This window comes from Chelonia mydas, chromosome 7 (genome assembly GCF_015237465.2).
Source record: "Chelonia mydas isolate rCheMyd1 chromosome 7, rCheMyd1.pri.v2, whole genome shotgun sequence".
NCBI lineage: Eukaryota > Metazoa > Chordata > Testudines > Cheloniidae > Chelonia > Chelonia mydas.
Genome location: NC_057853.1, coordinates 31,269,287 through 31,324,150, shown reverse-complemented (window position 1 = coordinate 31,324,150; position 54,864 = coordinate 31,269,287). Strand labels below are relative to the sequence as shown.

Here is a 54,864-nt window from a genome sequence, read left to right as displayed (position 1 = left end):
TGGGGTTGGCTCTGCCTCAAGAGAGATGGAAAGAATTTTGGGGGGGGGGGTGTTAAGGAAACCCCGCATATCCTGTGCATCTGGGGGGAGCCAGGCAGGTTATGCACACGGGTTACCCTAGCTGGCTTCTCTCTGCCAAAAACACAGAGAAGGAAGGGAGGGAGGGGCAGGCTTGGGTGGATCAGTGGCGTGGGACGGGAGCTGAGAGGTAGGTGCTGGGGAGCCAGGAGCAGGGAGTAGAGGTGGCACCTGGGTGCTCAGAAATGCGGGTTAGGGAACCAGGATCCGGGATGGAAGGGGGCTCAGCGTTCGTGAGTGTCTAGGCGCAGAGATCTAAGGGGACGGGAAGCTCAGGCGTGGCCACAGCCGGCGAGGGGGCTGTGTCCATTTTCCCTCGTCCCCTGCTCCGTTTTCTCTGCCGTAGTGTTTTGAGAGCTACGTACGTACTCGCTAGCAAAGAGGCCCCTGTAGGGTCGGGTCACCGCTGCCCACCGGGCGGAATTCCCCGTCCCCGGGCTTGCCCTGCCTCCGGAGAGCGCGTTCTGGCCGCCGGCCGGCCGGGAGGCTCTCGCAATGCGGAGAAGGAACTGCGGGGAGGCGGGGGAGAGCGTGCCCGGCGCCGCGCTGGTGCAGCCACCTCGGGCTTGGAAACAAGCTCTCAGCTGCCCCCGCCGCCCTTCCTCCGCTAAAGCGACCTTTGCCAAGCGCGCGGTGGGTGCCCCTGGGAGAGGGGGGGCGGCGGGGTAACGCTGGGCGCTGCCCGCACCAAAATGTCCCCTCTTTCCTCTTCTCGTTCCCCGCCAGGCTCTTGTATTTGCGAGAAGCGGTTTGTGTGCGGGCAGGGGCACGAAGGAGGAGCCTGCAAGGGAGGAGTCGCGCAGGGGGGGAACTCACGATCTCCCTGGGTAGGAGCGGCTTGGCTGGCTGAGCCTAAAGGGATCAGGACCTTGGCGGCGGTTCCCGAGAGGTAGGCTGCTTTCCTTCACCTGCGACCTGCCGCTTACATGAGTTGCCTTCGCTGGGCGTGCGGCGCCCGACGGGCTTTACAAACCGCTGGACTGCGGGAGTGAAGGGCTGGGCGGGGGCGGACGCGGACGGGCGGGGGTTTCCTTTTAGCCGAGTTTCAGAGCCGCCGCCGTGTGGGTCTGTTTCCGCAAAAGGAACGGGAGGACTTGGGGCACCTTAGAGGCGAACACATTTATTTGAGCATCAGCTTTTTTCCCGAAAGCTTACGCTCTGATAAATGTGTTCGTCTCTAAGGTGCCCCAAGTCCTCCTGTTCCTTTGAGCCATTTTCAGTTTTAGCAGACACGGCCTCTTACACAATCCTACTGCCTGTTTTGCAGCTTTCCCAGCACGGGAGGGTTTACAGAGCAAAATCCTTTGGTTTTATTTTTCTCTCCCTCCTAATATTTCCTTCTTTAACCCGTAAGGAGGGGGACCGGGACCTGTACTCTCCCCTAATTATTGATTTGATTGCCAGAAACTGGGGCATGCTGCCAAGCTATTGACCCTGCTCTTAATTGACAGTAAAATCTTCCATGGTTTGGGGAGAGAGATCTGAATTTTTGCTGGAAGTCCGAAGTTTCTCTGCTAGTCTTTACCCTGCTTCTTATTGTGAGAGTTGAGATTTTCACTAGTCCCAAAAGGCCTGCCCCGGGCCCCATCAGGGCAAAGTTAAGACAGGGACGGGAGGAAATTGGTACTTACATGGAGCTTTCTATTTTACAATTAACTTATTAATGCTGACAGCACCTGTGTGAGGTAGGTGTATTTATTTCCTTGCTTGTAAAGTGGGATGAAGGAGGTAGAGAGGTTAAGGCCTACGTCCCCATAGGTATTGAGGTCCTTAACTCCCACTGATTTAATTGAGGGTCTGAATGTATGTGATTTGCCCAAGGCTAGGCAGAGAGACTGTAACAGAGTCAGTAATGCACAGTTTGGCCTGTCCTCTAATTACTAGACCATCTCTCTTTAGAGGCTGTCTCATTCAGAGACTGAGAGACATGGAACTTTCATCCACTTCTTTGTTCCGGGATGTTGTTCTTAAATCCAGTCCCATCTATACATAATTGCAGCTGTGCAATATATGTTCCTTGCAGCAGGATGTGCTTTGAGACCGTAATGTGGCTCCGAGTGAGCTTGGTGTTTGGCAGCAATGCGCCTGGCTGAACTAGTCAAATGAGCCTAAAGGAGTTGGATGCTGAAATCAATGGGATTTGGGAACCTAATTCCCCTTGGCTCCTTTGAAAAACCCCAGAAGATGTTCTCTTCTCCAAACTGAGGACACTGTCTCTTCCATTCTTCTAGCTTTGTGTGCCAAAGCTAGTTGCCAATAATCTGCTCCAGGCCTTTGGAATGTTTTGGTGTCAGTCAGATAAGAAATGTAAAAGGAAAGAATTCTTGAGCAGTACAGTTGTCTGGGCTGCATGGTGGTGAGACAGGCTTAGCTAATGGTGCTGCATCCCTCTTTCAGTCTGAATTGGTGAAGTCTCAGCCAAACCCTCCAGCATTATGGCAGGAGCAGGACTGACGAGGCCTTTGCCTTGCGGGCACTGAAAATGGCCAGTCATCTCTTTTATGGTGCTTATGTCCTGATTCAATCACCAGTTATTCAGCTATCAGAGTAACAGCCGTGTTAGTCTGTATTCGCAAAAAGAAAAGGAGAACTTGTGGCACCTTAGAGACTAACCAATTTATTTGAGCATAAGCTTTCGTGAGCTACAGCTCACTTCATCGGATGCGTACACTATGCTATCAAGCAGGACATTTTATATTCCGCCCTGCTGTGAGTTTGTTTTGTGTCTGTTCCAAGTCTCCCTGCAGTCGCTGACTGAAGACCCACCATCAGCCAGTGTTACCAGGGTCTGGATGGCGACTCCATCATTTCTGTATTTGCTGTTGAGCAGTTCAAGCGGCTCCCGCCTCTCAAGGCCCAAGTGTGAATCCCGTATTCTTCTCTATGTTGGTGTTTCTAATAAGTCACCAGGGTGGTATCAGGGTACCAACGAAAACAGTTGACATTTGAACCCAACTACATTAAATATTAAAAGGATTGAGACCCTATGAGCTGGATTGTTCTTGCCATAAAGAGGAAGGATGAGAGGACAGATTGTCTTGTAGTTAGGGGTCAGGAGATATGGGTTCAATTCCCAGATCAGCCACAGATTCCCTGAATGATCCCGGGGAAATCACTTTACAGGTAAAGAAAAATTAAATGGGGATAATTTTGCCCTTTATCTGTCTTGCTTATTTAGATTGTAAGCTCTCTTAGGAAGGGACTGCCTCTTGCTGTGTGTCTGGACAGTGCCCGGTCCCATGGGGCTCCAACCTTAGTTGATGTTACAAATAATGACAGGTTTCAGAGTAACAGCCGTGTTAGTCTGTATTCGCAAAAAGAAAAGGAGGACTTGTGGCACCTTAGAGACTAACCAATTTATTTGAGCATGAGCTCATGCTCAAATAAATTGGTTAGTCTCTAAGGTGCCACAAGTCCTCCTTTTCTTCTTGTTACAAATAATAACTCTAAAGGATAGAGCATGTAAATTGTAAATGTTTTTAGGCTGTTGTGTGAATTCTCAGGGAGGATCTGGGGTTGTTCTGCTCAACTTGTTTGACTCAGCTGGAGGCTCTCAAGGTTCATTTGTTTAACAAAGTTCTCTTGTACTGGGGAAGTGGGTTCAGTCATTAGTCCCCACACCTTCCTAGCTCTTGGGAACTTCCAGCTTGGGTTAAAAATTCACCTTTTCAATACTAAATCTGAGGGCTGGAAAGTTACTGCTCACCCCCAAAAGGAAAGGAGTAATTTTGGGAGTGCCCAGATGAAATAAATGTGTGATGATAAACCAGCAGATAAGAAATATTTAGTAGCTGTGGCAATTAAAAAAAAGATTAAATCTTACTGATAATCTGTCTGATAATATATAAAGCCCTTAATAACCTAGATCCAATGTAAATGAGTGAATGCCTCTGTTTAACGTATGTTGTCTGAATTTCTTTCTAGTCTATTTAGTGTAAGGGGCAGGGAATACCTCTTGCTATGTGTTTATATGGTTGGGGCACTATTGTAATAAAAATACAACAGTAGAAAGCAACAATCAACCCCCACCATAAAATTAATATAAGCCAAGCAGTCTTCTTTCTAACTATCAGCTGAATGTAAATGCTTTCCAAGGCACCAGAGGGGAGATTGGTGCTCTGATTTTTGGAGTCACTTCCAATCAAACATACTTTGTGTGAATAAATCTCACCTGGGCTTGGAGGAGTTCAGTTCAGCCGAGAATATATTTAGGTGCACCTATGTCCATTGATTGGTTCCTCCTGATAAACACTTGCAAATTTTGATCCTGAGTTATGCCAACCTCCCCCGGGCCAAGGTGTGTCAGTCTATTTCAGAGAGCAGAGATGTTCTTGTGGAGACTCATGAGTTATCCCTCTTCCTTCAGGCATGGTATTACTTGAAGGACCTGTTCTAAGGTTAATGCAAATGCTTCAGAAGTCTGAGGGGGGAGGTGGTATGGTTTGTGTGGAATCAGGACACCTGGGATCAATTCCAATCTCTGCCTCTGTTGTAATTTATTTGTATTGTGGTAGCTTCTAAGAGCCCCAGTCGTGAACCAGGACTCCACTGTGCTAGGTACTGTGCAAACACAGAACAAAAAGATGGTCCCTGCCCCTGGGAGCTTGCGATCTAACTATAAGATAACAACAGCTGGATACAGACAGATGCAGGAAACAATAATACACTTGGTCAGCAGGATAAGCAGTGGTCCGAGCACATCACCTGCTTAGTGTTGTCAAGTTATCTGACTTGATGTGTCATCTTGGGCAAGACCCTTTCCCTCTTTGTGCCTGTTTTCCCTGCCAGCCTCTGTTTGTCTTTTTTTCCTATTTCAACTGTATAGTCTGCAGCAGGGACAGTTTTTTACTACGAGTGTCTAACACAGTGGGGCCCAGATGTCAGTTGGAACCCTAGGTGCTACCATAATACAAACAGCGTATAATCGGAGAGGCCCCTCTGTGCAGCTGTTTAACTGCATTAAGAGGAATAGTGTGGTTTAAAAATGGCTGACAGCAGCTGGGTCCATAATGTGACTTTTATACCTTATGTTAAGGAAGAAGGTTTGAACACTGTAACAGAGCTAGTCTAGATCATGGCTCTGTTGAACGTGGCTTAGCTGTAATGTGGTCAGGCCTAACAAGAACATAGAATGGAGTTAATACTTCTTCCCAGGCAGTTCCTCAATGCACAACATGACGTCAAGAATAGAAGTGCTTGCAGAATCCTGCCTCCTTATTGTTTAGGTTGCACCAGTGCCTAGAGACTTCAACTAATGTCAGGGCCCCATTGAGCTGGGTGTAGGGTTGCCAACCCTCCAGGATTGTCCTGGATTCTCCAAGAACTAGAGATTAATCTTTAAAGTTTGTCATGTGATGAAACCTCCAGGAATACATCCAACCAAAACTGGCAACCCTAGCTGGGTGCTCTAAATATACATACTGAGAGACAGTCCCTGCCCCAAAAAGCGTACCAGTCTAAACCAGGGATTGGCAACCGTTGGCACGTGGCCCGCCAGGGAAAGCTGCTGGCGGGCAGGGATGGTTTCTTTACCTGCAGTGTCTGCCGGTTCGGCCGATCGCAGCTCCCACTGGCCACAGTTCGCCGTCCCAGACCAATGGGGGCTGTGGGAAGTGGCGTGGGCCAAGGGATGTGCTGGCCACCCTTCCCGCAGCCCCCTTTGGCCTGGGATGGCGAATCGTGGCCAGTGGGAGCCGTGATCGGCCGAACCTGCAGGTAAACAAACGGTCCTAGCCCGCCAGCGGCTTTCCCTGGCGGGCCATATGCCAAAGGCTGCCGATCCCTGGTCTAAACAGATGACAGCTAGGAGAAAGGAAGTGGCTAACTGTGTGATAGAAATACACCGCAGCCTGGAAGTGTTGGGTTCTGGAGAGACTTCCAAGAGTTCAGATCCATGCTCTTGGTCTGAGCCCACAGGAGGTTGCCAGCTGTGTGGTTGTGGTTCCTGTTTGTTCCCTCCTTTTTCCTTGAATCTTCTTGATTCACATTCTTTTCACAACCAGTAACCAGAAAAGGAGCGAGTTGTGGGTGTGGGAATTGCTGTTTATTTGGGTGGCTGGCGAATGCTGCAGGTCTGGTATTTTATCATGTAATTAGTTCTGCAGCTGCAGGACTTGGTGGTGTTGGGCAGCATAACAGTCAATTATTTTATCCCCTGGGGGGGCGGGTTTCTTGCATGCTAGTTCTATGAAAAACTCTATCACATTAATTGGAATCGTATGGACAGGTTATTCTGTATGTGAACAAATTCTAAAGTACCCAGAGAACGTTCAGCCACTCCAGAGTGCTATATTCCTCTTCTGTCTTTAAAGATCTTCCCAGGGTAAAGCTTTTTGTCTGCTACAATCTTTCAGAGTAACAGCCATGTTAGTCTGTATTCGCAAAAAGAAAAGGAGTACTTGGGGCACCTTAGAGACTAACCAATTTATTTGAGCATAAGCTTTCGTGAGCTACAGCTCACTTCATCGGATGCATACTGTGGAAAGTGTAGAAGATCTTGTTATATACACACAAAGCATGAAAAAATACCTCCTCCCACCCCACTCTCCTGCTGGTAATAGCTTATCTAAAGAGTGGTCACTCTTTAGATAAGCTATTACCAGCAGCAGTGTGAGTTTGTGTGTGTGCGTGTGGGGGGGGGGGGGAGGGGTGAGAACCTGGATTTGTGCTGGAAATGGCCCAACTTGATTATCATACACATTGTAAGGAGAGTGATCACTTTAGATAAGCTCCTTACAATGTGTATGATAATCAAGTTGGGCCATTTCCAGCACAAATCCAGGTTCTCCCCCCCCCCACCCCACATACACACACAAACTCACTCTGCTGCTGGTAATAGCTTATCTAAAGAGTGACCATTCTTTAGATAAGCTATTACCAGCAGGAGAGTGGGGTGGGAGGAGGTATTTTTTCATGCTTTGTGTGTATATAACAAGATCTTCTACACTTTCCACAGTATGCATCCGATGAAGTGAGCTGTAGCTCACGAAAGCTTATGCTCAAATAAATTGGTTAGTCTAAGGTGCCACAAGTACTCCTTTTCTTTTTACAATCTTTTTGTCTCTTCTTGGGGAAACTTTGGAAATTGCACTGCATTTGTTACCATGCTGAAATAAAAAACAAATGTGATAATAAATCAACTCATGAAATTCTGCCAATGCAATGGGCAGGCTCCAGTGGTTTGTATAATCCAACGGTTGTTACCTCATTTTACATTGTGTTCTAAATCCTGCTGGCCAGCCATTCAGTTGTTGGGTCTGTTCAGAACATTATTCCACAGGGTCTTGAGGCTCTCAAACTCCCATTGAAAGCCTCTGCTCCCCCCCCCCCGAAGTAAGGCTGGCATTTTCAAAGGCACATGGTCAATTTAAAAATCACACTCCTGTTTGAAGTCCATCACCCTACAATTTCCTGAGATGCATAGAAGCATCCCAGAATACACAGCATCCACTGTACAATACACAGCATCAACTTCCCACAAGGTAGTGTGCCTGAAAGTGGTATGGAGGACACTGGGATGCCTACTGTGACAAAGCTCTGTCCTTATCTCAGTGGGTCCCACACTTCCTGGTGGATTTCACTAGCCTCAGAGACTCACTGTGACCCTCCACGTAGCCCTTCTCTCTCTAGAGGCAAGGGCAGGGCCGGTACAACCACTAGGCGAACTAGGTGGTCACCTAGGGCACCAAGTGGTTGGGGGCAGCCAAAAGCATGCTCCAGGGAGGCGGTGGAGCAGAGGTGAGCTGGGGCAGAGGGGCACAGGGAGGGACACCTGCAGCAAGTAACAGGGGTGGCACACAGGGGATCCGCTCCCTGCCCCAGCTCACTTCTGCTCTGCCTCCTCCTCTGAGCACACCACCCCACTCTGGTTCTCTGCCTCCTAGGCTTGCGTGCCAAACAGCTGATTGGCACCGCAAGCCTGGGAGGTGGGAGAAGCAGCGGCATTGGCATGCTCAGGGAGGAGGCAGAGCAGAGGTGAGCTGGGGTGGGGAGTTGCCACACAGCTCCCTGAGGGGACAGGCAGCACTTCAGGGCAGAGGGGGGTGCAAGGTGGAAGTTTCACCTAGGGCACAAAACATCCTTGCACTGGCCCTGGACAAGGGTCACAACCTACTGAGCCATTTTCATCATAAGCCAGCAAGGGAGGGGAGGAGAAGCAACCTTCCCTCACACAGTCTCTGTTGTTTCCTAGTCTCAGTGATTAATCAGGGAGTGGAGTAAGGGAAGCCCAGGCCCACCCCCTACTCCAGGCTCCAGCCCAGGGACCCTAATAGTAGCAGCCTTGGTAGCTGACTTTTTGGAAATAGGACATGTACAATTCCCTGGGTCACTTCCCCCCAGCAGCCCCCCTTCAATATCTCCTTCACCATTACCTCAGGGCCTCCTTCCTTGCACCTGATAAGGCTTTATACTGCTTAGATCCTCCAACAGCATGGCTTCCTCCTACAGCTCCTGACATGCACACCTCACTGACTAATTGGGAGGCTTTTAACTGGTTCTAGCCAGCCCTTGATTGGCTTCAGGTGTCCCAATCAACCTAGCTATCTCCACTGCTTTCTAGAAGGATCTCAATTGGCCCCAGGTGTCTTAATTAACCTGGAGCAACTGCCATTTGGTTACCATGGTACCAGGGATTTGTTTAGCCTGGGGCTAACATACCTGTTCCTCACTACTTTACTATAGCCATCTGGCCTTGGCCCTTCACACTACCCACGGTGTAACATAATTTTGCTGATGCAACTTGGTGCTGCGTAGACACAGGACACTGGCACAAATGGCCAGATGTGAACAAGCTCTGCCTAAATAGTTTTGTTAGACCATGTCTACATTAGCACTTATGTCGGCAAAACTTGTGTCACTCAGGAGTGTGAAAAAACACACCCCTGAGCGACATAAGTTTTGTCGGCATAGCGCTGTGCACATGAGTGTTTATGTTGGTGGGAAACACTCTCCCACTGATCCTTGAACTGGTTTTATTATGTCAACAGGAGAGCTCTCTCCTATTGGCATAATGCGGCTACACAAGCGATCTTATAGCTTGTAAGGTGTACATATGGCCCTGTAAGCTTGTAAGGTGTACATATGGCCTTAGTGGCACTATGCAAACCAGTGCATCCGATGAAGTGAGCTGTAGCTCACGAAAGCTTTTGCTCAAATAAATTGGTTAGTCTCTAAGGTGCCACAAGTACTCCTTTTCTTTTTGCGAATACAGACTAACACGGCTGCTACTCTGAAACCAAACATTTCCTGGTACAGATTGCTAGCATAGATAAGGCCTTACTGTTGTTACAGATAGTGTGAGAGAACTGTCTCTGTTTCGGCTGGGTCATTCACACAGCAGGGGAGAGAAAAACACATGTAAAGTGTTGTTGGAAGATACCTATGGAGATGAGAACTACATGCAGCTGAGAGCAGGTCCATCTGGGAAGGTGAGGACTTAGTACAGCTATGTATGCTCAGCAGGTTACACGCTATGCTTTGCTATTAGGTCCCTTGGCTAAAGCTGTGTAAGGGGTTGTGAGGTTCAGTTCTCCACTTATGCTGTTTATTCTTGTCTTCTCTGTTTCAGTGGGGCTTGCCTAGTCCAATAGTTGCCAAAGATGGCAGAAGAAATCATCACCCCAGTGTATTGCACAGGCGTCTCAGCTCAGGTCCAGAAGCAGAGGGCTAAGGATCTAGGCCTGGGGCAGCATGAGAATGCAGTGAAGTACTTGGGCCAGGACTTTGAGAAGCTTCGGAATGCATGCCTACAGAGTGGAGCCCTCTTCCGAGATAACACCTTCCCTCCTGCAGCCGCCTCCTTGGGCTTCAAAGAATTGGGTCCAAACTCCTCCAAAACGTATGGAATCAAGTGGAAGAGACCCACGGTGAGGCAAGAATCAATTCCTCCCACGTACCACTTATGGGATGTATTTGTTTGTGTCCTATGTAGAGAATCGCTCCTGAATCTTTTTCTTTGGGCAATCAATGAAACAAGGAAAGTTTTTTGTTTTTTGTTTGCCTCCCTAAATTCTGTAATGGTAGAATTTTCAAACCCTTATAGGCAGTGTTGTCTGGTGGTTAGAGCCAAAGAACTGGCAACTATTCCTGTTTCTGCCATTGATTTAGCTGATTTAACTGGCAATCCACCCTGATTTCAACAATTAATGAGAGCAACTGCTTAATTAGAACCCAGGGTTTGCCAAGTTGTATCAGATCAATGCTACTAGCTTAGTAACCTGGCTCCTGCTGTTTCAAATCAGAGCAATCAGCCATCTGCTTTGGTATCCAGCTTCTTGCTGTACTAGATTGGACCATTCGTAAGATAAGTCTGGAATCCCACTTGTAGCAGAGGCCGATACCTGGTGCTTCAGAGGAATATACTTAGTGAATTGTGCAGTTTTTACTGCTGCATGTCTGTCTAGTCTTTAAACCAGTGGTTCTCAAAGCCGGTCTGCCGCTTGTTCAGGGAAAGCCCCTGGCGCGCCGGACCGGTTTGTTTACCCGCCGTGTCCGCAGGTTCAGTCGATCGCGGCTCCAATTGGCCGTGGTTCACCACTCCAGGCCAATGGGGGCTGTGGGAAGCGGTGCGGGCTAAGGGACATGCTGGCCGCCCTTCCCGCAGCCCCCATTGGCCTGGAGCAGTGAACCGCGGCCAGTGGGAGCCACGATCGGCTGAACCTGCGGATGCGGCGGTAAATAAACCGGTCCGGCGCTCCAGGGGCTTTCCCTGAACAAGCGGCGGACCGGCTTTGAGAACCACTGCTTTAAACCATCCAGCTCTCTTTAAAATCAATAAACAGCATACCTATCTATTTATATGGCCTTACCACTGTAGTATCTGAGTGCATATAGTGGTGAACTCTGAGCTCCTGCAATGGGATTTTCCACTGACTGCATGCTTTGTGAAAATGTTTTTCTTTGTATTCCTTCTACCTGTGGAGCACCTGTTATTAAATGTGAGTGACTCCCCTGTGTTTGTATTATGAGACACGGCATGGAGGAGGAGTGTGTGTTGTTTGTATTGTAGTACTGTCCAGAGGCCCCATGGGGAATCAGGGCCCCATAGCACTAGGTACTGTATAACCATGTGACAAAAGGACTGCTTGAAAGAATTGACAATAAAAGTATTATTATTTATTGTATTACGCAGCACCTAAAGAGATCTAGTCATGGACCAGGACAGGACCCCATTGTGCTAGGCTCAACAGTAATTGTCTTTGTCCTTCTTTCAAAAACTGTCTCCAACCAGGATGATTAAGAGACTTTGGATACTTACCATGCACATAATCCTAAATGTTCACTGGGCTGCCATTGTGAAAGAGTGGCCACATACTTAAGGGTTAACAAATGTAGATCAAAGGTGATGGCTTTGCCTAACTGGACTGCATAGCATTGTAAGAACCAATATCCCAGTCACTGGAACTTTAAAAACCAAACTATGTTTTGTTTCAGGAAATGTGTTCCAACCCGCAGTTCATTGTTGACGGAGCCACCCGCACAGACGTCTGCCAGGGAGCCCTCGGTAGGGATGCTGCTGGCTTCCATTTGGGGGTCTTGCTTATTATTAGTGCTGCTGTTGAGAGACCGGGAAGGACGGAATCTGGGGGCAGAAGCTGGATTCTTGCTGCTGGAGAAATGTTGCTCCTAAGTGCTTGCTTATTTATGCTTAGTGGTTTCACATGAATGCTCGAACAGGTGCATCTCTGAAGGACTGTTAAACATGACTAGCATCTCCTGCTTCCTTCTTTCATAAAGCCTTTAGAGATTATATGTTTTAATCTGTATGTCCAACTCTCCCTGTCCCTGTCCCCATTTGAGGAAGGATGGCCCAGTGGTTAGGGTGTTAGCCTGTGATTCAAGAGACCCGTCTTCAAGTCCATATTCTGTGATGAACTTCTTATGTGACCGTAGCCATATTGCTTAGTTTCTGAGTGCCTCAGTTTTCACATCAGTAAAATGGGGATAATGGCACTTCCCTCCATCACAGGGCTGTTGGTAGGATAAATAAGCTAATGACGTACTCGGATACTACAGAAATGGAAGCCTGAAAGTAACCTAAGAATAAGATAAAGGGACAAATATAACATTCAGACATCACTGTTCTAGCAGAGAATCCTTGTCCTGCGTATTCTTATGTTGGGGATTAGGTCCATATGAATTAATTAAATAATTAAATTGTATTGTGCAAGTACCTAGGAGTCACAGACCAGGATCCGATTGTGATATGCACTGTACAAACACAGAACAAAACAATGGTCCTTGCCCCCAAAACTTACAATTTCATCTCCTTTATGCCCCAATCCTACAATGAGATCCTCCTGGGCAGACTCCTGTATGGAGCTGCCGATAACTTCACTGGCGCTCTCAGAGGGATCCATCCACATGGAGCTTGATGCAGGACCTCAGTCTTGGGCAGGGACTTGGCATATCAGTGCACAGAGGGGCTTGAATATTCCATGATTTTCCCCTGTCCCCTCATTATAGGCGGCCATGAGGCTTGCTGTGCAAATCCCAGTAATTCCTAGCTTCCTTTGCAGCATATTCCTGCAGTTATTAGCTGTTCCCAGCCCTGCGAGACTGCATGCTCCCAGTTCTCTCCCCCCAAGCTCTGGTTTCTCGTGGGCTAGTCCAAACCATCAGATCACCAGGTATAACTTTAAATAGTACAGTAGATTGGATTTAATGTGACACACAGCATCTTTCTCACTTTTGTGAAATATCACAGCTCCCTGAGCTCAGAGAAAAGGGCAGGGGGGAAATAAGCAGGGGAAACTACTTTTTTTTTCTTTCTTTTTCTTGCAACTTCCCAATGAAGGGCCACTGCCCCATTTTTACAAAGAAATTGGATCTGTTTGGGACTGACACTGACTTCTAACCCTCTGAATTTCCCCTGGAGAAAAGGGAGTTAGTGATATGGTCAAGCTAAATTGCTTTCCAAGTGGTTTTAAGCCTTCTCTGCAATTCGTCCAGCAAAAATGCGTCTGACTCCATAACAGTCTCCCTTTTTGCAACTCAAGGCAGGCCACTGTTGGCACATTACACATAATAGAGAAGGAAAAAATGCCACAGAGATATGATTCCCCCCGTGAGGTTTTAAAACAGGCAGAAAGGAAAGACTGGTCCTGCCTTTTGCTGAGATGAAATGGTGATATTCTGTGTCTGGTTTCCTTTACTGTAGTTTCTATTTAGCTTTATCTTTGGGCACAGTATGTGTACGTGTGCGCGTGTGCTCTCTCTTCTTTGTAATGTTTTCTAAGTTCCCCAGCCTTAAATTATAAAAAATGGATTAGAGAGAATATTTCTGAGCTAGAGAAACCAGGGCTGGCCTTACCTTGAGGCAAACTGAGGAGGCCTCCTCAGGTGCCAGACTGTGGGGGGCACCACTAGGACCCAGAGTGTAGAAAATTGTCTGCTGCTGGATGCACAGAGATGGTGGAGTGCTGCGCTGGAGGAAGGAGGGCACAAGAGACATAACTGGCAGGCAGGCAAAAAGGTGAGAGGGAATAACAGAAAGCAGCAGGAGCTGCAGAGAGAGTGTGGGGGAGGAGCCTCTTATGTACCTCTCTAGCATCCCCAGCAGCTTAGCCTGATTAACACCAGCTTCCCAGGGAGCTTCCTGTTTCCTGCTGCTTCCCTGAACCCACTTGAGGAGAACAGGCAGTCAACTGAAGTAGTAGGAGCCAGTTAGGCCCTTAAGACGCTGATATCTTCCCTCACTCAGGCCCGGCTACCAGCCTGCTTATTTGTCCCCTTCAACTGAGTGTTGAGAGCCACTATAGCTGGCACAGAACAGCAGTCATGAGTGAAAGAAGAAAACGCCCCTCTGGGGCAGCATTCAGAAAAAGAAAGCAAGCAAAGGAAGCTTTTCTATCTAAGCAGGAAGGCGCTAACCCTAAGATACATAGACACAAATGTTCACGGTGAGCCTTCTGGCCCCAGTGAGGATGTGAGTGGTGAGGAGACGCCTGATCTTCCAGTTAGTCAGAGTGCAGGTGACCTGGCAGCTACTGCAGCATCCATATCTCCATCTCAAATGGCTGTAACCATGCACATTCCTGAAGAAAAGTGTAGATCAGAGAAGAGTGTGGTGGAGGCGCAAGAAACAGCTGCTGCTGAGTTTAGTTCCTTAAGTCTAGATGAGCCAGGACTGTGGACCCACTTGAGCAGCAGCCTGAGGGACTTGCTTGTACTGCTTGGGCCACAGCAAGTGAAAAACTTCATGTTCCTCAAAGACAATGAAAATAGAAAGTTTCCATCCAACACATTACTGGCGACAAAGCGGAGGGGCCATGGCTTATGCACTCAAAAACCCAGAATGCTGCATACTTTTTTTGTTGCAAGCTCTTCCAATCTAGTGTTCCAGCCACATTGGGTAAAATGGATTTATTTAGGGTTTGGACCCCATTGGGAGTTAGGCATCTGGGTGTCAAGGACAGGAACATTTCTTAAATTGCTTTCAATTAAGCCTACAGCTGTTAGGGGACATAGTTCAGGCCTGGGTCTGGGTTTGCAACAGGCTAGTGGGTCTGGCTCCAACTAGGAAGGGCACTGAAGTCCTAAGCTGACAGGGCAGGAAAGCAGGAGCAGTAGTAGTCTTGGCACATCAGGTGGCAGTCCCAAGGGGGTTTCTGTGATCCAACCCGTCACACATACTTCTAACACTTCCTGTAACAGTTGCCAGTGGAGAATGCAGCTTCTCCAAACTGAAGTTAATAAAAACACATCTACGCTCCCCAATGACACAGGAGAGGCTGGTCGGCCTTGCAACGCAGTTCAAATCTTTGCAACCAAGAAGGCGCGGAAAGCACTACTTTGATTATTCAAACAGATAAAAATGCCAGTGTTTACTATGCAGACAAGAGAAGTTACATTTGCTGTTCAGGCCTTTGAAAGTTAAGTGTTACTTAAAATTTTTGAACAAGGCATTTTAAGTTGTTAGTTCTCCTTTATTGGGGTAGATAGCAGAGCAGTACCATGAGAGGAGTAGAACAGGAAGAAGGCAGAATTGAGACCTTTCAAAGTTTTGGCCCAAGCAAGGGGGCATGGAGGCGTCATTTGAGCTCCCCGCCTCAGGTGCCAAAATGTTGTGGGCCGGCCCTGAGAGAAACCTAAGGCTGGAAATGTACAAATCTGCGCTGTTACCTTTGGATGAATTATCCCGACTACTGCAGGTTGGAGGCTAGATCTGGATCAATTTAAACCAGAGGGGATAGTGCTCTGAGACAGATGGAATCATCTATGCACACAAGTTGTACTGCTCAAACTAGATCAATATAGTTAAAGCTGTACAACCCCCTCTTCCTTCCCTCCTGCCCCCAGTGTGGCGAGAGGTTGTACAGCTTTATCCAGCTGGTGTAAAGGTGTTTGGATCAGTATAGTTTATTCCACTTCCATTCAGGAATAGTTATATCAGTATAAGGCACCTTTATGCCAGTATAATTGCATTCACACCAGGTACAGTACTGCTATAACTATATCCGTTTAAAATATATATATGTGTGTGTATATGTACAAAACCTGTATGTAGATCAAGAGTGAAACTTTCAAAAGTGCCTAAGTGACTTTAGACCCTAAGAGCCCAAGTCTCATTGTCAGTGGGATTTAGGGTTTCCATGTGCCTAAATCCCATTTGAAGATGAATTTAGACACCTTTGGAAATTTTACCCCAGGCCTTTTGGGTTATGGGCTACTCCTGTGAGCGGCAAGCCCGTCCGTAGAGTCCAGTCTATAGCCTGTTTGAATCACACCCACTGCATAGCTGTGTTTCTGACAAAGGCAAGATTAGGGCCATCAAAGCAGCGGATGGGAGGGTGGAGGAGTCAGCTATATAATAATAATACAGTGCACTTACATGGCGCCTTCCATCTGAGGATCTCAGTGTGCTTTACGAGCACTAATTAACTTTAGCTCTGAACTTTGGCCAGAAGAGGGGTGCCTTAAGATTAACATGAAATGTTCCTAACACAGGCGCAAACCTAGCTCAGTAGAGTTCCGACCCCAGGAGGATGCTGCACTCTTCCCAGGTATTGGACGCTGCCTCTCCTCCCAGACCCATGAGTCACTTTTTAAATCGATACACAGTGCAAAGATGCAAATCAGTTAAACACAAAGAAGCCATGTTCCTCCCACGATGAACATTTTTTAAGTGTGTCTCAAAATGGGAGGAGAGTCTCTGAATTTGGAAGGCTTAACAGCAGCTGCATTGGAGTGATGCAAACTTTGGAGTCATACCAACTGGATCTTTAGTACGCTGCAATGAACTGTGTTAACCAGTAAGTTTGGCAGCAGCAGTCCTGCTGCCTGTGTTTTTTCTAGCCGGGGAGGGATGAGCGCTGCCCTGGATGAGGGAAGCCCCCTGACAGCTGCAGTCCAGCTCCTCCCAGAGTCAGCATGGGGGCATGGGTGTCTGCACTGTGCCCCTCCCTACAGCAGATTGGCCGTTGGAGCAGGAATGGAGTCTAGCTCTGTGCAAATGCCACAAAACTTTAAATATCCCAGGACCACGCGGGGGGGCTGGGCGGGGAGAGAAGTGTGTGGAGAATTAAACCATGCCGTTCCGATGTCCACTGGGGGTGTGTGGGGGAGGGAAATGGCACTAACAGCACCTGGCTGGTTGCCAGCTGTCACAGCTGTTTCTGAAAGTGAGTCCCAATTCAGCATTCTTTGGACTTAAAAAGCCTCATCGGCTTGTCCACTCCTTCCCACCTGCTGCCGGCCTTCCTCCACCTCCTCCTTTGCCACTGCACTGAAGCTGTCTTTCAACTGTCCCTCTGAGACGGCGCAGGAGCAGAGGAGGCAGCAAGTGTGGGCCAGCAGAGACCACGGAAAGAGCTTTGTAAGGAGCGGGCTGGCAAGATGGGCAGCCCCACGTCTGGCTTTTTCTGCTTGGTTACTAAGTCGTTTTCTGGTCCCCATTAAAGGTGAACAGCAAAGCAGACATGAGAAACAAGTTAAGCCCAAATTGCTGTGGTGCCCTTGCCCTTGTCAAGCTGTGGGAACACAGAAATTGCCAAACTGGATTAGACTAGGGGTCCACCTAGCCCAGAGGTGGGCAAACTACGGCCCGCAGGACTGCCCTGCTGGGCCTCTGAGCTCCTGGCCCGGGAGGCTAGCCCCCAGCCCCTCCCCTGCTGTCCCCCCTCCCCTGCAGCCTCACCTCGCTGTGCTGCCGGCACAATGCTCTGGGCACCGGGGCTGTGAGCTCCTGGGGCAGCGCAGCTGCAGAGCCCGGCCTGACCCAGTGCTCTGTGCTGCACGGCGCGGCTGCCTGTCCTGGTGCAGCCACCAGTGCTCCAGGCAGTGCGGTAAGGGGGCGGGGGGGGTTGGATAGAGGGCAGGGGAGTTTGGGGGGTGGGCAGGGGTGTGGATAGGGGTCGGGGCGGTCAGAGGGCGGGGAACAGGGGGGGTTGAATGGGGGTAGGGGTCCCGGGGGGGCAGTCAGGAAGGAGAGGAGGGGTTGGATGGGGCGGCGGGGGGCAATCAGGGGCAGGGGTTCTGGAGGCGGACAGGGAGCAGGGGGGGCGGATGGGGAAGGGGTCCCGGGGGGGGGCAGTTGGGAAGGAGAGGAAGGGTTGGATGGGGTGGTGGTGGGCAATTAGGGGTGGGGAGTCCGGGGGCGGTCAGGGGACCGAGAGCAGGGGAGGTGGATGGGGCAGGGATCCCTGGGGGCCGTCAGGGAACAGGGGGTGTTGGATGGGGCAGGAGTCCCAGGGGGGCCCTCAGGGGGCGAGAAGCGGGGGGGGGTCAGATCGGGGGTGGGGGCCGGGCCATGCCTGGCTGTTTCAGGATGCAGAGCCTCCCCTAACCGGCCCTGCATACAATTTCAGAAACCCGATGCGGCCCTCAGGCCAAAAAGTTTGCCCGCCCCGACCTAGCCCATTCTCTGACAGCAGCCAGCACCAGCTGCTTCAGAGGAAGACACAAGAAATCCCATAGTGATCAGAGATCCTACCCCTCAGGAAACTGCCTTCCTAACCCTGTTCGAGATTGGCTGATGGCCTGATGCAAGAGGATTGATAAAATCCCATCTTCGTTTTTTTTTAAATTACTATTGTAACTTTGGAGAGTCTCATTATCCGTATAAATATCCAATTCTTTTTTCAATCCTGCTAAGCTCTTAGCCTCATGGATATCTTATGGCAAGGAGTTCCACATGGTGTTACGTAGGGGTTTGGTTTTTTTGTTTTTTTTGGCACAGAAATAAGTTGTAAGTTATCTTTAATATATATTTATTTACACAGTGTGTGAACTTTTCCCAAGCTTCACTTTGACCATGCCTCCTGGCACTGACACGCTGGGGTCTTGTTCTTTAGCTAAGGCAGTGCTCTAATGGTTAGAGCAAGGAGGAATGAGATAGGACTCCTGGGTTCTGTTCCTGGCTTGGCTATTGATTTGCAGCTCAACCCTGGGGCAAGTTGTTTCACTGCTCCCTGATGCTATTTTTCCACGAGGACTGACTGCACAGACATACAGGGCTTCACTGATGTTTTCAAAAGCAGTCTGAGATGAAGGGTGCTATGGATGTGCCAAGAGTCACTATTTTTATACCCTTTCCCTACAGTCTCCTCGGCTGTGCGGAGCGGCCTTGAGCTCTGTGGCCTGCCGATGGTACTAGTCATCTGACACTTTGTCTTCCACAGCAGGTCCTGAATAAGTGTAACCAATTATAGTGGCATAGCATAAAGTAAAACCTATCCTGGCTGAGATCCTCATCCCCATTCTGGCCCCTTTATGCTGGATAAAAGGGGCTCTAAAAGCTCCATATCTGGCCGGGGGAGGAACCTGCAAGCCCTGGCATGGGGGATTAGGGCTGTGGGCATTGGGCAGGGGGGCCGTGTTAGGTGTGGGGCCGCAGTACATAGTGTTCCATGGATTCTGAGCTGAACTGCGGCCCATAGGGCACCCCCAGGAGGCTGCCATAAGTTAGGCCCTTGGGGCTGTCTCAATTATGCCAGGGGCTGCTCCAGTTTCCAGAGCAGCCTAGGATCACAAGGGTTGTTTAAAGCTCCTCTCTCCCTGGGCGGTGAGTTCTGGCCCAGCACAGGATCTCACCTCCCCCAACACCCAAGCAAAAACCCTGTGCAAAGTGCACAGAGAACTGGATAAACTTGCTTGGGGACTGTAACTTATGAGGTACCTGATCAAACTGTGAGGGGGCAGGAGCTCCAGTGGAAGGAATTTCTCCTCTCATCTGCATGGAACTATGAGTTTTAGGCAGCTTGTAAATTTGAGGGCCAAAATGGTTGTTTCCCTTATGCCGTTCACCTTGGATATTCGTATCTCTGCCAAGTAACAGCCATAGTGCAAAAATCCAAGGGGGCTTCCATCACTTTTGGTCAAAAAAACCAAGTGGATATCAGACTTTTGCGGAGTCAGACTAAAGCCCAGAGTATTCCTTTCATCGTCAGCATTGCCATATTTTTGGTGCCACATAAGTGAGAAGAGCAAATCAGCAGCAAAACTTAGAATGAGCAGCCTTGGAAAACAATGGTAAGGATGTGTGAGAACTTGCAGCAGGAGGCTGAGGAGAATGTCTGCGCGGGAGCCCCAGGCTGCTCTGACTCATATGGGGGATTGCACAGCTAGTTCTGTTTAGCTGCAAGAGTTGGTGTGTGGTTTATGCAAATATCTTTCTCCCCAGTGGGTGCCTGAGTTGCCAAATGGCTCCCGTAACGAACAAGCCTGAAATCTTGCGCTCTACTATGTTTGCGGCCTGCACCTTTTAATTTTTCTCCTGAGAATAAAATGTGACTGCCACATACCATGCAGTTATTTGATCCAACGCAGCTAGGCTCTGCTGAAGAAACGGGAGTGTTATTTTCCATCCTTGGTGCAAATGGAACTTTCTTGACTAACTTTTCTTTCTGCCTTCATTCAGGTGACTGCTGGCTGCTAGCTGCAATTGCTTGTCTCACCTTGAATGATAGCATCCTCCATCGAGTGGTCCCCCATGGGCAGAGCTTCAGGAATGGATATGCTGGCATCTTCCACTTCCAGGTGTGTTAAGAAAAAGTTAGCACATGTGACTCCATTTTGGTTTGGGGCCCACCATTGTCTAAAAGCAAGCACATCATGCACCAGGAGGAGTGTTCCTTAGATACTGCATTCCTGTGAAAATCCTCCTCCTCGTCTCCAGCCTGCCTTGACTCCCGGTATCTGTTCTTTGTCTGTCCCTAACTCCCTATCTCCTGGCCTTTGATGTGAGGCCTCCCATCCTGATAATAAAAGTTACTGATGCATTGTTTTAGGACCATGCTGTGTAATTAACATACTAGTTTAGCACGAGGAATGCACCAAGCAGGGATAGGTGGTAGATAAGAAAAGGGCTTGTTTATTGGCTAAGGTTTCCGATGCACGAGGGCAACATGCTTTGCTAAGAGGTATATAACCTTTGCATAATCTGTATTCGGTGTCCCCTCCTGGCTAGCAGGGGGGCACCATGCTCGAGCGTAATAAACTTGGTGTTTTTGGGGAACTCTGCAGTTGTGGACTTTGTTTATGTGCCTCAGCCTAGATTCGAACTGTGCGTGACCTATCAGGTATAATTCGCAGCAGTTTTGTGTGTGACCTATCAGGTATAATTCGCAGCAGTTGTGTGCGTGTCCTACCAGGTATAATTCGCAGCAGTTGTGTGCGTGTCCTATCAGTATAATTCGTAACAGGTGAGATGCTGGGATGTAAGAAATTCTCACCTCATTTGGTGTTGGACCCTGCTGCTCCCTCAGTTTACCTTCTTCCCCAGTAAAACTGCCACAACTGGTGCTTTTGGATTACTCTCCCCTTCTGGGGTCTGGTTTATTTTATACAAAATAACCGTTTAACTCAAAGCTAGAATCTCCCAGCCTTCTTCTCCAAACTCAGCAGTTAAATTCACCCTTCCTGAGCTCCCAGTTCCTTCTTAAGGGCTTTGCTACCTGCACTGGCAGCAGGTAGCTCCCAGCAGGTTCCTTCCCTGTCCCACTTTGACCCCGTATCCCCTGCAGGTCTCTCTCCCTCTTTATCTTTGCATCAGGGCCCAGATCTCTCTCCAGGCTTACTCTGGGCTTCTTCAGAGACGTCTCCCCTTCTTTGAAGCAGGAAAATCTCTTATAGGAAGCCCCACCCCCTGAACTACCATTGCATGATTCCTGGCCAACCACTGGGCCAAACCCATCACATACGAGGCAGATAACTAGGTACAGATAGATCTGAGGCCAACTCCCCTTAGAGGGCCAGCCCACCCTATAACACTTGACTATTGGTATCTTTCCCAAAGATGCCCAAGTGAAAAGTGTGTGTATGCGTGAAAATAATGTATAGACCAAAAAAAGGTTCCTATCAGGCTGTGTGATACCCATTTTGTATCATGTTCATTGGCACCTTTTAACAGTTGTAACCTTAAAAACCATTGGATCACATGTAGGACAAGCTTCCCCCAGGGTTTTGCAGGCAGGGGTGGAACATTAAACCTTGGTGGAAAGGTGTTGGCCTAATTTTGTTAAGAGGCTTTGGAGAGAGAGAAATCAGTAGCAACTTGTTACCTGCTAGAGACAGAGGTCTCTGGCAGCCTGAAGAGCTCAGTTACTGATGAGAAATGCATGTCTTGAAGCTAGTAGGAAGCAAGAAATCATGTCACCATCAGTAAGCAAAGACCTTAGAACAACTTGTATAGGGCACTTGTATTAGGACTTTGTCTACACGTTTTTTGTACCACTTTTTCTGTATCAGTTTTAAACTGATATAGCTGAAGCGTACAAGTCCTGGGGTATGTCTACACTGCGAAATTAGGTCAAATGTGTAGAAGTCAGTTTTTTAGAAATCGTTTTTAAATAGTCAATTAGGTGTGTCCCCACACAAAATGCTCTAAGTGCATTAAGTGCATTAACTTGGCGGAGTGCTTCCACAGTACTGAGGCTAGCATCGACTTCCGGAGTGTTGCACTGTGGGTAGTTATCCCATAGTTCCCGCAGTCTCCGCCACCCATTGGAATTCTGGGTTGAGATCCCAGTGCCTGATGGGGCAAAAAACATTGTCGCGGGTGGTTCTGGGTACATGTCATCAGGCCCTCCCTCCATGAAAGCAATGGCAGACAATCGTTTCGCTCCTTTTTTCCTGAGTTACCTGTGCAGACACCATACCACGGCAAGCATGGAGCCCGCTCAGCTCACTGTCACCCTATGTCTCCTGGGTGCTGGCAGACGTGGTATTGCATTGCTACACAGCAGCAGCAACCCATTGCTTTGTGGCAGCAGACGGTGCAACAGGCCTGATAACCATCATCATCGTGTCCGAGGTGCTCCTGGCCGCCTCGGTAAGGTCGGTCAGGAGCGCCTGGGCAGACATGGGCGTGGGGACTAAATTAGGAGTGACTCGACCAGGTCATTCTCTTTAGTCCTGCCGTGAGTCCTATTGTACCATCTTCTGCCTAGCAGCCAGGAGATGTGGCTGGCTAGCAGTCCTACAGCACCGTCTGCTGCCAGCCAAAGATGTAAAAGATAGATGGAGCGGATCAAAACAAGAAATACACCAGATTTGTTTTGTATTCATTTGCTCCCCCCTCCCTCCCTCCGTGAAATCAACGGCCAGCAGTCGTTTCGGTGAGGTCTGTCAGGGGCACCTTGAAAACCTGAATGGAGATTCAGTCCTGCCTGAAATACCGGGGAGAGGGATAGCTCAGTGGGTTGAGCATTGGGTTGAGCGTTGGCCTACTAAACCCAGGGTTTTGAGTTCAATCCTTGAGGGGGCCATTCTGTGTGACAGTTGTTTTTGTTTCTCCTTGATGTAAGGCCACCCCCTTTGTTGATTCTAATTTCCTGTAAGCCAACCCTGTAAGCCATGTCAGAGCAACGGCAGACAATCGTTCTGCGCCTTTTTTCTATGCAGACGCCATACCACAGCAAGCATGGAGCCCGCTCAGATCACTTTGGCAATTAGAAGCACATTAAACACCATGCGCATTATCCAGTAGTATATGCAGCACCAGAACCTGGCAAAGTGAAACCAGGCGAGTAGGCGACGTCAGCGCGGTGACGAGAGTGATGAGGACATGGACACAGACTTCTCTCAAAGCACGGGCTCTGGCAATGCAGACATCATGGTGCTAATGGGGCAGGTTCATGCGGTGGAACGCCAATTCTGGGCCCGGGAAACAAGCACAGACCGGTGGGACTGCAGAGTGTTGCAGGTCTGGGATGATTCCCAGTGGCTGCGAAACTTTTGCATGCATAAGGGCACTTTCATGGAACTTTGTGACTTGGTTTCCCCTGCCCTGAAGCGCAAGAATACCAAGATGAGAGCAGCCCTCACAGTTGAGAAGCGAGTGGCAATAGCCCTGTGGAAGCCTGCAATGCCAGACAGCTACCGGTCAGTCGGGAATCAATTTGGAGTGGGCAAATCTACTGTGGGGGCTGCTGTGATGCAAGTAGCCAACGCAATCAAAGATCTGCTGATATCAAGGGTAGTGACCCTGGGAAATGTGCAAGTCATAGTGGATGGCTTTGCTGCAATGGGATTCCCTAACTGTGGTGGGGCGATAGACAGAACCCATATCCCTATCTTGGCACCGGAGCATCAAGCCGGCGAGTACATAAACCGCAAGGGGTACTTTTCAATAGTGCTGCAAGCACTGGTGGATCACAAGGGACATTTCACCAACATCAACGTGGGATGGCCAGTAAAGGTACATGACGCTCGCATCTTCAGAAACTCTGGTCTGTTTCAAAAGCTGCAGGAAGGGACTTTATTCCCAGACCAGAAAATAACTGTTGGGTATGTTGAAATGCCTATAGTTATCCTTGGGGACCCAGCCTACCCGTTAATGCCATGGCTCATGAAGCCATACACAGGCAGCCTGGACAGTAGTCAGGAGCTGTTCAACTACAGGCTGAGCAAGTGCAGAATGGCGGTAGAATGTGCATTTGGACATTTAAAAGCGCGCTGGCGCAGTTTACTGACTCAGTTAGACCTCAGCGAAACCAATATTCCCACTGTTATTACTGCTTGCTGTGCGCTCCACAATATCTGCGAGAGTAAAGGGGAGACGTTTATGGCAGGGTGGGAGGTTGAGGCAAATCGCCTGGCTGCTGGTTACGTGCAGCCAGACACCAGGGTGGTTAGAAGAGCACAGGAGGGCACGGTGCGCATCAGAGAAGCTTTGAAAACCAGTTTCAGGAATGGCCAGGCTATGATGTGAAAGTTCTGTTTGTTTCTCCTTGATGACCCCACCCCCTTGGTTCACTCTACTTCCCTGTAAGCTAACCACCCCCCCTCCTCCCTTCGATCACTGCTTGCAGAGGCAATAAAGTCATTGTTGCTTCACATTCATGCATTCTTTATTAATTCATCATACAAACAGGGGGATAACTGCCAAGGTAGCCCGGGAGGGGTGGTGGAGGAGGGAAGCACCAGGTGGGGTGGTGGAGGAGGGAAGGACAAGGCCATACAGTACCTTAAAAGTTTAAAACTTTAAAACTTATTGAATGCCAGCCTTCTGTTGCTTGGGCAATCCTCTGGGGTGGAGTGGCTGGGTGGCCGGAGGCCCCCCCCCCCACGTTCTTGGGCGTCTGGATGAGGAGGCTATGGAACTTGGGGAGGAGGGCAGTTGGTTACACAGGGGCTGTAGCGGCAGTCTGTGCTCCTGCTGCCTTTCCTGCAGCTCAACCATACGCTGGAGTATATTAGTTTGATCCTCCAGCAGCCTCAGCATTGAATCCTGCCTCCTCTCATCACGCTGCCGCCACCTTTCAGCTTCAGCCCTCTCTTCAGCCCGCCACTTACTCTCTTCAGCCTGTCACCTCTCCTCCCGGTCATTTTGTGCTTTCCTGCACTCTGACATTGTTTGCCTCCACGCATTCGTCTGTGCTCTGTCAGTGTGGGAGGACAGCATGAGCTCAGAGAACATTTCATCGCGAGTGCGTTTTTTTCACCTTCTAATCTTCACTAGCCTCTGGGAAGGAGAAGATCCTGTGATCCTTGAAACACATGCAGCTGGTGGAGAAAAAAAAAAGGGACAGTGGTATTTAAAAAGACAAATTTTATAGAACAATGGGTACACTCTTTCACGGTAAACCTTGCTGTTAACATTACATTCATAGCACATGTGTTTTTGTTACAAGGTTGCATTTTTCCTCCCCTCACGCATGGTGAGCCCCTCACCCTTCCCCTCTCCCCGTGGCTAACAGCGGGGAACATTTCTGTTCAGCCACAGGCAAACAGCCCAGCAGGAACGGGCACCTCTGAATGTCCCCTTAAGAAAAGCACCCTATTTCAACCAGGTGACCATGAATGATATCACTCTCCTGAGGATAACACAGAGAGATAAAGGACAGATATTCTTTGAACACCAGCAAACATACACTGCAATGCTTTGTTCTACAATGATTCCCGCTACTGGCCTGGAGTGGTAAAGTGTCCTACCATGGTGGACGGAATAAGGCTGCCCTCCCCAGAAACCTTTTGCAAAGGCTTTGGGAGTACATCCAGGAGAGCCGCGAATGCCAGGGCAAATTAATCATTAAACACGCTTGTTTTTAAACCATGTATACTATTTAAAAAGGTACACTCACCATAGGTCCCTTCTCTGCCTGGCGGGTCCAGGAGGCAGCCTTGGGTGAGTTCGGAGGGTACTGGCTCCAGGTCCAGGGTGAGAAACAGTTGCTGGCTGTCGGGAAAACCGGTTTCTTCACTTGCTTGCTGCGAGCTATCTACAACCTCATCATCATCATCAATCTTCCTCGTCCCCAAAACCTGCTTCCGTGTTGCCTCCATCTTCATTGAAGGAGTCAAACAGCACGGTTGGGGTAGTGGTGGCTGAACCCCCCAAAATGGCATGCAGCTCATCATAGAAGCAGCATGTTCGGGGCTCTGACCCGGAGCGGCTGTTTGCCTCTCTGGTTTTCTGGTAGGCTTGCCTCAGCTCCTTAAGTTTCATGCGGCACTGCTTCGGGTCCCTGTTATGGCCTCTGTCCTTCATGCCCTTGGAGATTTTGACAAATGTTTTGGCATTTCGAAAACCGGAACGGAGTTCTGATAGCACGGATTCCTCTCCCCATACAGCGATCAGATCCCGTACCTCCCGTTCGGTCCATGCTGGAGCTCTTTTGTGATTCTGGGACTCCACCATGGTCACCTCTGCTGATGAGCTCTGCACTCACCTGCAGCTTGCCATGCTGGCCAAACAGGAAATGAAATTCAAAAGTTCGCGGGCCTTTTCCTGTCTACCTGGCCAGTGCATCTGAGTTGAGAGTGCTGTCCAGAGCGGTCACAATGGAGCACTCTGGCATAGCTCCTGGAGGCCAATACCGTCTAATTGTGTCCACAGTACCCCAAATTCGACCCGGCAAGGCCGATTTCAGCGCTAATCCCCTTGTCGGGGGTGGAGTAAGGAAATAGATTTTAAGAGCCCTTTAAGTCGAAAAAAAGGGCTTCGTCGTGTGGACGGGTGCAGGGTTAAATCGATTTAATGCTGCTAAATTCGACCTCAGCTCCTAGTGTAGACCAGGGCCTGGTGTGGATACGGTTATACAGGTATAAATCTGCATATACTGGTATCGTTACTCTCTCTCCCTCTTGCCTGTTAGATTGTTGGCTCTTTAAGAAGAGACTTTTGTTTTGCCTTTGTTCAGCACTGAGCACATTTTCAGTTCTAAACAAACTGTACCTTGTTGGTGCAATGCCAGTGGCTGTTGGGACAATGGTTCTAGTGGTTACCTTTGTGCTGCAGCTCCAGCTCTCCATCCTCAGCAGGAATTCAAAGTTAACACTAATGTCATTTATTTATTTTTGCTTTACCTGCACTGTTATTTATTTTGGGCGTAGTGCTCTACATGTGTATTTAGCAGGAAGAAAATTGCACTGATCTCTATCTAAACCAAGAAATATTTGTTTGGCTAGTAAACCGGTAGGTTTAATCACCACTGAGCAATGCCCGTGGGGTAAAGCCCAAGGCCAAGTGAATTTCATTGCAGTTGCAAAGCTGATTCGTTATTCATCATGGTTACACCCATCCTGTGCAGGGAGTGCCAGGCTGGGAAAGGAGGGAAGATGCTGTGGGGTTGGAGGCAAGCCTGACACTAGGCACAAGAGGGACCAAATAAAGAGAAATTACAAACATTATCTGCATTTAGGTTTGGCCCACGTAGGCAGAAGCACAGTCTGAACACAGGACCACAAGTGGCAGTGGGAATTACTGGATAGGGCACTGAACTGGGCCTTTGAGACTTGGATTCTGTTCTTGGCTCTGCTTCTGACTTGCCATGTGACCTTGGGCAAGTCACTTCCTCTATGTCTTTGTGTCTGTACAACATCTAGCACAATGCGTTCCCAATCTCAGTTGAAGCCAGTAGCTGCTATTGCAGTAATAAAGGACTGGGAGCCAGGAATGATTGGTACTAATACCAGTTCTGACAACAATCTCAGTGCGAGATTTAAAGAGCTCAATCAGTTTAGTTGATCAAAAAGAATATGAAGAAGTGACTTGATCACAATGTGTAAGTCTCTTCCTGGGGAAGAATACTGGGTACTAAAAGGGGCTTTAATCGAGCAGAGGAAGGCATAACAAGAACCAGTGTCTTGTTAGAAGAAGAACAAGAAACTAAAACCAGACCAATTCCAGTTAGAAATAAGGCACGTATTTTTAACAGTAAGGATGATTAACCATTGGAACAAACACACCAGGAAAATGGCAGATTCTCCATCTTTTGCAGTCTTCAGATCAAGCTGGGATGCCTTTCTGGAAGAGCTGCTTCAGTCAGACATAAGTCACTGGGCTCAATACAGGGGTGAAGGGGAAATCCTCCGGCCTATCTTCTACAGGTCAGACTAGATGGTCTAATGGTTCCTTCTGGCCTTCAAATCCATTAATTTAAATTCCCTAAGGATTAATTACCTAATTATGTAAAGCACTTTGCAGATATAAAATGCTGTATGCGTTGCTCTTGTTCTTTACCAGATCATATAACCAGGATACTTTATAAAATAAATTTCCTATATTTAATGTAGGTAGAAATTTGGCATGACAATTTTGTGTTGTCGCCTTGGCAAATATCAGCTGCATCATGATTTGACAGTTATGTATTTTGTGGCATTTCTACTTGGAAAACTGGAATTTAAAACTTTTTATAAGTATTTTAATATAAACTTTATAGAATTGTTGGTCTTTAATTGGAGGGTTAGCACCTTCTCTGCACCTTCATATTACCTAAGTGTCCAATGACTTCATTGGAGGCTGGAATTTAATATACCATGTGTTAGGCACCTTAGAAATCCCTAAAATTGATCGACTAATTTCAGGATCATGATATTTCTGGGGCACTTGAATAAAATAAAAAGCTTGGAATCTTGATCTGTGGTCTTACTGCATGTCAGAGGAACTGCAAATGCACTGATGCCTTTCTAGGTACCTCTTAGATGTTCTTACCAATGGGGAATGAAACCAGCCTGATTATAAAGAATTTGTGCTTGTTCTCTGGGAAGCCTTGAACTGAACGATCACATTTTGGTCCTAACAGTTAAACTGATCTGGACAGAGGCCAGTTTCTGTGGGCTGAGTTGCTGCAATGACTAAGCAGTGTAGAAACCCTGAAGAGTGAAGTAGTTATTCTGAATTCTCATGAAAACAAACTGAAAATTCAGTTTTTGACACTTGAAACATTTGAAGGGAATAGGTGCTTCCCACAGAGGGAGCCCAATAGTTCTGGTGAGAGCAATGCTTACTTGTATAGTGTATGTTCTTCCCTCCCCAACTCTGCCAGTGCACCTCAGTCCTGATCTGCAGCAGTCTGTTCCATCCCAGCCAGTCAGCAAGCAGCTCTGCCAACATCCCTGTATTCTGAAATGCAGCTATCTACCCTTTAAATACCATTTCTGACTCTCTTCTGAGCACAGACTAGGGTGTGTTTTCTCATCTGGACAATATGTTGACAAGGGGCTAAGTTAAAACCACCAAACTCATTTAAACTTCCCCAGTCTCCACTGGTGAAAGACGAGTGTTTTAACACACAGGGTCACCCATTCCCTTCCCCTACCCCAAGCCTATTCTGTATTAGCCCACAGCTACAGAACCTGGCTCTTCAGCACAAATGCTAGAGACGCATGCTTTTAGCTGTGGTGGTCCCCAGTTCAATCACCAGTTGTTGGCCAAGATGAGGTCTTCACAACAGGACTGTGAGAGGAAGGATGGTCAGGTAGTTAGGGCATTAACACAGGATCTAGGAGACCTCGGTTCAAGACCCTATTCTGCCCTAGATTTTGTGTGACCTTGGGCGAGCCACTTAATTTCTCTGTGCCTCAATTCTCCCTCTATAAAATGAGGAGAATAGTTCTTGCCTACCTCAAGGGCTGAGGATAAATATATTGAGTGTGATGTGCACAGATACTACAGCAATGGGGGCCATCTAACTACCAAAAAAAAAAAAAAAAAAAGAGCCTGACTCTCCATCTTGTTCCTTACTCTGGTGCAGAATGATACTAAATAAGCTGTAAAATGCTGCTAAATAAGAGTAGGAATATTTGGCACAAGTGTTAGTGACTCCACAATGTGCAAGGCATGTGGGTCTGATTCTCTACTGTTTTTAAAATTGTACCTCCCTTGTGCATTGTGACTGAACCACACCCATCTCTGTTACTGATCATGTGTCCAAACTAGCTGAATATCTACAGAACCTTATTTTCCAGTCCCACGAGCTGTGCATTTAAAACTTCATGGATGGCAGAGGATGACATTGCAGTGTTTTGATTCAACCAGTACCCGGCGCTGTGAGCAGATGTCACACTCTCTCAAATCAGATAATGGAAGATCTCGCTATCATAGCAGGCTGCATTCAAAGTTTGCTACAGTTCTAGCACCAGAAACAAGGAGGAGATTTTTTTTTTCCCTAGGAAGCATGTATATCAAATATTGTTAAATCCCTCTACTCCACTAAGGAGCTGCATTCCCACTGACTTTCAGTGGGACTTAGTCTAAGGCCTGGTCTGCACTTGGGGGGGATCGATCTAAGTTACGCAACTTCAGCTATGTGAATAACATAGCTGAAGTTGAGGTACTTAGATCTACTTACCGTGGTGTCTTCACTGCGGTAAGTTGACGGCTGATGCTCTCCCATCTACTTCACCTGCGCCTCTTGCCCTGGTGGAGTACTGGAGTCGATGGGAGAGCGTTTGGCGGTTGATTTGTCTAGACGCGATAAATTGACCCTCGCTGGATCGATTGCTGCCCGTTGATCCAGCGGGAAATGTAGACAAGCCATAAGTCACTTAAGAGTGACTCTGAAAAGGACTTAGGGGTCACAGGATAACATGAGTTCCCAGTGTGATACTGTAGCTAAGATGATGAACACAGTCCTTCAATGTATAAGAAGGAGACTACAAAGTGGGAGTAGGGAGATGGTATTGTCACAATTCAGGGCAACTGCATCTGTATTCCCCCTCTGTGATCCAGCAAGAGCACCCACTTTAGGCTTATAGCTCCCTATCCATTGGCTCTCTTGGGTGAAGACACGTCTCTCTCTCCCTTCTGACCAGGTTATTTCCACGCTGCATAGTCCCTTGACCATCCTGTGATATCCCCATCAAAAGACAGGCTGCCTAAGCAGGCTTCTTTTGCCTTCTCTTCAGCGATGGTCAACAGTGTAGTTACTACAGTTAAGCTACCACACCGCTCCTCCTAAGCAAGCACATTTTATTCTTAAGGTAAAAGCAATACAGAGAAAACATATTAAAAACAATAAAAGAACCTATATACCTGCTGATAAGCTTACCAGAGATCATCCCAACTGTAACAGCGACTCTAGATGGAACAGTCCTTCAGCCTCCACTCGGGTGTTTTCCTGGGGTTTCAAGTTCATCACACCCTTTGCTCTGAACAAGAACTCCCAAGAGACTCACTTATTTATCCAGTTTGGGTTTTTGAAAAGACTAATTGGTAATCAGCCAAATAATGGGTCTCTGCTCAAAATGCAGCTTAAAAAAGTCTGATTTGAGAGGGGTCATTTGCATTCCCTTCACCCCCATGTATTTCCTAGGAAATCCACTGCACACACATTGTCCCAAAAAGTCCTTATCTCCCAGAAATTGCATTAATCCTGCCTTCCTCCTATAGAAGTTGTGCACTGTGGTGGAATTGCATAGAAACATTTACATTTTCAGTACAATGGACTCCAAAGGTATTAAAACTTAATTCCTTAAAGTTTAGCTTAGTTCAGTAAGGTTTAATTTAATTCCATAAGGTTTGTCCATGATATTGTATATGTCTTGTGTCACAGGTGTTACTTCTGGATATAGCATCAGTGAGACCATTACTGGATACCATGTTCTGTTCTTGTGTCCATACTTCAAAAAGGAGGTTGGAAAAATTGGAAAGGGTTCAGAAAAAAGCTACAAGAATGATTCAAAGTCTGGAAAACATGCTTTATATTAAGACTAAAGGAGTTAAAATATTTTGTTTATCTAAGAGATGGTTTAGATGTGACTATACTATGGTCTACATACAAGTATCTATCTACATGGAAGAGATTTCTAATAGTAGACAGTTCTTTTATCTATGAGAAAAAAGCATAATGAGATCCAATGTTTGGAAGTTGATTCTACATCCATTCAGAGAACTACCATCAAGTTGAGTGTAATGCCTCATGAGCTCAGCCAATTAATTAAAATTTCATTTCTGGTTCACATTCACAGGGCATTTGGGCAATAGTTCATCAAGATACTTAAGAACACGGCTAACTTTGAGTATGTGAGTAGTCCTGCTGAAGTCAGGTAAATTAGACACATGCTTAAAGTTAGGCAGTTGCAGAAGTACTTTGCTGAACTGAGGCTTCAGACAACTACATGACCTTTTTGCCCATTAACTGTAAGGACTGAATGGAATGTTAGTGCCCCATCACTTGACTTGCAAAGTTTTGGGGGTTTAATTACTGCACAGTTGTTTGGGCATGAGCAGTAACAAATAGCCTGGGCACTTTGCCAGACCTCTGCAAAGAACATGAGACCTTCTCATTTTCATAGCCTTTGCATCCTGCAGCACCAGTGTGAGTAGCGCAGGGTACAGCAAAACTGGCAATGCAAACATTTTTATCAGTTGATTAGTGTCCATGCTTACACAGCGGTATTATACAAATTAATTCTTCTCTCAAAATGGGTTTGTCTACACTAGAATTGAAACCGTGTTTTACAAGAACTTCTAAACACACACTAAACAACCTAGCTCACCAGACACTGCCCACACAAGTCTTTCCCTGGGGAGATGAGCTAGAGAATGAACCACATGTACCACATATTAACTATGTTGCTTAATGCGTTTTTGGAAGGTGTTTGGATAATATGGTGATCAGGGTGACCTGAGAATCTATAGCTGTTTTCACCATCAGTTTGCATACATCTGTCTCTCCTCTGTGCAGATCTGGCAGTTTGGGGAGTGGGTGGACGTTGTAGTGGACGATCTTCTCCCGACGAAGGATGGGAAGCTGGCTTTTGTACACTCGGCACAAGGCAATGAGTTCTGGAGTGCCCTACTTGAGAAGGCTTATGCCAAGTAAGTGCCAGCGTCTGGACTTGCCCATCTCTGCTTTGGAAATGGCCATGATGTACTAAGCACTTGGCTGGTGGATATTTCCTGACTAATGTGGCCCAGAGTGTGTGACAGCAATAGGAAAATTCTAACTATCTGCCTTCTTTGTTCTCACTCAGGGTGAATGGCTGCTATGAAGCTCTGTCTGGAGGAAGCACCTCGGAGGGCTTTGAAGACTTCACTGGAGGGGTCACCGAATGGTACGAGCTTCGGAAACCCCCCAGTGACCTTTACCAAATTATTCTGAAAGCTCTGGAAAGGGGATCTCTGCTTGGCTGCTCCATTGACGTGAGTTCTTGTTCTGTAGGGTATCCTGCACTTTTTTCTTATTGGTGGTGGTGATGATGGGTGAGTGGGTCTTGGACCATTTTAATAGGCTGGGGATTTGAGGCTGCTCATTCTCAAAACAAGGCAGTGGCTCAATGATCCCTTTGCTCCTGGGCATCTAGCCGGGCATGTTGGGTTCCTTTGTCAACCATTCAATGCACACACTCAGGCGCGCGCGCACACACACGCAAACTCCTCTTGGTGTCTGCTGGACTCTTCAACAGTCTACTCAGCCAGGCAAGCCACATCACTTTTAAGGGCTTTTCTTCACTGCAGTGTTAGGTTGAGGTATAGCTCAATTTTTGCCACAACCCAGTTCCCATCCACATACATTTCTATGTCGAGTTGAAAGTAGTGCTTTACGCTTGAGCTGATTTGCTTGTCGGGGTGTATAGGTTGAAGCTTGAGTGTTGCTGTCACTCAAACTGCAATGCAGTAGGGATACAACAGCTTGAGTTATAATAAACCAGATGCCAATCCAATATCACTTTGCTAATCCAGTCCCTCTTTGTAGTTCAAGTGTTGTTTTGCAGCATGGTTGCTCTCACTCGAGCTAGGTTAGCTCAACTTGAGTGTACTCACCCAAGGTAACTGCTGCAGTTAAAATAAACCTTCAGGCTCACATTGTGGCCCCCATCCTAGGCAGGCTCTCAAGCCCAAATTCATTAACAAAAACAGAGCTTTGTTCCAAAATGGCTGTTAAGCTTTGGAAACAAATGGAGCACTCATCATGGCTGCTGAGTTATGTGCATCTCCTATCAATATTTACAGCAAATCCCCAAGTCCCACATTAGAAGAAATGTTTTAGAATAGCAACAAAGCCTTCTGGTGTCCAAGGATTCACTGACCATCAGGAGGTTAAAGTCACTTAACCTTTCGCTTCATGTACTGCTTGCAGTGTGCACATACACACCCTGCCATACATTGCAAAGCCCGTCTTTTCTCAAGGCTGAGATTCATGCATTGAGGGTTGGTACCATGGCTCCTCCCATCTCCATTTTGTTTTTTTGAAAATTGTTGTATTCAGTTTTGTTTAGTGTTTAGCTTGTATGGCAAAGGTGCCTAGAGCCATGAGTAGGCTTGTTTTTATATTCTGTACCAATCCAAATAAATGTGTGAAGTGGTGATGGTTGCATATATACTGTAGGAAACTGCACTTAATCTAGATGTGCTTCAGAAAGTAACTCCACTGGAATTCCCTCAGGTGACTTACTGGAGCTCACGAATGTGTGCACCAGTCTCAGGTTCGCCTGTCTACCAGCTCTTCTAACAGCAAGGTTCACTTCTTCCTTAGCTCAGATACACATACAAAGTGCACAGAGTTCTTAACCATTGGCTGTTACTTTGCTGTTTCCATACCAACTGTACATGATGGCCATCCCGTGGTTCGCCCTCTCACTGGGCAGCCAGAGGTCTTTTCCCAGTGGAGTTATTGCCTGTATACCATGGGCCTGTTCAGTAACATGGCAGTCTCTGCTATCTGTGATAGTAACATGATGACAATGGGTTCTACGTATTTGATGACAACAGGATGAGCTCCAGCACTATTGCTGAAATAACCTCTTTTGTTAATCTAGAATTCTCAATTCAGACAAAAGGCTGAGATGAAGCTTTCTTTTCTTGACCGGTGCTGGTATGGGAATTAAATAGCAGGAAACACCTTCTTTTTGCTCATAGCACCAAGAGCACTCATTAGCCTGCACTCCTAACCCAAAAACCTCCCCCGAGGGTCAGCCACCATGTTTTCAGCTGCTCCGTTAGACTGTCTTCCTCTCTTTCTTTCTTGTCTGTTGCACCTTCTCCCCCATACACATCCTTACCCAAACGGCAAGACTACCCTACAAAATTAAGGTTTCAGAGTAGCAGCCGTGTTAGTCTGTATTCGCAAAAAGAACAGGAGGACTTGTGGCACCTTAGAGACGAACCAATTTATCTGAGCATAAGCTTTCGTGAGCTACAGCTCACTTCATTCACTGAATGCATCCGATGAAGTGAGCTGTAGCTCACGAAAGCTTATGCTCAGATAAATTGGTTAGTCTCTAAGGTGCCACAAGTACTCCTTTTCTTTCTACAAAATTAAGTTGATCTCCATTATATCAGCGTACAGCCACCGCAGTAGTTAAATAGCTTTTGCATATGCACATTATCTTCTGTGTGTCGGCGGTGTGCATCTTCACCAGGAGTGCTTGCACTGATTTAACTGTCCGTGTGGGGCATTGTGGGTCTGCTTCTGAAAGGCAGGAACAGTCGACGTAAGCAACACAGTGTCTACACTGACACTCTGTCAGCCTAACTATAATGACTTAAGTGCTACACCTCTCACGGACGTGCAGTTATTAAGTCGGTGTAGTGGATGAGTAACATCGGTGGGACATGCGTTTTAGTGTAGATGCTTGGAGTTAGGTCAATGTAAGCTGCCTTACATCAATCTAACTCTGTATGTAGACCAGGGCTAAGATGGGGCTTATGTTTACAGTTGTTAATTGAAGGATGAGTTCAGTCTCAATCCCATAACAATGCTTCACCCAGCTCATAACACTATAAAGTTTCAAGAGTATCTGCATTCATTTTAAAAGATTTTATAAATGACTTAGAAAAGACTAGAGGAATGTTTCTCAATCAGTGGGTCATGACCCCCAAGGGTGTCATGAAAGTCAATCCAGGGGCATTGTACAGTGTTGAATATTTTATTACAATCTAAAGAAAAGAAAATCTTGCTTTCTCATTCTCTGCACACTCTTAACCTTCAAGGTCAGTTATTCTGTCAACCTCTGAAAACACACCCAAACCAACTATACAGGCTTATAATTAATAATTTTTTTACTCTTTTTTAGTAAATATTGGGGGGGGGTTGGAAAATTTTTTGACTTTGAATGAAGGGTCACCAACCTAAAAAAGTTGAGAAACACTGCACTACAGCAACAGGGAGAGAGCAAGGCTGCACATCCAAAAAAACCATGCTGTTGCTTAGGTACCACAGTGATGGTTGCATTGTAAAAACCTGAACAAAATAAAACAGTGGCATGGTGGCTCATTTGTACGTGTTCAGCTGTGGTCCTCGCATGAACTGGGGTTTACTGTGTGTGTAGAAGCTAAGTATGAGTTAATATGTTTTTTCTTTTAGGGACAAAGGTGAAGCCAATGTCAACTTTAACATGTATTCTTGTGTGCTTTTTAAATGTAGATTACCAGTGCTCTTGACATGGAGGCTGTAACATTTAAAAAGCTGGTGAAGGGTCATGCCTATTCGGTCACAGGAGCCAAACAGGTACAATCTTCACTCCCTTGAAGAGTTTGAAGAGAGGGAATGTTGTGCAGTAGGTAGAACAGGGAATCAAGTCTCCTGGGTTCTGTTCCCAATTCTGTCGCTGTGTGACCTTGCAAAAGTCACTTCACCTGAGCCTGCCCAGCTATATAGTAGGAATAATAATATCTTAGACACCCATGTCCTGGGATTTAAATCATGAATGTTTGAGAGTCTCAGATATAAAGCAGTCTAAAAAGACAAAATATGTTGTGTGTTGTCTGGAGGGATTTTCAAGACCTTCAGAAAGAATCATAACTGCAGTGTTTATCGTGGGGTTATAGGGCTAGGTAGTAAAGTCAAACAGAAGAGGAGTGGGTGCAGTACACTGGCAGATCCATGTTTCATTGCCTACCCCATTGCCCACCCCATTCCAAGTGGCTCTGCTGTAGCAGGTCTTTGTGGCACAACCACCTAGCATGTATCTTGTTACACGTTTGTGACTTTGCAGAAAATAAGTGGAGTTCATTTTTTTTTTCCTGTCTGATGTAATTGGGTGACCATCAACTATTGCTTAAATCCCATGAGACAGAGCAGGATTGGCACATTAACACACTTTCTCCAGCTTTGTTTTACCCATGCCCTCTGCAGCAATTAGATGCCCTGGTGGTTTAAGGGAATGTGTCAGGTTAAAAATAATAAATCTGCAATAAAAACCTATACCCTTGAACCAGCAACTCACTTTTTTTAAACTACCACTTTAAAGTCTCTGCATGATTTAGTATTTTGTATTTGAGCCTTAAAAATAAGGCAACCTTTTTTGTTTGTTTGTTCATTTGTAATATTGGGTTGTCACTTGTGACAGATTTCACACAATGTACAAATCATAGATTCATAGATATTAAGGTCAGAAGGGACCATTATGATCATCTAGTCTGACCTGCAAAACGCAGGCCACAGAATCTCACCCACCCACTCCTGCGATAAACCTCTCACCTATGTCTGAGCTATTGAAGTCCTCAAATCGTGGTTTAAAGACTGCAAGGAGCAGAGAATCCATGTGTTTCTATGTGTTACTTAATAACACTTTTGGATTACTAAAGTCGAAAGAATTTTAAAATCTCATATACTTCTTGATGCCTATATGTGATTCACCAAGACTGTGAAACTAGACTGGTCAGTTTTAAAGCACAATGCTACCTGCTATGTATGGCTTCTAAACATCTGCAGAGAAATATCTATATCTGAGGATACCTGAAAATGCCCCTTTAAAACACTGTCTGCAATAGAATCAGAACCTTATTAGCTATAATGATGTTTAAATATGACTGTAGCTAGTAAGGTCCTGATACCATTGTGGCTAGGGCCTTAATTAATGGAGCACAGTGGCATGTATGCACACAGTTCTTGGTCATAAGCAACAATTTTCTCACTATCTGATCTATTTTAGGTTTTTTCCTATAGCATTCATCCCAATAGTATCCAAATTCTGCACAACAGTTTCTGCAGAGTGAAAAAGTTGTTTTCATTTAAAGCTAATCACAGTTTTTCTTCCTCAGAGCACTCTCGTGTTAAAAGCTAGTTATGTTTTTCTCCTCTCCATCGTAGTCTTTTGCATGACAATTCTTTGTGCACCTGGCTGTAAGGCATAAATACTACAGAAAGCAAGTATTATTGTATCTCTAACTGGATATCTGTGGTGATTACAGATTAACTTCCGAGGACAGAATGTTAATCTAATTCGAATGCGAAACCCATGGGGAGAGGTGGAATGGACTGGAGCCTGGAGTGATAAGTAAGGATCAATTCCTTTTTATACAGATTTTGAAGATCATAAGTGCTGGAACTCGGGGTGCTGCGGATGCTGCCACAGCCCCTGGTTTGAACTGGTTTCCATCATATACAGGGTTTACAGTTTGGTTCAATGGCTCTCAGCACCCCCACTACACAAATTGTTCCAGCGCCCATGCTGAAGATTGGAGGGGGAAAATAATAAATAAAATTTACTCTTGGTGGAAGGTGTCAGCTTGACAGGTCTAGACACTGAACTTCCACAGCATAGGTTAGGTAGCAGTCAATCTTCCCACACACAACCCTTGCTAGCATGTCTCCACTCTGACTTAAAAGGAAGATCTGAAGTTGAGGGTAGTTCAGTCCTTGTACACTGCTGCAACTGGCAAAAAGGGGACCAAATAGTGCCAACTAGGATAATGATTCATGAGATGTAGATATCTTCCCACTAGGAATTGGACTGCAGATGTATCAATTCACTTCCTATAGGCTCTCATTGCTTAGATATCAAGGTGATAAGGACCTTGGATAAATGGCAAATAGCTGTCAGAAAAGAACTGCTTCTAGTCATTACCAATCTGTATCAGAACTAGTGACCTAGAGGTAAAAGGCTCTATCTATTGCAAATTTGTTCAATCCCCAGCATGTACATTTAACAAATAAATTAAAAATCCCAAGACAAAGCATTCCACTGCACACACAATTCTTCCCCTATGGAGAGGATGAGAGACAGAATGAACTGTGTGTGACAGATGTTAGTCAGATATTATGGTGATGAGGATGATATATGAACCTATTACATACACCACACATAATATTAATGATCAATGAGTTCTGAGTTTTCCAGTGATACGTTACATGTCACCCTTTGGGTGAATATCCTAACAACGTGTCACCTGGCAGTGGGGTACTCTTAGGGTCACACCTGTATAAAACAGAATTATTTTGTTGGATCCTACACCCAATTTGTGGAATTGGAAATAAACTGCTGAGCAACAGCACAGGAACTGCTTGAAATACAGACCACACGTGTCTACAGCCAGTAATGATAATATTTTTCTTACTAATGAGCAGTGTGGGATGATAATGTTGCCCACAATGGGCCAAATTCAGCACTGTTGTAACTGGCATAGCTCCAACAGGTCAGTGGAGTTGCACCTCCTTCTTCCAGAATTTAATTTACTGTGAGTTGTTCAAGCTTTAGGACTCACGGCATGTATGAACTGCTTCACCCCTGCAGCTCTTCTGAGTGGAACGTGGTGGACCCATCTGTGGGACAGCAGCTAAGGATTAAAATGGAAGATGGGGAATTCTGGTAAGTGGAAAGCACAGTTTGCACTAACCCTTATTTTACACTCGTGTGACCAAGTTAAAAGGGGTTTTAAATATGCGCAAATAAGCTGAGATTCTGTGTTTTTTTAAATTTGTCTTAAGTGGTGTTTTTACCAGTGAAAACCCATGCTACATGAAGCAAATGTTTGAAAATGTTTTTGCTGCAAATGGATCTCAGTGCTGTCTGGAATCAGTTTTGTGCTTTTTTGGAGAGTGGCACTCAGCTAACCATGAAGTCAGTGACCATGAAGTCAGTTTGGAAAAACACCAAAACAGATTGGTCTTTGCAGCTGAAAATAATATTCCCACCCACCTGCTCCCCTACCAAAAAGAAAAAAGAAAAAAAAATCCACCGTGAACTCAATGGGGCTGATCTTCAGCTGGCATAAATCAGGGAAATTCAACTGAAGATAATGAAGTTAGACTGATTTATACCATCTGAGGATCTGGCCCTCTAAATTTATTTTATATATTGTTTAGATGTTATAGAGTATTATTATTTTTTACCTGTATTCCCATAAAGCCTAGGAGCCCTACTCATGGACCAGGACTCCATTGTATTAGGTACTGTACAAACAACAAAAAGATGGCCCCTACCTGTGAGAGCTTAGAATCTCAACATAGGACAAGAGACAACGGATGGATATAACAGATCAAAGTGTGGGTGGGGAGGTACAAGGAAACAATGAGTAGTGCTGTTGGTTTTCACCAATCATTATAAAAAGGTTTTGAAAAGGCTTGGACTCCTTTGCTGTGGGATTTTGAATAAGAAGTAAATCCAAAATATAAGATCTTGGATTCACTATAGCTGGGAATTATTACCATACAAGCAAGGAATAAAAGGCATGAATTGGTGAAGGATCAGGGTAGAACAAAAAGATCTCTATTCTTTGTGAGGCTGTGGAAAGCTTTGATATCTACATAAAACATGATCATCAAATGCATCATGGGTCTTGAGGATAGAGCTGATTAGGAATTTTTCAGTGAAACGTTTGTTCACCAAAAAATGCAGATTTGTTGAAACTGAAGCTGTTTGTGAAAAAGGGCAATTTATACAAATTTCCTGACTCAAAATATCTTAAGGAAAAAGTTTTGAAATTGTGAAAATGAAACATTTCAACATTGTCAAAAGAAAAATCTACTTTTCTGGTCTGAGATGATTTTATTTAGAAATCTAAGCTAACTAGAACTTTAAAAAATCTAAATCAAAATGTTTTGGAATTACCAAAAAGAAATATTTTGATTGACCTGAGCTGAATTTTTTTTTTTTTTTTTTTTTTTTTTTTTTTGGTTTTTCAGTTTGTGAAAATATGATTGAATTTTGTCCTGATTTGGGATGAAAAACGTTTTGCGCACTGAAAAATTTACATGGGATAGGAAAACCGCTTCACACCCAGCTCAACTTGAGAGAAATTTTTGCGGTAGTTTCTCTGACTGACACCTGTGTGAGCTCACTGGATTTCTTTCTTCTTAGGATGTCCTTCCAAGATTTTTTGAGAGAGTTCACACGGCTGGAGATCTGTAACCTTACTCCAGATGCACTGAAAGCACGCAAGTTCCGCAAGTGGAACTCAACACTCTATGATGGCACCTGGAGACGGGGGAGCACAGCTGGAGGCTGCAGGAATTTTCCAGGTAAGGTATATGGTCCAGTGTGCTACTCGTAGTGCTAACCCACCCAGAACACCTGATTTTATCAAACTAGCCTGATGCTGGCTGTTAAAACAGTTTTACACTGAGACATAACAATTTCACTGCTCCCTGAGGAAATGTTTGTCGTTTACTGAGAATACCCGCTACAGAGACCCATGTTAACGAGGAAAGCTCATTTTTAGATGTATATTTGCTGAACTACACTTTTGCGATCAATTTAAACTATGAATGAGTGAAAACTTTGATAACCATGAATAGTGGTCTATCCATTTCCAGTGACTGTTTTGTACTGGGGTGGTCAGGTTTTCATCGCATTCAGGGACTAACAGACTTCTGGCTCAAAGGGTAAATCTACAGTGTGTGTGACTGCAGCTTGTGTAGATAAACCCAACCTAACTTGGGTACCAATGGTACTGAAGCCATGGCATCCTGGGCCTCAACATAGGGTGTACAAACTCACCCAGAACCCTAGGCTATTACTTGGGCAGCTAGCCCATGCTGCCATGGCTTTATTGCTAACAGTGCCCAAGCTAGATATGTTAAAGCTATCTTAAGTATGTCTACATGATGATCCACAGTCATGCCCCGTGATTGCAGTGCAGACATACCCTATACCTTAAAACAACCAGGCATATGTAAGGATAGCTTGTTGTTTAATTTATTCCTTTCTCTTCCTGCCCTTCAGCTACGTTCTGGATAAACCCTCAGTTTAAAATCCGACTGGAAGAGGTGGATGATAATGATGATAACTACAGCAGGGAATCGGGCTGCAGCTTTCTCCTGGCACTCATGCAGAAGCACCGTCGCAGGGAAAGGCAATATGGGAAGGACATGGAGACCATTGGCTTTGCTGTCTATGAGGTAACTATGGGCTCTGTAACAATCCGTGCTCCCAGAGATCTGTAGCTTCTGGTTAGCATAACCGCCTTGTCTCTCTCCCCTCTGAGAATAACAGTTCTTTATAAGATTAATAGGCTCAGTTGCATATAATTAGCCTTCAAATGTTAGCTCATTGTGGAGCTGCCTCTGTACCTTGGATGAATTAACCTGTCACCCCAGCTTGTTGGGGCAGCAGGGCTTCCTTATAGGAACAGCAGTATGGGGAGTAGGGAGGGGAAGGTGACCTAAGGCTTCAAGGGTGGGTGCCCCTGAACACCATGTATACTTCATTGCAATGACACAAGAGAAGTAAGAGATGTGAGGGGAAACCATTGCTTAAACTCTGTTCCAAGCATAAATACTTGAAATGGTAATTATAGGAATGCAGAAGATGACTGGCTAAGTAAATAACTAAATATAGATGTTATCTTTTTCCTGTGCTAACAGAACATTAGTTTCATTGTAACTTACTGACTTCTAATTTGTATCTCTAAAGGTTCCTCCTGAGGTATGTATGGAAATTCTTTCATCAGATACCAACTATAGGTAATGCATATTTAAATCAATCCTTTTGGTAGGGATAACCTTGCATGATGATGCATAATGTGGCTTCATTTTGGATTCAGACACTTCTTCATTTAGAAATGATCAAGGTGGCTCCAAGGCTTTTATTTTGTATCCATCCCAGACAATCTGAGTTCTTTGATATTCATCCAGATCATGGTCTGAACAGCATGTCTTACTTTTATGGAATTTTTCATTCTTCTATTGACACACCATTAACAGGAACTGATGTACTGTAATGACATTTTGTGTGTGTGTGAGTTTTCTAAGGTCCTATTTTTATTCTAAATATCTCTTAGGTACTTATATTGCCTCTATCACTGTAGTATATGAGCACCTCCAAATCCTTAATCATTATACCACTGTGAGGTAGGGAAGTATCCCTGTTTTACAAATGGAGAACTATGGCACAGAGAGTCTAAGTGACTTGCCCAAAGTCATACAGGAGGTCTGGCAGAGCAGGGTCTTGAACTCAGGTCTCCTAAGTCCTCAGCTATTACCCTGACCACTGGACCATCCTTTCTCTTTAATGTTATCCTTTCTGCTTCCCTGGGTTGGACCATCCTATACTTGTTTTAAGAGGGAGGGGCACAGTTCCCATCAGAGCCCATTAACACTGCTCTTGAGTTAGCCAAAGGAATGCGATGCAGTTCTCAGACCCTGCAGGCTGGGAATATGGGAACCTTAGGTTTGATTCAATGTGTGGCAGCCATTACATTTATTTTCACTCATTATTTGAGCAGGAAAACCTATGTGGCACAGAGGAAAAATGCCAATGTCTTGACCAGTGTGCTTCCAAAGGACCCTCTGCCTTTTTCCAGGGATCTTCCTTATCTTTTATTGTGGTACTATTTAAACATCCTGGTTGGCTAGACCTTTGTACTGGGCCTTTAGCAGCCTGTGCGGAGCAGAAGATTTGCCAGCTCATGGCGGTGACTATATATCTCTCTCTGGCAGTTTGTAGGCCAGTCTGCAGTTCACCTGAAACGAGATTTCTTCCTGGCGAATGCCTCACGAGCCCGCTCGGAGCAGTTCATAAACCTTCGTGAAGTCAGCACACGCTTCAAGTTGCCTCCAGGGGAGTATATTGTTGTGCCTTCCACCTTCGAACCTAACAAGGAAGGAGATTTTGTCCTCAGGGTCTTCTCAGAGAAAAAAGCTGGAACTGAGTAAGTCTCAAGGCTCATCTTTGATTATGGCAGGTGTTTGTGTGAACTAGTAGCTTTTTTCCAGGAATTGGGCCCCAGAGGAGAGAGGGATGAATCATGTCCAATACCACTACCACCGCTGGCAGCCCCATACTTGCTTTTTCTAACTGATGCTAGCCTATGAGGGCTTTCCAATATAGGGGAAACTTTAATAATGTCAAGGCCCTTTCACAGGACTGCAGTTAGTACACGAGTGTGGGATTTTATTCATGTATCTCTATTATCCGGTTTTTGTAATCTTTGGGAACTTTTGTTCCCAAGCTTCGTATTTTTCTCTCTCTGACTGATTGTGAAGAAGGAATGTGTCACAAACTTACTTATTCTAGATCAGCCAAGGCCTGTAGTCCATGTGGCTGTGGAAACCAATATGTAGGAGATGTGATGGTTGGAAAAAGAGAGGGCTGATACGGTGGATAATATTGTGTCCTGCTATGCTAGAGATCCTGCATTAGAGCCTTACATCTGTTTCCCTGGACCCATAAGGGTTTGGGGCTGCCAAACATTACTGAAACATAGGTACCAGCCTCTCTTGCACCCAGAAACTTGTCCCCCTGAGAACTAATGTATAGCATTTATACATGCTCACACAATATTGTGGCCACACAGTACCTCCTCTCTTGCCACAAGGGTTTTGCTATTTTGATTCCTTCATGGACATTTTGTCTGTGTTTCTGCAGGGAGATGGATGATCAGATCCAGGCTAATCTTCCAGATGAAGTAAGAACCCCTTATCCACTAACCTCTGCAAGAGCAGAGACTAAGGATTCCTTTTTGAGGTTTAAGACCACTCAGAGTTCTAGCACAGTCACTTGGTTTCAATTCACAGCCTGTGGCTATGTTCCGAGAGCTCTGTTCATATAGTCAATCATAAGAGGCTCCTACTGTTTCCTTACATTCTTCTGATAACTTTTTAAAATTATTTTCTTTCCATGCTAATAAACTGCATGCCAATGCTTGCCCTTTCCAGTAGAATAGGCAGCTAGAAAGTGTTGTTTCCTTGCATAAGAAGCCAGAGATCCATCTCTTGCAGTGCCATATCCTTAACTAGCTACTATGGCTCTATCCATGTAGTACAACTTCTGAGGCTGACTCAACCTAGCTGTCATGGAACCAGAGGCCTGAACAACAGAAGATCTGGGTTGAACGCAGATTTTTACGTACTATAGTTCCCCATCCCTATGCAACACGTCTCTGCTCTCTGGCGAAACTGGACTTGTGTAAGAGTTCTGATTTAGTGGTGCTAAGGTATTGCTCGAGTGACCTAAACCTAACTCCCTCAGGAGCTAAATGCATTATTTTTACTGCACAACCCCTCCCCTACTGGTTTAAGGAGTGAGAAGCTGAATGTGGGATTCAAATACTCAAATGTGGGATTCTACTGCTTGGCTATTGTTGCCATGATATCTTTACTACTTCTGTATTCTCCTGTCCAGCCATGGGCTCACAACAGATTTCCTGGGATACATATTTCCTTGCTGCATGCCTTTCATGGGCTGTGTACTTTACTCTTCTGAGAAGTAGCCAATCAAAAGTTTGTTCTCTTTCCTCAGAAAGTGCTTTCTGAAAGTGAGATTGATGACAGTTTCAAGCAACTTTTCAAGCAGCTCGCTGGAGCGGTAAGTGTGCTGTTCTTACTGAGTTAAGATGAAGGGGCAAGTATATGTCAAACCTGCTAACTTTGAAGGAGGTGTGGCTGCAGCTCTTATTCCTTTGGCGATGGGTGGAAAAGCAACATGTATAAAGAAAAATCTATGTACTATACATAGTGGTCCCATTGAGGAGTCCCTACTTATTACAATATCATTTTCTAAGCAGCTGGAGCAAATGTAACCTTGATTTATGTGTTCCCAAGTAAGAGTTTAAAGATAAGAAATAGAACCAAGCTGCACTCATTCAATTTGATCCTCCAGAGCAGTTACAGATAATTTAATTTATTGGAGGACTGTGAATGACACAATGAGTGATAGAATTAAAGATTTCATTTAAAATAAAATAATTAGTTGAAGCAAACAGGCATTACAATATAACCGTACACTGCCTTTATGTGCACATTCCAAGATGAAATGGTGCATCCAGAGATGATCAGTCCCTGGATGAGAAGAAGGGGAATATAATCTTCTCTCTAATGGTATCTTAATGGTGAATGAGTGCACTAATATAAAATTAGCATACTACTGTTTTTATAATCAATTGTAACAACATCCGTTAATTAATTAAGTCTACCTTTTACCATATCTATATTTCCACTACCATATTTAATCTTCTGTACCCCCAAACCGAATGTTTTTTACTCATTGGCTATAAATATCAAACATCATTCTAATTATCATTTGCGTCAATGCAGTTTCAACAGTTACCAATATTCCAAACCATCCAAAAATTTCCTTACAACACCTGCTAAAATCAGTTAAAACAAAAACATATTTACTACTTGACCATAATTTGTCTCTAACTTGCCTCTGAATTGTCTCACTTTACTTCACTTATATTTTACTAGGCCTTATTATTATCAAGCCCAAATTTTAGGCCCCAAAACCAGTTCTTTACTTACATTTTAATCTAACATATACAAGCATCATCTCTACACAAGATGAAATGCTTTCCAATTATTCAGCAAAATGAGCTGGCTGTGTTGTTTGTCCTCTTTCAGGTTTAGGACACTTGAGGTGTGAATCGTCTAATTCTAAATCTTTTTTCCCCATACCATACCTTAGTCCAGCTGCTAGACTAATATTTTGCTTCACATGATGTAAGAAGGTAAGTATGATTAGGCCTCAGTAGCTGAATGGATTACCTCCAAAGAAAAATGAGGTTCTATGCGAAATGGTGTTGACTATCTTTTTAGGTGACACTTTTCCAACTTCATCATTACTGAATTAATGCCTCCATGTGGTAGTAGGAGGGAGCACTGCTGCTGGAGGTTTTGCCTTGACAGTTTATGGTAATTAAAGTTGAACACGAGCTCCCTGTGTGATGCAGTAGCTAAGACAGCAAACACAGTCTTTGGATATATAAGCAAGGTAATATAAAGTAGGAGAAAGGAGGTGGTATTACCTCTGTACATGGCATTAGTGAGACCATTCTGGTATCCAAATTTCAAAAAGCTTGTTGAACAATTGGGAAAAAGGTACAGAAAAGAGCTACAAGAACAATTCAAGGTATGGAAAACATACCTTCGTGTCGGAGACATAAGAAGCTCAGTCTATGTAGTTTACTCAAGAGAAGAATGAAAAGTGACTTTTTATTGTATTCCACAAGTAAATATATGGGGAAGAGATTTCTGAAAATAGACAGCTCTTTAATTTAGCAGAAAAGACACAATGAGATCCAGTGACTGAAGCTGAAGGTAGACAAATTCAGATTAGAAATAAGGGGACATTTTTAACAGTGAGGGAAATTAATCACTAGAATAATTTAGCTAGGGATGTGGTGGATTCTTCATCACCTGAAGTCTTCAAATCAAGACTGGATATCTTTCTAAAAGATTTGCTATAGCTCAAGTAGAAGTTATGGGTTAAATGCAGAAATTATTGGGTGAGACTCCCCATCTTATGCTTTGCAGAAGGTCAGAGTAAGTCCCTCCTGGCCTTTAAATCTATGAATCTCAAGACACTGACTTCTCACAGAAATATAGAGGGTTTGGCCCAAGTCATTTTAGCCAAATTCCAATTCTGCCTCTAAAACGTCTCTGGAAGTTTCAGTTGGCTAGCATATTCTTCACTTCCCATCCTAAACTAATGTGTGGTGTTGCTATGCACTGTTACTTGCTGCCACCATTCATCTAATAAACGTGGCTGCATCTTAGCCATGGGTGGTTCTGTACATAATTTGTACAACAATTTAATCACTTTGAGGTGAGAGACACTATAGAAATGCAGTATTATTTCTTCGGTTCTTCCAGGATATGGAAATCAGTGTCTCAGAACTGCAGACTATCCTCAACAAAATCATAAGTAAACGTAAGTAATGGGAAAACCAGCTGACCTATTAGTGTCATAGTCTGAATCTGGGTATTTCTTGGTCAATCTCTGTAATCCAGCGTACCATGTGGCTCTCTGCTTGAAGTAGTACTAGCAATCTGATGCACCCAAACTGGTAGCTGTAGCTTGGGCACTGGCACTCTTTTTTGAGTATCAGTGTTGTACCAGTATATGAGACAGAATCAATATATTTCTCTCTTCCACCGGTTGGAAGCAGTCTCATTATCTACTAGCAGAGGATGGAAATGAAAATAATTATTGCCTCACTCCTTCATTAAGGTTGCATTCTTACAAGAAATCTAAAAAAAACCCTCAAATGTTTGTAACGAGGGTGCTAGCTTTTCACACAGTGCATTATAAACAACTCTGCTATGTGCCTTACCTTTGCCTCCTCTTTGCTTTAAATTCCAGATAAAGACCTCCGGACTAAAGGGTTCAGTACTGAGTCATGCCGAAGTATGGTGAACCTCATGGATGTATCCTCCTTCTGCATCTTTGTTACATGCAAGTGACTTCCTGGCCCTTTGGGTTGTGTCATGCCTGTAAGATGTAGATGTAAGATGAGGGGATTTTTTTTAAGATTAAGTAAAAATGACATATTATAGCTGCCAGGGTGCTAGTCTTTAGTGGAGACTTTGGTTGGTTTCTTCTTGGGGTGTGATGGGAGAGGAAGTTCCTCTTCAGGAAGTACAATAGCTTATAAACATTTCTCCTTAATAATTTTTCCTGAATAGAGAGATGGAAATGGGAAATTAGGACTGGTGGAATTCAACATCCTCTGGAACAAAATTAGGAGTTACCTGGTAGGTGAAGTTGCTATTGATCCCCTGCTTCCTTTAGCTTATCCATATCAATGACAGAGAATTTCTGATGTCACCTGAAAATGCTCTGGTACCAGCACTGACAATTTGGTGCTTTTTTTTATTCAGCCTTTGTTGTTCGTGTACACAGCAATGTGGTATCTTTGCACATTTTCAGTAGACTGTGTGACTCTGTTTATTACAGTCCATGAGATTGCTGACCCCACCTCAGGAGTGTCCAGTACCCTTATGTGTCCTTTTTTGTTTTTTGTTAAGGCTGTCTTTAGGAAGTTTGATTTAGACAAGTCTGGATGCATGAGCGCCTATGAAATGCGAATGGCGCTGGAGTCTGCAGGTGATGTATCACATTCTGTGATAGAGTTAACTTACTACCTTCCATTTAATTCATTTGTCAGTTAATTCATAATCATTTCCATCAGAAACCAAACAAATACCACTTGTACCCTTTATTCCAACCACGATGGAACCAAGATTTCGATAGGTTTGTCCAGATAATCCATCTAGGTACTGTAGAAAAATGATCAAACAGTTGTATGATAGGTTAAAATTCTGAGTAAAGCCAAAGAAGAGAGCTCCAGTGAGATCTATGCAACTCTGCTTTAGATGTAGCTGACCTAAGTGCTACTGTGCTCTGTGCAAGAAATTATTTGCCCTCTTGTGGTTGCACAGAAAACCGCAGTAGTTGCTTGTTACAATCCAAAATGACAAGATTTGATTGGTAGTAGCAAAGAATAATCATACTGGATCAGATCAGTGGTCCATCTAACAGTCTATCCTATTTCGAACAGTGCCCATACAAGCTGCTTCAGAAACCGTGTAGTTATGGAGTAACCTGCCCACAGAGAAAGTTTCTTCCTAACCCCTCTTGGCTAATGTCCTACAACATAAATATTTATATCCCTTCCAAAACTCTGGGTTTTTTTAATCCTTACTATAACCCAGGATATTCTAGTTATCCATATAAATGGCCAATCCTTTTTTGAATCAAGCTAAATTCTTGGCCTCAGTGATGAATAAACAGATCTCTCTATACATATAAGACTTTCCAACACTGGTCTGTTTACTCCATGTAATACCTGTGTGCCTGAAATCAAGTGGTGTAATGCTGTTTTAACTTGCTTGACTTTTTAATATAGTAATGTTTTGACAGGCTTTAAACTGAACAAGAAACTGTATGAATTGATCATCACCCGTTATTCTGAGCCCGACTTGGCTGTTGACTTCGATAACTTTGTGTGCTGTTTAGTACGACTTGAAACCATGTTCAGTAAGTACAAATTTCTGAAAGTATTTTTATGTTTCTAACGTGTTGTTTCTTACCATGTGGGTAAGAATTTCCTATTATGGTACTATACAGATATTTTTGTGTACAACCCAGCTGGAAATCAGACTCTAACCACTCAGTTTTAAAATATTTTCTTGATCTGTGCCAGCTCATGAAGTTTGGGTACTAATGCCCATGGTATCAAGTAACCCATTTGGTGCTGACAGTGAGTATTTTCCCAACAGTCAGCATTTTGCGTTGGCACTATTCAAACTCTTGACCGTGAGCCATTGGTTGATGGTGCTACTCACAGAATATTTAATAACTGTTGTAAAGCTATTTATTGGGATTAGTAGACTATCAACGATGGTAGATGGCAGAAGGCAAGGATAATATGCAGGACAGAGAGCTCTTTGATGGAGAGATTACTAGTTGAAGCATCTGTTAGTAATTTTATTGCAAATACCAGCACCACAGTTTATTTTTTAACCCTGTCTTTATTTCGATTTGAAAGGGCTGGGCCCTACCTTTATTCTGTTGGTAGCAAGAATTGTACATGAATTTCATTCAATGGATTCTGATGCAATGTTGGATTAAAATGCAGTAAAGGGAAGGTAAACGTTCTCCAGCAGGTTTTCTTGGTGAAGTGGTACCTATTCCATTTGGAGAGAATTCAGAGGTATACTACTTTCTATAGGAGGTCTGAGAATTACCCAGAGGCATAAAAGTTTTTAAATGGTGCAATTAAAAAATAATAATTACAAAACATTCCCCTCTTCCCCCCTTTCCCCATCTATGTAGGGTTTTTTCAATCTCTGGACACAGATAAAGATGGAATTGTCACTTTCGACTTATTTAAGGTACATACTTTTTTTCCTCCCCCTGGTTTGCGTGGGTCTCTTACTTCCCATAGCTGGCACTTTGGAGTAGATATTAACACCTCCCATGTTAGTCTTGCTCCTCCCCTTGCTCATTATTCTATGAGTCATAAGAAAAATAAATACAATTCACTACACATTCAGCCACAAAAGAGGTAGTGATAGTGTTCTCCAGTATTTAGTGCAAATGATAGAGAATCAGGATTTCTTGGTTCTGTCCCAGCTCTCTCATGAATTTTGGGCATAATAGTATGCCTCTGTTTGTCCATCTCTAGCAAAAATACCTACCTCATACAGGTGTTATGAGGCTTTGAATTTATTAATACTTACTACTACAACTACTAATTTGTGGTCCTTGATGAAAGTGGCTATGGATATGCAATTATAATTAATTACTAATCTGTAAATTTGTCTCAAACACCAATTTGCCCCCCAAGTGTTCCCATAAACTACTTCGGTTTTTAATACAAACTGGTAGGTTTACCAAGACTTTCTGATTTATTTTATCCAAGCAGAGTAATGCTGTCAGCTAGTGGTCTCCTCATCTGGGGCCTGATCTAAAGACCACTTTTAATAGAAGTCATTCCACTGCTTTCAATGGATTTTGGAGCATGCCCTTAGGTGGATATGAAAGTAGAGTCTGAAAGGCTTGGAGCAAGAAGAGGGCATATACACATACTTTTATTGTACAAACAAACATGTTATGCTATACATGCTTTGGCGCTTTCCTTCCTTTAGATGTAGTACAAAGAAATGTACACTGATTCCTCATTAATATGGTAATGGTTTCAGGTGGAAATGGAGATGCAGGTTCCTGGAGATGATACACATTCTCTTTCTTTCTCCTCTGCAGTGGTTACAGCTAACCATGTTTGCTTGAAGAAGAAAAGGAGCCACTCCCACCTAGCCATTCAGCTTTCTTCCCCATGTAATCTCAGCTGCAAGTGCCTTTGCCTTGGGATAAGGGGGAGGGGGGATGTCTCCTCCTCCTTGCTGCCTCTGCTCCTTGCTCCACACCTACAGAAGCCTCACTTTGGACAAAGGGACCCAACGCCGAAGCATGGACATAATCTTATCAGTTCCTACCCTTATGCCTGGTTGCCTTGTCCTTGGAAGCCTTTCTGCACCTTCCCTCAGGCAGATAAAGCCGTGCTGTTTTTAATTTTTAGTGCAACATTTCGGTGAGAAACTGCAGGACCCAGTGCCAAAGCCACATATGCGCCTTCTCATTCAATTATGTGCTTATTTTTTTTAAATGGATAAGTACGTCTGATGATGCCAATGGGGGATGATGTAGAGCCCACCATGCAGAGTATCCTAGAAAAGCTGCTGCCTTCCAGAGGTCACATTTTCTAGGCTCCTTCTCTGCCCTTTGCTTTTTGGATTTGTTCTTGATTGCTTTGTTAGTGAAGACTCTAACTGAAGTGCTAAATATTACAATGTGCCAAGGCAACCTCTTTCCCTCAACCCACTCCCTTCCTGTCCCTGTATTACTGGTCTTTACTCTCCACTCTTCTCTCCTCGCCCACCCCCAGAACTTCCGTTTCAGGCTCTGGCTTTTTGGTTTTCAATTTCCTGAGACAGACCCCAAAAGGATTAGGGCTGTATTTGCAGGTCTCTTTAAATGAGCCCTGTTCCATGCTCTCTTTACATTTGAGAATATACATGAGAGAGGGACAGTGAGAAAGAGCCCAGTGAACTGGCAATGTGTGAACCTCATTCATGGTGCACTGTGAAAAGCCTTCACCTTGAGATGGTTGACCTGGTATTTCTTGAGCCTCAAGACTACAATAGCCAAACACCTTTCACCTATTTCACCTTTGCCTTTTCACACTTCTGGTGTACTTATCCAAGCTTAAAGTGGCATGAACACTCTCCAAAGCCTTCTCTCTCTGAGGTCAAAATGTTCTTGTCATTTGCTATTTTTTATATTCCTGTATGTGATAAGGGGATTTTGAGGTGATTAGCATGCATATTTAACATTGCCAGAAGAATCAATATCAGGGATTATGTTATACACACATATTGAGTAGTTTTATTTTGTATTACAGAAACCGAATGTTTTAATGCCAAAAATAAATTTTAAAAGTACTATTAAAACCATTTTCTCTGTGGTTTATTCCTTTCTGTTCGTTTGAAAAATTCAGCCATCCTGTCATTTTGGGTTGTTAGCTTAGCGCATATACACAAGGCTCCAATACAAAGCAAAACATAAACTCTATATCCAAGTTTCTCTGGTTCAGGCTGGACTTATGTGGTTATGTGCCAAGGTCTGGGCCAGCAATCCGTCTGCAGAGAGAAATACTAACTGGCACTCTGAATTGTGGAGTTAAAGCTAAGGTGTAAAATATATTGAATCTGAGAAGCCAAATAGTGTGTTGAATTAAAAAAAAAAAGTGTGCCTACTTACCACTCATGTTGAAAATAGAATACTTTTAAAATCAATTCTAGCATTCTGATTATACTACTGGAAACCTGGGGGCAGATAGTCATCAAGTATAAATTGTTTATAGCTCCACTGAGGTCATGAATTTGGAACTATGACAATTACGACCCTATAACAACTTACATCAGATGAAGCTCTGCCTCAAACAGATTAGTATTAGCTTGGGAGACAGAAAAGGGATAATTTGGATTATTGCCTACAATAATTTTACTAATAAAATTTGTTCCAGGTGAGCCTTGAGTGGGCCTGACAGTTATAAAAAGCCAGTCAGCTGCGAACCATAGAGGCTTTCATCTTGCAGGCTTCTCTGAGTAGTTACTACAACACCTGAGGAAGCTCTTAGAAGGAAGGTAATATGGATGGTGAGCATTCAGCTGTTGTTACCTGCACAGGATGTGCCATGTTTGTCTTTCTTCCACAGAACAGAAGCACCTTTGTCTGTAAAAAGTGCAAGCTGGTGTCCATATTGGAAGAGAAGGTTCAAGATCTGGAGAAACAAGAATCAACCCTGCATTGCATAAGAGAAACTGAAGATTTCCTGGACAGATGTCAGGATATGCTTCTACAGACACACCATTCTGAAGATTCAGAGCAGGCTGCGCAGCGGGGACAGAAGGACGGTGAAGGAATTTGGCAGCATGTGACCTCCAGAAGAAGAAAGGGGAGTGTCCATGTACCAGCAATGCAGATACAGGTAAGCAACCGTTTTCATGTTCTCTCCACAAGTAGTAATGCGGAGAGTGGACTAGATGATACATCTGAGGGAAGGGAGCAGAAGGAGACTCTGCTGATTGAAAGACATGAGATGCACTGTCCTAGGGATGCGGGTTCCACGACCACCGCTGCCAAGAGAAAGAAGCGGGCAGGGTGGTGGTCAGGGACTCCCTCCTCAGGGGGACTGAGTCATCTATCTGCTGCCCTGACCGGGAAAACCGAGACATCTGCTGCTTGCCAGGAGCTAGGATTCACAATGTGACGGAGAGACTGCCGAGACTCTTCAAGCCCTCGGATCGCTACCCCTTCCTGCTTCTCCACATGGGCACCAATGATACTGCCAAGAATGACCTTGAATGGATCACTGCAGACTACGTGGCTCTGGGAAGAAGGATAAAGGAGTTTGAGGCGCAAGTGGTGTTCTCGTCCATCCTTCCTGTGGAAGGAAAAGGCCCAGGTACAGACCATCGAATCGTGGAAGTCAACGAATGGCTACGCAGGTGGTGTCGGAGAGAAGGCTTTGGATTCTTTGACCATGGGATGGTGTTCCAAGAAGGAGAAGTGCTAGGCAGAGACGAGCTCCACCTAACGAAGAGAGGGAAGAGCATCTTCGCAAGTAGGCTGGCTAACCTAGTGAGGAGGGCTTTAAACCAGGTTCACCGGGGGAAGGAGACCAAAGTCCTGAGGTAAGTGGGGACGTGGGATACCGGGAGGAAGCACGAGCAGGAGAGCACAAGAGGGGAGGACTCCTGCCTCATACTGTGAAAGTGGGACAATCAGCGAGTTATTTTAAGTGTATAAACACAAATGCAAGAAGCCTGGGAAACAAGCAGGGAGAACTGGAAGTCCTGGCACAGTCAAGGAATTATGATGTGATTGGAACAACAGAGACTTGGTGGGATAACTCACATGACTGGAGTACTGTCATGGATGGATATAAACTGTTTAGGAAGGACAGGCAGGGCAGAAAAGGTGGCGGAGTTGCACTGTATGTAAGAGAGCAGTATGACTGCTCAGAGCTCCAGTATGAAACTGCAGAAAACCTGAGAGTCTCTGGATTAAGTTTAGAAGTGTGAGCAACAAGAGTGATGTCCTGGTGGGAGTCTGTTATAGACCACCAGACCAGGGGGATGAGGTGGACGAGGCTTTCTTCCGGCAACTAAC

The 54,864-nt window shown here is 45.1% G+C and overlaps 1 protein-coding gene across 2 annotated transcripts; it reads left to right on the top strand.

Annotated features, from left to right (window-relative positions):
* The first annotated feature begins 604 nt into the window (after nucleotides 1-604).
* CAPN1 (calpain 1) lies at nucleotides 605-52,640 on the top strand. Of its 2 annotated transcripts, none has more exons than XM_027832484.3 (22): nucleotides 605-967; nucleotides 9,647-9,944; nucleotides 11,512-11,581; nucleotides 19,937-20,055; nucleotides 32,430-32,563; nucleotides 32,719-32,887; nucleotides 36,111-36,194; nucleotides 37,880-37,965; nucleotides 39,202-39,276; nucleotides 40,768-40,928; nucleotides 41,632-41,807; nucleotides 42,322-42,333; nucleotides 43,347-43,558; nucleotides 44,275-44,314; nucleotides 45,148-45,213; nucleotides 47,499-47,556; nucleotides 47,989-48,053; nucleotides 48,312-48,380; nucleotides 48,654-48,732; nucleotides 49,549-49,665; nucleotides 50,464-50,522; nucleotides 51,394-52,640. In XM_027832484.3, the coding sequence occupies exons 2-22, from the start codon at nucleotides 9,678-9,680 to the stop codon at nucleotides 51,418-51,420; spliced, it is 2,145 nt and encodes a 714-aa protein (XP_027688285.1). In that variant the 5' UTR covers nucleotides 605-967; nucleotides 9,647-9,677; the 3' UTR covers nucleotides 51,421-52,640. The 2 variants fall into 2 exon arrangements, with proteins under 2 accessions (XP_027688285.1, XP_027688286.1); XM_027832485.3 differs by lacking the exon at nucleotides 605-967 and adding an exon at nucleotides 9,370-9,506.
* The last annotated feature ends 2,224 nt before the right edge of the window (nucleotides 52,641-54,864 follow it).

Bases quoted from the DNA above. Each gene is read 5' to 3' on its own strand.
- CAPN1 (XM_027832484.3), top strand. From the start codon at position 9,678: ATGGCAGAAGAAATCATCACCCCAGTGTATTGCACAGGCGTCTCAGCT. The intron at 32,564-32,718 runs GTAAGTGCCAGC...GTTCTCACTCAG, and splicing joins CTTGAGAAGGCTTATGCCAA to GGTGAATGGCTGCTATGAAG. The intron at 36,195-37,879 runs GTACAATCTTCA...TGGTGATTACAG, and splicing joins CGGTCACAGGAGCCAAACAG to ATTAACTTCCGAGGACAGAA.